Source organism: Aethalodelphis obliquidens, unplaced genomic scaffold (assembly GCF_003676395.1).
Source record: "Aethalodelphis obliquidens isolate GAN/ISIS:26980383/991018 unplaced genomic scaffold, ASM367639v1 scaffold48, whole genome shotgun sequence".
Lineage (NCBI taxonomy): Eukaryota > Metazoa > Chordata > Mammalia > Artiodactyla > Delphinidae > Aethalodelphis > Aethalodelphis obliquidens.
Window position 1 is genome coordinate 2,520,689 of NW_020837992.1, and position 70,558 is coordinate 2,591,246.

General features: G+C 45.7%; 2 protein-coding genes and 1 long non-coding RNA gene across 7 annotated transcripts; 2 read left to right on the forward strand and 1 right to left on the reverse strand.

Annotated features, from left to right (window-relative positions):
- The first annotated feature begins 1,649 nt into the window (after positions 1 to 1,649).
- On the forward strand, positions 1,650 to 28,993 carry SLC60A1 (solute carrier family 60 member 1). Of its 3 annotated transcripts, XM_027082761.1 has the most exons (10): positions 1,656 to 1,969; positions 11,488 to 11,686; positions 12,351 to 12,602; positions 15,652 to 15,814; positions 16,260 to 16,375; positions 17,446 to 17,619; positions 20,580 to 20,727; positions 24,104 to 24,174; positions 25,491 to 25,611; positions 26,747 to 28,993. In XM_027082761.1, the coding sequence occupies exons 1-10, from the start codon at positions 1,740 to 1,742 to the stop codon at positions 26,800 to 26,802; spliced, it is 1,530 nt and encodes a 509-aa protein (XP_026938562.1). In that variant the 5' UTR covers positions 1,656 to 1,739; the 3' UTR covers positions 26,803 to 28,993. The 3 variants fall into 3 exon arrangements, 2 of the variants coding, with proteins under 2 accessions (XP_026938563.1, XP_026938562.1); XR_003427948.1 differs by lacking the exon at positions 24,104 to 24,174 and having other exon boundaries at positions 1,650 to 1,969; XM_027082762.1 differs by lacking the exons at positions 24,104 to 24,174; positions 25,491 to 25,611 and having other exon boundaries at positions 1,650 to 1,969.
- LOC113607441 (uncharacterized) lies at positions 6,333 to 11,480 on the forward strand. Its single transcript, XR_003427949.1, has 3 exons — positions 6,333 to 7,805; positions 8,000 to 8,005; positions 9,213 to 11,480. It is a non-coding gene; the product is annotated as an uncharacterized LOC113607441 (long non-coding RNA).
- Positions 28,994 to 32,193: 3,200 nt separating the features above from the next.
- ELK4 (ETS transcription factor ELK4) lies at positions 32,194 to 50,876 on the reverse strand. 3 transcript variants are annotated; one of them, XM_027082765.1, is made up of 5 exons: positions 50,663 to 50,771; positions 44,834 to 45,106; positions 42,868 to 43,743; positions 41,983 to 42,099; positions 32,194 to 40,235 (listed from the first exon to the last, which is right to left on the reverse strand). In XM_027082765.1, the coding sequence occupies exons 2-5, from the start codon at positions 45,095 to 45,097 to the stop codon at positions 40,137 to 40,139; spliced, it is 1,356 nt and encodes a 451-aa protein (XP_026938566.1). In that variant the 5' UTR covers positions 45,098 to 45,106; positions 50,663 to 50,771; the 3' UTR covers positions 32,194 to 40,136. The 3 variants fall into 3 exon arrangements, with proteins under 3 accessions (XP_026938566.1, XP_026938567.1, XP_026938568.1); XM_027082767.1 differs by having other exon boundaries at positions 32,197 to 40,235; positions 44,891 to 45,106; positions 50,663 to 50,876; XM_027082766.1 differs by lacking the exon at positions 41,983 to 42,099.
- Between the last annotated feature and the right edge of the window lie 19,682 nt (positions 50,877 to 70,558).

The window sequence follows — 70,558 nt, forward strand, 5'->3', positions numbered from 1 at the left end:
AAAACCTTTCCTACAACCAGAGCTGAACCACATTGGAGACAGCCCCCCAGGAAATGATAAGTAAGGTCTCCATCAGTAAGAGGTGTCAGTCAAGAACAATACTGACAAGCATTTATCAGCGATGATGGGGTGGGGATACGGGACTGAACTGGAGACGGCTCCTTCCAACTCTGAAGCTTCTATGGTTCTGGAATTCTTTGAGTGGCAGAGAGGACTCAAACATTTGCAGTTATTACTTAGTTTTGCTTTTTCCCCCCAGAGGATAACTTTTTACTTAATTGCAAGTACTGTGCAGGCCCATCATTATCACCACTGAATAAGTAACTGTTGTCACCTATAGACCAACTGAGCCAGAGGGACACTGGGGCTCTCCTCCCTGGTGTTCACAACCTAGGGGAATGGAGCAGATGCTAGGGTGCCACTGTGAGGGGGGAGGGTACCTGCAAGAGAAGCTGGTTGCCCCACCACATGCCAAGCTGTCATGGGGACACCCACCTACCTATCTCCTCAGCCCTTTCAGCCCTGGTCCCCTTGGTGGGCAAGTGGTCATGATGTCATGGCTCCTGCTACTACTAGGACACTTGGGCAGAGTGACCCTGAAGGACCTTTCTGCTCTGCTTCCAGGTGTCAGCACAGGAAAGGTGTCTGGCAGCCTCATGAGCAGGACTACACGGGACCCAACAGCCCCGTGGCCATTTGGGGGGAGTAACAGCCTGTGTCAGCTGCAGGATCCTGGAAGGACTCCCAGTCTGGAATATAACACCCTCCCACTCCACCCTCCATCCAGCTTTTTCCAGCAACAACAAACAAACAAAAAAAAGCAATTTTCTTCAGAACTCTTTTTTTTTTTCTTTTCCTAGAGGGTTATTTCAGAATTCCTTCAAGTCACTGCCCTGCTCTTCCCGCCCTCTCCTCACCCCTCCCCCAACTAGGAAGAAGGGAGAGAGATGGAGTCTGGAAGAACGTCTACATCTTCCTCCATCCCGCACCTGTACAGGGCGCCAATGTGATGTGGCAGGTGAAGACCGGCTCTCAGGCCCTTCTGTGGAGCTGAGAGTGATTACCTTTCTGGTGAAAGCCATGAATACTCTACCAAGAAAAAAACGTATGTATGAAATTTTGCCTTCTATTCCAGGGTAAGATGGGATGCTGTCAGACCTAAAGTCCATCAGTGAAGCCCCTAGGTTTAAGGGGGGAGGGCTCGGTGTTTCCTTTACCGCCAAACCACAGGCCAGATCGGTGTCTGGGGAGGGTTTGCAGCTGCCCGAAAGAGAAGCGCTGGAAGATCCTGCTCCCAAGCCTCTCGGTGTACTTACAGGACGTCTCACGCTCTCAGTTTGCCCAGCTCTAAAATGGGCGTCCAGGCCCTCCAACCCTGGGGGGCTGGATAAAAAGGCTGGAGAGACGCGGAGCTGGGTGGGAGCGGGGGTGGCGGTGAAGAGCGGCTCCCGGTTGGTCTCCCGAGGCCGGGGGAGGGTGGAAACGTGAGTTCAGGAAGGAGGGGAGGCCGGCGCCTGGCACCGCACGAGGAAGGCGCTGGCCCGGACGCGGTGCCCACGGGCGGCCCAGGCGCCCCCGGTGCTCCCTGGGCCCGAGGGCGGGGCCCCTCGCCCGGCGGCCCCTCCCCGCCCCTCCCGCCCCTCCCCCGGCCCTGGCCTCCCCAGCCCTGCTGGCTCTCCCGCGGGCGAAGCGGCACTCGGCACCGCGCGCGCCCTGACCGGCAGCCGCCAGCCGGGACCATGGGCTGCGACGTCCGCGTGTCAGGGCTGCTCCGCCGCAACCTGCAGCCCACGCTCACCTACTGGAGCGTCTTCTTCAGCTTCGGCCTGTGCATCGCCTTCCTGGGGCCCACGCTGCTGGACCTGCGCTGCCAGACGCACAGCTCGTTGCCCCAGATCTCCTGGGTCTTCTTCTCGCAGCAGCTCTGCCTCCTGCTGGGCAGCGCCCTCGGGGGCGTCTTCAAGAGGACGTGAGTGCCCGGTCCGCGCGCCCGAGGGCCGCAGCCCCCCGACCCTTCCGACCCTTCCCACCACGCTCGTCTCTGCCCCCGCGGGGCTCGGGCCGCCGGTTGTCCCTGCCTTCTGGAAGGCAGCGACCACCCCTCCCCGCTACGCTAGCCATGCGCAGCCTTAGCTGGAGGGCTGCCTCCCTCCCCCACCCCAGCTCTCCCCGCAAAACTCTCTCTGGAGACTGAAGGTGACTTCTGGATTGTTTATTCGCCTTCGCTCGCCCCTGTGAGGGCATAGACTCAGCTCTCACCCCTCTTCTCCCGCCCACACCCCGAGGGAGAGGGGTGAGGCAGCTTGCAGAGGTGGGAGGGTCGCCCTCTTGCACGGCAGACCTGAGGTTTGTCTGCAGCCCCTGCTGCCGGGGGTGGGCGACGGAATTGGAAGTGAGGTGGCAGGAGAGGGAGTGTCACCTCAGGGGCCGTGCCCAGTGCCAGAGCTGGCTGCGGCTGGACAGAGTGCCCTGGGGTGTGCTCCACTCAGATCCTCAGCTCCAAATCAGCTGACACAGGGTGTCCCTTCCCCTGGACGGCCACGGGGCAGGTGGGTCCCGTGTGGTCCTGCTCCTGAGGGAGCCAGGGTTCCTGCATGGGCCCCTGGAGGTGGCACCCTTCTGCCTCTGAGACAAACAGGACCTTAGCACTTGGGTTCACGTAGGGGAGGCACAGGGTGACTCACCCATAGCTTAGTGAGGTGACACTCCAGCTCTGGTGCCAGGATCCCCCTCCGCTTTCCCCCACCCCATGTTACTCCTCCCTGGCCTCTGCCTGGCATGGCCCCCAGAGATGCCCCTTTGGATACCGTTGCAGAGCCTCAGTCTCCCGGCTCAAATTCGACAGGGCCACCTCCACGGAGCCCTTCAGAAAGGCAGTAGGATTCACTCTCCTAGCGCAACTGCGAGAGCAGACCCAAAGCAGGGGCTAGATGACTTGCAAGTCAGAGGCTGCTGGAGGTTTCCCTAGTCCTGGCTTCTGGCTGGGTGGTTTCCTGGACTGCATGGACTCAAGCGAGCAGACGCCTGGGAACAAAACCACAGTGGAAGCCTCTAGGGAGCCATTCTGCACCCAGGGCTCTGCCCTTTGGCTCACTGCTAGAGGTATCTGTGAGGTGGGTTTCCCCCTCCACCTCACTTCTGGAGCTGATGGAGAGGAGCATAGGTGTCTATACATATAGACCCCACATTAAGCCACCCAACTGACAAAGCATCAATTAGGGAGTGATTATCCCCACTACCAAAATCCTCGTGGAAACCCAAGTGTCCTCTTGCGCAGCAAGTCTCCTTGTGTACGATAGTGTTTCTGTGGGTTTTGTACAGGATTGCATGCATAGGGGACTCCGAAAATCTTAAGGAAAAGCTCCAGATCCTTTCTAATTCTGCCTAGAGGTTTAATTAGAAATCAGTCAGGGTATTTTTCTGGTTTTGTTTTCAAGTATTTTGACTTACAAAAGCTCCCTTACCTGGAACTTTTTAGGAGCCTGTGTCGTGCAAAGAACAGGAAAGGGAATGAGGATCATTCTAAATGGCAGGTTGGCACGCCAGGCTTTGTGAAAACAGCAGAGATACACAACAAGCTGGACCAGCTCTTCCTTACTTGCTTTGTGCCTCCCTCAGGGCTCCTTACTCAACGAGGGGCTCTGAGCAGGCAGTGGAAAGGGTCTTGCCTCAGGAAACTGGCTCACAGAAAAGAATGATCACGGTAGCAATAATAACTAGCTTTACTGAGTGTTTAGGCGATGCCAGGCACTGCTCTTACTTAGCACCTCACTTGTATCAATTCATTTGACCTTCACAACAACCCTGCAGAGTAGTGCTATTGTCTCCATTTTGTGCATAAGGAAGCTGAAGCACAAGGAGGTTGAGAAACTTGCCCCAGGTCACACAGCTATTAAGCTAGTGAGGATATGAACCCGCACATTTGTGTCTAGAACAAGATACTTTGGAAATCCCTCTTGCTTTTTCATAGTAGTCAGCTTCAGCTCTGAAGTGTACAAGTTATAACCCATACTCACCAGGCAAAGGCATGGCACGAGTATCCCTGTGTGTACTCATGGGCTGAGTATTCCTGAGCTGACACTCCTGGGAAGGAAACTATGGGCCTCTGGGGCTTCCGGCTGGGATCTGAGGGGTGGGGGTAGGGGGGAGTAGGGGGAGTAGTCCCATCAGTGGTTCAGGTTTCAATTCTGAACCTCAGTCCTCCCACCGAAAGACAAAATGTCTTAAAGAACCTCTTCCCTTGGTTAAGAGCAAAGTAGACTTCAGTGGAAATAGAGGGACATCACGGGGGTGGCCTGTGTGTAGACAGGAGTCGGCACCCAGCTAGGGCTGGACAGCTTATCGCAATCCTCCGTCCCCCAAAGCAAACAGAACCTCCACCAGCCCTGAAACCAGCCTCTAAAGCTTGATTCCTCGGGGCTTCACAAGTTAAAATGCTAATACCACTGCTAGTGCTTTCAGCTTCCGTGATTACTGCTGGTGCAGCTAGTCTGGTACTGCGGGAGGAGGGTTGGTTTAACAAATAGGGACGGGAGGGCCAGCTGTTGCGCGGGAGTGGGGAGAATTGCAGGATGACACACACCAGGCAGAGGAGAGTCGGGGAGCACTCTTTCTCTAGGGTTCCTGCTCAAGTCCTGCCTACTCCTTGGCCCAGACTGAGTTCCAGGGCTGAGCAGAGTTTCTGGATGCCTCCAAAGGGACATGCATTAGAGGGACTGAGTGTAGAGAGCCTTGATGTTAGAGTGGGCGCAGAGGAGGGCCGGAGCCCTCCACTCAGGATGGGACCAGCTCTCTCTCTCTCTTCTGACATTGACAGAGACCTTGAAGGAGGCCACCACATGCAGGCCAAGAGGGAGCAGGGTGCAATTAGGGCCAGAAAAACGTGGACTAGACCTTCCTTAGAAAAACCTTGCTTATCGAGAGCAGGAAGCCTTTCAGAGAAGAGACAAACCCAAAGCCACCTGGTTGGCAGGGTGTATAGATATGTGCTTTGTCAGATAGGAAGGAGGAGGGGTATTTAGACAAAAGGTTAGGGTTTTGTTCCTGGTTTCATGGGGACCTGTTTAACCACCCTGGGCAGGTTGGGAGACCCCTTTATCTCAAAGGCATCAGGGCAGATAAATGGCTTTCAGAGTTTCCCCAGCCTTTTCCCAGCCTCACCTGGGCCTCTCCTCTGCACACATGCTCTTAAAGGAAGGCTTGAGTTATTCTCTTTGCTATATTAACTATGTCTTTCTCTACGTTTCTTTTTTTCTCAATTTCCTGCAGCCCTGCCTTCCCAATGCCCACCTCTGACTCTCTCCTGCCCACTGCATGAAACCCAATCTCCATGCAGTGTTCCCCAGGCCACTATCTGACCTACTTCCCCAGGATGCTGGCCCCCTGTGGTTCTGGGATCACAATACAAAAGCCAGTTCCCTTCTCTGAGCCAGACCCTGGTTAGTCTCCCGTCTAGAAAGCGTCTGCCTCTCCCTCCAGCAGCTTGTCCACCTTTCAGCATGTAGCAAATGTGGGCTGAAGGTCTCCTAGGGGTCTAACACCAGACATGGTTCTTGCTTAAAAATCCATCTCTTCATGGGAGGTAGCATCTGACCCAGCAATTTCACTCCTAGGTATATTCCTCAAAGAACTGAAAACATGTCCACACAAAAACTTATACAGGGGCTTCCCTGGTGGCGCAGTGGTTGAGAGTCCGCCTGCTGATGCAGGGGACACGGGTTCGTGCCCCAGTCCGGGAAGATCCCACATGCCGCGGAGCGGCTGGACCCGTGAGCCATAGCCGCTGAGCCTCCGTGTCCGGAGCCTGTGCTCCACAACGGGAGAGGCCCGCGTACCGCAAAAACAAAAAACAAACAAAAAAACCTTATACATAAATGTTCATAGCAGCATTATTCATAATAGCTAAAAAGTGGAAACAAACCAAATGTTCATCAATGGATGGATGGACAAACAAAATGTGGTCTCTCCACACAATGGAATATTATTCGGCCATAAAAACGAATGAAGTACTGACTCATGCTATAACATGGGTAAACCTTGACAATGTTATGCTAAGTGAAAGAAGCCATTCACAAAAGACCACATACTGTTATGGTGTCATTTATGTGAAAGGTCAGAGTAGGAAAATCTATAGAGGTAGAAAGTAGATGAGTAGTTTCCTAGGGCTGAGGGTGGGGTGCAGAGAGGAATGGGGAGTGACTGCTAATGGGGAAGGGATTTCTTTTGGGGGTGATGTAAATGCTCTAAATTTAGATTGTGGTGATGAGTTCATAACTCTGAATATACTAAAAAAAAACCCATTGAGTTGTACACTTTGAAAAGATTAATTTTATGGTATATAAATTCTATTTCTTTTTTTTTAATTAAAAAAATCTCAAAACTCATCCCACCCTTTAATTCACTCATTTAACAGTTATCTCTTGAGCCAGAGCCTGTTTTGGGGGTGAATATGACACAGGTCCCTACTCTAATAGAGCCTACATTCTGAAGGATCATTTTAGTGAAATGAAGGAAATAAGGTGGGGTAGGGATGGAGAGTTACAGAGTTGGGGGTTACTTTAGCTCAGCGGTCAGGGAAGGCCTCTCTGAGCTGACACCTGAATGACAGGAGAGAGCCATGCAAGCAAAGAACGTGGGGAGAGGTGTTCCAGGCAGACACTGGAACTGCAAGTTTAACCAGTGTGTAAGGAGCACTCCCTGTGGGTCCAGCACCCATTGAGCCAGGGAACGTCATCATGCAAGGGTGCTCCCCTGATCTGAGTCTAACAGGGATCCCCCCAAAGACAGGCTTCCTTGCTCCTCCTTCTGGGTCCCCCCAGCCTTAACAAAGGGTGTCAAACAAGCTGGGGTGTCAGTGTGGGGGGACCCAGTTAGAGGGGGACCTTTCCGCCTGCCCCTCCCTCAGTCTGTCACCGCTTCCCTCTCGCCCTGGCTTGCGCTGCAGTCTCCAGCCTGCCCTCACTCCCAGAGGGTGTCCTGTCCCCTGGTTCCTGTCCCGGGCCCCGCTCCTCTCTTGGGAGACTGCCGGACCCTTTTGGGGTGGAGGGGAGCTGGGGATGCCTCTGACCCCTCCTGGTTCTGCATTCTGCCCCTTTCCCTGGTCCTTCAGGGAAGGAGATTATCCAGGGTGGACAGGGGGAATCCCTTGAGGTAAAAATGTGAGGAGCATGTGAGTGCCGCCCTGGGGTCGCTCACCCCGGTGGCACGGGGCTGGCCCTCAGCAGCATTCTTCCCCACCCCTGGGCAGCAGAGGGCTGGACAGCTGGCTGACATCTTACTGTTTTGCTCAAGCCTTTCCCCTGCTTTGGAGCCTAGCAGCCCCTCCTATTATCACAGAACCAGGAAGGCCAGAGCAGGCACCCATGGCAGGACAAGGTGATCACGTGTGCCCTCTGGGTAACGCAGAGCACCGGGGCTGACAGGTCCGCAATGTGCTCAAGGTCACACAGCCTGCTGGTGGGGCAGGCACCTGGCTCCCTGCTCTCCCTTGCCCGTTTGCACCTTCTGTGTGGAGCCGTTAATAATAACTAACACACCATTGTAAAGCAATTATACTCCAATAAAGATGAAAAAAAAAAAAAAAAGTAACCTGGACATTTCTCAGGCTTCCTGAGGAAGGGTTCCCTAGACTGTCTTGGGGGAGTGGGGCCCTTCCTCTCATTGGCCTGAATTAACGTCAGAACCCAGGGCCAGGGGAGGGACGTTCCACGACACCACGCTGGCCTTTTCCTGGATTGGGAGTCAGAAACTGGGTCCCCACTCAGCATTACTCGCTCTCTTCCCTGTCTGGGCCGGCTTCCTGATCTGTAAAATGGGGGGTAGGACTCTTTGGTCCTCGATACCACTCTGGCAGTCAGAGGGCCTGGCATCAGGAATGGGTGGGGCGGGGGTGTCGGGGGAGCTGGCTCCAGTTCTCTGATCCTTTCTGCCCAGCGAGCCTACTTCTCTGGGCCTGATGACGCTCTTTGGGGCAGCCCAGGGCCTGTAGGGAGGGGGTAAGCTTCCAGTGAGTGAGCGCAGGAGGACCGACTGTAACATCTCACTCCCTCTGCAGGCAGCCTCTCGAGGCACTGCTTCATATCCCTGATTTATAGCAGAGCACCTGAGGCTCAGAAAGGCTAAGTGTAAGTGGCTTGCCGTGAGCCGCCCGCTGGGAAGTGGCAGAGGTGGGCCTAGGACCAGTCTTCAGATTACAAATCCCACCATATCCATGCTGCCAAAGCTGCGATGACATTATTATTCTATAATTTTCAATTGCCCACTTTCCTGGAAGGGGCCATTGACCAAACCATTAAGTGACCAAGACAATTAGTGTATTTCAGTCTGGCTCTGAGATGTGTCTAGGACTCCTTTTTTCTTGGCAACAACATACCATTCTAAAGAAACTTGTTCAGACTGATTTTTGGAATGACCAGGCACAGCCCTGCTGAAACAACTGGGGAGGGTGGGCAGCCTGGGATCCAAACCCAGGGTTCTTTGTGGTGCGGCTGTCCCCATTTACTGGGAACAGGTCTCCATCTCCCCCACCCCCCCACCTGCTCACCCCGCCCGATACCCCAGGAACGCAGCTGGCAGGCTGCAAGTTCAAACCACGGCCCTGGGGTTGACAGGAGTCACAGGGAGGGGACTTCCCAAGCCAGCCTCCCTCCAGCCTCTCCTTTCCTCCTGTTCTCTTTTTATCCCTCCCTCCTGCCTGTCACTGGGCCTGGGAATGAAAGAGCCCCCTTTGGGCACCGAGTGTCCTCCTCTGGAATAACAAGGTGAGAGGGTACCATTTGGAGGGAGGAGAGGCCTGGACAGGGCTGCCCACTGGCCACCAGCCCTTCCCAAACCCCATCCCCGTCTCCTGAGCCTCCTGCTGTCCCAGTCAGCACCTTCCTGGCAACTTGGCCCACTAGATTCTTTATCTCGTTACCTCTGTCTCTGTCTCTGGCTCTCTCTCTCTGTCACCCCCATACTATCCCACATCAGCCTCCGAACAGCCACTAGTCCCTTTCTCCAGGCCATGCTGTGTGGGGTGATGAGACAGGCCTTTCTCAAGCATTCCCATTTCACTAGCAACATCCAGAAACCCTGGATCAAACACCTCAGGGCCAAACACAGTCCAGACGTGGGGTCCCACGATGAACAGGATACAGCAGATGCCTTGGGAAGCTTGCAACAGAGCCAGCAGTTTTCCGGAAGCAGTTGGAGTTCCCATAACACCAGCAGAGGGTCCACTGCGGGGGGGGCTCATGTTCTAGTGGCTACAGCTGTTAGCCATTGCTTCCTAAGACCAAGGCTCTGAAGAATCTGGCCTCATGCTCCCTGGCTGCTCCCCTCTCCAGCTTGGCTGGGTCCGGGGCCCAGCATCAGCCTTTTTACACACACACACACGTGCACACTCCTCCATGGGAAAGCAGCATGGCATGGGGAACAGCAAGTCAGAAGCCCTGGGTTTGGGTCAAGGATCTGTCTGCTACTTTCTTAGCCCTTCTCAGCCTCAGTTTACTCGTGGGTCACACGAGGACAATTGCAAGGTCTACCTCACAGCGTTGTCACGTACAGGGGTAGGTCTTGGACCCTGTAAACAAGTGTTCGTTGTTTTCGTGTACCCTATAATGTTAGTTCTCCTTTCTTTTCCCACACCTTCCCACAGCTCTTGCCTATCTCAGTTCACTGATCCCAGGTCCCGTGCCCTCAGGACTGTGCTACAGGACTGGTTAACCACTGTCATCCAGGTTTTTCAGGGCAATAATGATAATGTATTAATTCTTCAAGAGAGCATTTTTGTACCTGGGGTGTCGGTGCTTTACCGCCAAGTGGTGAGTGAGGTTGTGGCAGTGTCAGGCCCATGTAGCAGCTCAGTGGGGGGAACACTTGAGGGAGATGGGGACCCTCTTGCTATCCCTGAAGTCAGGCCACCCAGGAGGCTGCCAAGTCGATCTTGTGCAGGGAAAGGAAGGGGAAAGAGAGAGCTATTCTGAGAGGCCTGTCGATTGTATCAACCTGCAGAGGTGTGGGCATCACCTCTGTGCCAGTACCAATGAGACAGGCCACCAGGTAGCAGGAAGCAGAAGCGCCGTGAAGCTCGGTGAGCAGCCCAGGCTGTCGGTGCTGGAGGCCGGCAGAGCAGGGATGCTTGGGGAGCGGGAAGTGGGTGCTGGGAGGGACCTGAACAGCCCTCTCCACAACACGAGCCTCTTGTTCTCCTTCCAGTGGCTGGGGTGAAGTGAGTCTCCCCTGCCCCCTCACACACAGCTCTGAGCTGGGAACAGACAGGGGTCATGATTGGTAATCTCCAATCAGCAGATCAGCCTGGAAACAAGAAAATGAGAAAATAAAGAACTGCTGCTACCAGCAGAGCCCTTCTCATAAAGGATTTCATCAAAGATGGGGCGAGATGAAAAGCTGAGAGCCAACAGGGTCAGAGGCAAGAACCTCTGGGAAAAGACAGTCTGGGGGGCCTCTTGGGGCCTCTCCCTTTTCCTCGGTGAGCTGGAAACTCAGGTCTTCTTGTCACAGAAATACCAACACTCCCACCTCCACAGCTCCAGGTCCGGCAGCCAGACGGAGGCACCTGGGGCTGTCTACCTTCTCATAATCTGAGACACTTTCCTCTACAACCTCTCCCTTCCAGAAGCTGCCTGCTGCCCACTCTCCTTCCCCCCACGTTAACCTTTCAGACTGGCCCCGGAAAATACGAGGCTTCCTTCCTTTCTCCAAGAGTCTGCTTACTGGGCGGAGTGGACCCGAGAGACCGGACAGAGCCTTAGGCCTCCACCCATGTGTTCACTCATCCATTCACTCCCTCAGCCTGCTGCTGTGGGCTCCTCTGGGGAAGGTCACCACTCAGACACAGGCTCTCAGTGGGGCCTCCCTTCTGGACACTTGCCAGGCACAGAGTCCAACAGCTCTGCCCATAGAGGGGTCACCAGTTTCCCCAAATACCTCGGCTGTGGGCTTTGGTTCGGGCAGCTCAGGCCTGGTGCCTGCAGAGGGCCTTGGCGTGTTCCGTTCCTGTGTGGGGAGGGCAGTGCAGCCCGGCTCAGCAGCTTTCCCCGGCCCCCCTCCAGGCTCACGCATGTGGCACGGCTCCCTGGAGGCGCTCAAAGCCATTCCCCTCACACCTTCTGTGAGAGAGATGGATATATTTTTGCATATAATTGTTTATAAGCGAACAATCTAAAGTTTAAGTAAATGATACAAATTCACTTCTAAGTCCAAAATTAGCAGTTACGCTTTGTGAAGTGTCCATTACATAGTTCTCACAGACACCCTGTGTGGTAGGGATTGTTATCTGGGCAGACTCAAGACATCTTGCCCACGACCCGTAGCTAACAAGTGACAGAGCTTCTGCCACAGCTCCCTTTGCCCTTGGACCAGAGGCGGGGGGGAAGCGTCTCGGCTTCCCCGGGGGCCACCCAGTGAGTGGAGGACGGGGTGGGGGGGGTCTTCTTTCGAAGGGCTCCGGCCCCCCTCCACTGACCACACCCTCCGCTACTGCAGCCTGGCCCAGTCGTTATGGGCCCTCTTCACCTCTTCTCTGGCCATCTCCCTGGTGTTCGCCGCCATCCCCTTCTGCCGAGACGTGAAGGTGCTGGCCTCAGTCATGGCGCTGGCGGGCCTGGCCATGGGCTGCATCGACACTGTGGCCAACATGCAGCTGGTGAGGATCTACCAGAAGGACTCGGCGGTCTTCCTCCAGGTGAGCCCCCAGCAGGCGTGGGGCTGGGAGCGGGCAGGGCACAGGGGAGCTCCCTCAGCCCTCTCCCCCGGGCCAGGCATCTCCTCCCCGAGACCAGGACGGCGACCCAGAAAGAGTAGCAGGGTCGAGTTCAGTGTGACCGCTTCCAGCTGGACCATACTGGGCCGTTATCTCTGGAATGAGGTCTCTTCATCTCTAAAATGGAGTGATGATCCTGGCCTGCAGGTGGTCAGAGGAATCTAAGTGCTAATGAGAAAAGGTTCTTTGTAAGTTGGAAAGGGCGTGATGGAAGGACTTGTTGTTTTCTCTCATCTCCTCCTCTCCCTGTGTTTCTTCTTCCTTCCTTCTCCCAGTTACCCAGGATTCCAGTCCAGCCCTTCCCTTTATTAAGCCCCCTTCCCTTTGGGGTGTTAACTGGTGGATGCTAACTTGGGAACAGCCCCCAGCTGGTGGTTAAGCTTTGGGAAAGAAGAGAGAGGGAGGGGTTGGCCACTGTCACCAAGTTATCCCAGGCAGGAAGGTGGTGACAGGAGCTTCACTCCTCACCTCTCTTGCCTCCCACCCTACTGCTCCCAGACAGGGGCTCCCCAGATGGGACACAAGGTGGGGGGCAGGCAAAGCCTGAGCCATGCCTCCACCCACCCTGATTCTCTTCCCTTCCCAGGTTCTCCATTTCTTTGTGGGCTTTGGTGCACTGCTGAGCCCCCTTATCGCTGACCCCTTTCTGTCTGAGGCCAACTGCTTGCCTACCAATAGAACAGCCAACGCCACCTCCGGCAGCCACCTGCTCCATGCCTCCAGGGTCCTGGCCCACCACCATACTGGGGCCCAGCCTTGGTCCAACCAGACACTGACCCCACAGGACGGGGCAGGGGCCCGCGTGTCCTACGCCTTCTGGATCATGGCCCTGATCAATGTGAGTGCCACTGGGGCAGGGCTGGGTGGGGACTAGTGGACAGTCACCCATACCAGTCCATACCAGCTCCCAGTACAGATTCTTCTGTTTCTGAGAAACGTACTAGGGCTGAGATATGCCTTCAGGAAGGCAAGAAGAGAGGAGGACTGACCCCCGGGGATTCATCTGAACACAGGGGGTTGCAGGAGATCACCTCTAAGGTCCTTCAGTTGTGACATCCTGGGATTGCGATTCTCAAGGGAGATGAAACAGTGAGCAGGTTTAGTGCAATGAGACCAGGGTCAACTTCCAAGTCATCAGAGGTTCTCTGGGGAACCAGCCCTTTTCCTCCAAGGCCAGATGATGTAGACCCTGGGACAGAGCACTGCAGGACATACCAGGCTCTTCTCCAGGGTCCTCAATCACTGGTGGGATTCTCCTGTGCCTGCTGTGAGGTGGGCCCCCGTGGAGGCTGGAGGATAGACGAGATGACCTCCAAGGGACCCTGCCTGCCAAGGCTGCCCTGGTGGGAGCAGAACAGGGAGACCACGTCACTGTGTCTGGGTCAGATACCAAGGCCCTCTGCACCCCAGCTCTCATACTCCCCTGCTAAGTCAGGACTGACTCTGGTCTCTGGCTGGAAACCTCCTCTGGTGCCCTGCGGCCCAAGTTAGCCCAGGCTGGGGCCAGAGGGAGAGGTGGGACACACTCCCCGCCAGCTCCTCCCCAGCTTGGGAAGAATGGTCGTGAACACCAGCAGTGCGCACTGGGGTGAGGCGTATTGCAGGTGGCCATCCACCTGGCTATGGGATGGAGGTGTCACATGGCTTGTCACCCCAACTTGGAGTCTGTCTTCGCTCTAGGCAGACTTGTTACCTAGCCCTCCTGAGGCAGGCAGGCTGGGCCTCAGAGTGATGCTCTACACGTAGCATCGAAAGAGGCCGTGGAGGGCACCCAGGCCCACTTAAACAGCAGGGCAGGGGTGTCCCACCATCACTGGCTCAAGGGCCTGATGAGGGGCTAGTAAGAGGCTTGGCCAGGCTGGAACCCTGACCCCCAGCACAAGCCCCTAACAGCTGCCCTATAGTCACTGCTCATTTTTCCTTCTCTTTTGTAACTTTCCCTGTACGAGATTCTTCACTGGGGGCTCTGAAAGACATACCCCTCTCCCTCTGCTCCTTTTCCTTTCTGCCCATGCCCATCATTGTTTTGGAAACAATGCGGCTTTGGGCCTGTGCCCTCCACAGGGGACCTACGAAGGCAAAGAGCACTGTCCGTACAATGTCAAGGCTGAGACTCTGGGACCAGGAAGCCGGAAGGTGCAGGCAGCTTAAGCGTGAGGTCTGCCTTCTCTTGCCCCATGGGGTGCAGAGTGGAGGCACTTTGTTTGCTGCAGGATTTCCGGACTTTTTCCATTGGTTTGTGTCTGAAGATAAACAGCCCACCCCAGAAGAGAATGGGCTGTGCATGCACGTGGGCAAACACATTCACACAGGCCAGCCCACCTGGCATTCTCTGACTTTTAAGGTAGAGCCCACCTTCCCTGAATGGGCTTCTTATAAAGATCCGGTGTGTTCCTGCCAGCAACGTCAGCCCATCCTCTGTGAAGTCCTTCCTGCCACCCACCTCCCTGGAGAGCCCAACATGCGTGAGCACACCTCTTTTACAGCTGTTTCCCCTTGGCCTTCCCCCAGGCATTCTGCTACCACAGGCCTCTTCGTGTGGGTTTCCTGTTTCTCCCATCAGACTGGAGGGAGGGCTTCACCTCCCTCATCAGACCCAGGACTCCTGAGGGCAGGGGCTGTCCTGTCCATTCAGACCAGATTTATGGCTCTAATGCTGCTGGGGTGTGTCTGACTTATTTATAAGTGGAGGGAGGCTCCCAAGGTGCCCACAGGGAGGTGTCAGCACAGGGGTGGCATTCAGGTGACTTGGGAAAATGTCTATGCGAGCCAGCCTTCCTCCGGGCGACGGGGAGGCTTCCCCAGGGCAGCACTAGGCAGGGGCTGGCAGCCCCCTGATGTCCGTCTACCAGGCCAGCTTCGCCTGCGAGCCCAGAGGAGCCCGTTAGCCCCTGGGACACTTCCGCAGTTCCCTGGGCTTCCTCTCTTTCTGAAGCAAAAGGAGCTGGGATGAAGTTGCAGCAGGAAGGGCAGAGGTTAGACTTGATGAAGAGCTCCCTGGCAGCGAGGGTGGTTAGACACAGGCAAGGCACCTGAGGGAGGTGGTGAAGGCTTCTCCGGGCAACCTCAGGAACAGGAGACATTTCCCATTACTCTGGGGAGTTCATAAAACTGAAGCGGCTTAACATAAATATCAGTGAACATGACACTGGGCTCTGCGCGTGTGTTGCTCACAGCATGCATTTTTCAATCCAAAGGAGTCCCTGTCTCTGTTTTCCCTGAGGATAGCCTCTGTACCTTCCTAAGGTACAACATCACCCAGAACAGCCCCTGACGTGGAGATGGCACTGGTCAGAATCAGGTTGCCCGGGCACCAGTCTAGCGCTGCCTCAAGTCAGCTGTGTGACCGGCACTAATGCTCTCAGGTCTCTTCCGGTTGTAACAGTTTTGACTAAGTAATAACTTTAAGCCTCAGTTGCCCCACCTGGAAAATGGGGTTAATGATTTTCCCCCAGCACGTTTTACAGAACTGTGATGAACAAAAGCCAAACTTCTTTGTAAAGCATCACACGCTCTACCAGCATGAATGAGTGTGAGGGGCCCTGCTCCAGCCCTGCTCAGGACAAGGGTGTTAGAAAGGAGTTTAGCACCTCCTGTGCCAGCAGAGGCCCGGTGTGAGTCCAAGCTTTGCATGTGACAAGTACCTACCTGTCTTTTCAGGGAAATGACTGTGGTTAAAGTCGGGCAGCAATTACACCAAGCCTGCCCAGGTGTAATTGCACCTGGCTGCACTTCCCAGGTGGGCACCCTGGGAAAAGAGCTGTCTTCTCCCAGGACTGTGCAGACATTCGCCACACAGCCACGTGGAGGTGTATGCAGCAGGCCAGGCACGGGAAATGGGGACCCTCACGGGAATAGGGCTCTCCTGACCCTCTGCCCACCCCCAGCTCCCGGTGCCCATGGCTGTGCTGTATCTGCTGTCCAAAGAGCGGCTGCTGACCTGCTGCCCTCAGAGGAGGCCCCTACTCCTGTCTGCAGATGAGCTCACCCTGGAGACGCAGCCTCCTGAGAAGGAAGACACTTCCTCGCTGCCCCCTAAGTTTCACCCAGGTGGGGGCTCTAATGAACTCTCAGGCTCATGGCCCCGTACCGAGGCTTCCCTGGTAAGCCCTCCCACCCAGAGGGAGAATGTAGATCACAGGTGAGAATGGTTGGGGAAGAACCCTTGGCACTGCTGGTCTCGGGAGGCAGGAGATGGAACAAACTGGCCAAGAGGATGAGGAAGGCAGACTTCTGGCTCCAGCCTGCATTCTACCTAACCCCTCCTGTGTGACCCTGGGCGAGTTACCTGACCTCTCTGAGCCTTGCTTCCAACAGCACTGTGAGATGGACAGGGGCTGTTCCTAATAGACAGTTGGAAGCTGGAGAAGGTGGGAGGCAGTAAGTGGTCTCCCCTCTGCCAGGGCTCTCCTGACCGCCGGCCACCGTCCCTGGGTGCGCAGAGGAAGGGAGCAGGAGCTGAGACCTGTCCCTGCTCTTCTCGTATGTCATCCAGGGCACGAGGACCTGTTCCGCTGCTGCCAGAGGAAGAACTTCAAAGGAGTCCCTTCTTCTTTCTTCGCCATCCACATCACAGCCGCCCTGGTCCTGTTCATGACTGACGGCTTGACGGTGAGCCTGCCCTCAGACGGTGTCCCTTATTGGGCACCCCCTTGCGCCCCCTGAGCCTCAAGTCTGGGGATGGTAAGAGAAAGGAGGAACGTCAAGGTTTCCTAGAGACCTCACCTGTACTACAGTGGGCCCCAAAATTTAAACCAAGCACAAGTCCCAGGGGAGAGTCTCTCCAGAATTGAATACAGTCCCTTGGAACTGTGGTCTCCTGTCTCATTCAGTTGTTTTTATTTTCATGAACTCTGTGGATAGGGGCCTCTGGTTTGTTACTGAGTGTAGGCTCCCCACATTTTTTAAAGGGGCAGTGCCCTCTTCGCCCAGGTAGAGGTCATGCCATATAAACTCTAGGGCACTCTGCTTCCTGGAATACATTCGAAGCCTGGGCTTCTCAAGCCACGTGGTAAACAAACTACAGGTGGGATCTGGGCCCAGCTATTCGGTCCACTCGTGACCTCTGTTACTCTGTTCAGTGCCTTTCTCCAGGAATCTCTAAGGATTAGGACAGTTTTGAATGGCTGATTGATTAACTGGTTGCCATATGAGGGACTCTCCAAAGAAAAGGCCCTAAAAACCTAGATGACCTGGTGGAAAGTACTCGTGACGGTACTGGTTGACTTCCAACACTCAGTGTGACCTTGGGCAATTCACTTCCCTCTGCCCTCTCATCTGTAAAATGAGATGCCTAGACACACCTTTTTTTCAGCTGTAGCACCCTTCCTTCAACAAAAAACCTTCTGTGGAATCCTCATAAATAAGGCATGTAGTGGAACTCTGCTCTGGTTGAAGGGGGGAGCAGAGCCTGCATGACCAGACCCTTCGGGACTCCCGTGGGGACCCAGAGACACCTTCCTGGATCCCCTAGCTCCTGCAGGCACCGTCCGTAAGCTGTGGTGCCCAGGTTCCACTCTCAGCTCAGGCCTGTGTGTGCCGCGTGGTCTCGGCTCCAAGCCCACCCCTAAGCCTCTGGCAGCAGGACCAGTCCCTGCCGGCCCACACCACACCTGCCCCAGCTAGGCCTCCTCTGCGGGGGTATGCTGCAGGTGTGCTCAGCAGGACCTGTCTCCCCACAGGGGGCATACTCCGCCTTTGTGTACAGCTATGCAGTAGAGAAACCGCTGTCTGTGGGACACAAGGTGGCCGGTTACCTCCCCAGCCTCTTCTGGGGCTTCATCACTCTGGGTCGGCTCATCTCCATTCCCATCTCCTCAAGAGTGAAGCCAGCTACCATGGTTTTCGTCAATGTGGTAAGTGGCCTCCTTTCACTTTTTGGAGACCCAGAAGAACCATTCACTCCTGGCCCTAGCACTGCCCCAGGACATTTGTTTGGAACTGGACTCTGACAGCAGGTGAGAAATGTAGAAGTAGAGGGAGGAGAGGAGAGGAGAGAGATGCTGGTGGGGAAGGGATGGAAATCCAAGGGGTGGAGCCTATTCGTGCGATCTTGGAAAAGTCCTTTGCTCTCTGTGGGCCTGTGATTTTGCACCCATGGAAGAAAGGGGCTGTAGGAGACGATCAGTGCTGTGTCTGGAGCAGATCCCAGCTGACAGCCTGCAAGGAGTAGAAAGAAGCAGGTGCTGGCCTTGATCCTCCCTTGTTCACCTTGGTGCCCAGCTGGTCAGAGCCCTATGGCCAGTGGAGGGCAGGGATCCCTTGGCCTTCAGAATCACCATCTCTGGGCTGGGGCCTGGGAATTTACATCTTGCAGCTCTCCCAGATGATTCTTTTTTTTTTTTTTTTTTTTTTTGGTGGTACGTGGGCCTCTCACTGCTGTAGCCTCTCCCGTTGCGGAGCACAGGCTCCGGACGCGCAGGCTCAGCGGCCATGGCTCACGGGCCCAGCCGCTCCGCGGCATGTGGGATCTTCCCGGATCGGGTCACGAACCCGTGTCCCCTGCATCGGCAGGCAGACTCTCAACCACTGCGCCACCAGGGAAGCCCTCCCAGATGATTCTTAAGTAGCCAGACTGGCATATAGGATGGCCTTCAAGGAACTGGTCTTCTCCGGAGGCAGGAGGTCTGGGCCTGAGAAGTGGGTTAAGACTTTTACCCTCATGTGTGTCCATGCCACCATCTATGACAAAGAGGTCCAGATTACAGATTCCTGTAAGGTTGTCTAGCCCAACCTCCGACCAGGGATTGAATCACCTCTGTAATATCCCTTCCAAAGGGTCCACGGTCTGTCTAAACACCCCCGAGTGACTGGAAACTCGCCACCTTTCCAGGAAGTCCAATCCACTGTCGGAAAGTACTTCCTTGAATTGAGTTTCTAGTGGAGAGAAGGTTGGGAACTATGTAGAGCCCACAGAGGTCAAAGATCATGAGCCCCAAGAAAGGCCCTTGGATTTGGCCTTGTGCTCGTTGATGACTTTCAAGAAAGAAATTTCTGTTCAGTGTAGATGGGAGGTGGGGGGAGGGGGTAGAAGCCAAACTCAGGAGGTTGAGGGTGGGAATCCCCTGGCAGTGCAGTGGTTCTACTGCAGGGGGCACGGGTTTGATCCCTGGTGGGTTCGATCCCTGGTGGCCTGGGAACTAGGATCCCGCAAGCCGCACAGGGGAAGCCAAAAAAAAAAAAAAAAAGAGGTTGAGGGTAAGAAGGAAGTGGAGGTGTGAGAATTGCAAATACGTCTGTGAAGGGAGTCTTGCTTGACAGGAGTCAGGTGGTATGAGCGTGTTTGTAGGCAGAGGAGAAAGGCAGGAAGCCTGTAAGGCGGAGGCCTGTGAGGTTAGCACGTCAGAGAGTAAGTGAATGAAGAAGGCCAGGGGAGAGGGGACGGGGTCGAAGGACAGAGGCGAAGGAAGGGCTAAGCTTAGTAAGAAGAGGGCCCCTGTTCTGTGGAGCTGGGGTGATGGTGACGTGATGCAGGCAGAAAGACTCCTGAGGTCCGTGAGGTGGAGAAGAGTGAGGGTACAGGGGCTGCTGGTGGCCAGACTCTCTAGCACACGAGGCCAGCTGCTTAGAGAGAAGACAGTGGGCATGACTCTGGGTTGGTGAGAAAAGGAAGTCTGAAGCCTCCACATGAGTTAGGCACTGATGATAAACTCACCCGGGGTGCTGGTTTCTAAAAAGGAAAATCAGATTTCTGGGTCCAGCTCAGACTTGGTGAATCAGAATGTCCAGGGGAGGGGGCTAGCAATCTCTATATTCAACAAACACTCTAGGGGGTTCGTGTCATCAAGCAAGTTTGGGAAAACATTATCCTAGAGCAAGTGATTCCCACATACATGAGACCCACTGGAGGTGCTTTTGGAATATACAGATTCCTGGGCCCCTACCCCAGAGATTCTGATTAGGGGAGCAGGGGGAAGTGTGGAGGGGAACCTGGGTGTCTGAATTGTTTTAAAGCTTTTCAGGTACTTTTCGTGGGCAGCCTGTTGGGACCACAGCTGAACAGCCCTGAGCAAACTCCCAGATGCTGCAGCTGCCATGTCTCGAATTCACTGCAACTTCTTCCCAGATTCCGCTCATTTTAAAATTAAGGGTCACTCTGCTCTTGATGTTCTCCTGGATCTCAACAACCACTTACTGGTTAATGAGTACACACATGGGTGGGGGGGCCCTGCGGGGAACGGCTGGGGTGCTGAGTTCTATAGGATGAGGTCTCTGCCTTTAAGGAGCTTACAGTTGGCTAGGGAAGAAGATGGGCAGGGGAGAGGGAACGTGTGTGTCCCGGTGCAGAGGTGAGGATGAGGGTCTGGTAGGGAGGTGAGAAGCAGGCTGACAGCCAGTCTGCGCCACCGACTGAGGAGGGGGCCACGCCGAGTGGGAGCAGAGTTGGTTGGCAGAGTTGCTAATTCGCCCTTGGCATCCTCAGTCTTCTGTCATGCAGCCTAACATAAAAGAGTTAGGTGTTTTTAAAACTTCCCAAGTCTAGAGATTTTCCGGGCGACGCTTCAAAGCTTTGTTTGTAAGGTCGGAGCGGAGTAGGAGCTAAGCGTTTCTAAGGCATGCGCGGTAGGCTGTTTGCGAGATGTCTGGCTGGGCTCCCCTCCCCCCTTTCTCCTATTCTCAGGGTTTCCTTGGCCGACACCAACTGGGGAAGGTGCAGTTCCCACATATTCCACAGGGGAGCGCACGGGTCACACAGCGCTGCCCCTGCGGCTGGAGAGGAACTTTTCAAGTCTGCAGACGGACTGCTGGTTTTCCTTTCTCCATGACCAGCCAGCTTTTCCCTAATTTCTCATCGCCTTCGTCTCCGTCATGACAGGTCGGCGTGGTGGTGACGTTCCTGGTGCTTCTTGTTTTCTCCTACAATGTCGTCTTCCTGTTCGTGGGAACAGCCAGTCTGGGCCTGTTCCTCAGCAGCACCTTTCCCAGCATGCTGGCCTACACTGAGGACATCCTGCAGTACAAAGGTGAGCCGGCGCGCCCAAGAGCGAAGAGGCACTCCCTCGGGCCGGGCGCTGCTTCCTCCCCGCAAGCCCCTCTTCCTGGGGTCTTCCAGCTACAAGGTCCCTGCCCCACCTCCTCACAGAAGTGAAGGCTCCCCTCCTGACTCTGGGGGCAACAGGCTTGTTCTGGCCCACGTGCCGCCCCCCCCCCCATTCAACGTTATACCGGATCATGTGATTTCAGACCACAGAGAAACAGTAAGCATCTTTTTCCCGGTAGCGGTGTCTACAGACCCACAGCTGGCATCTTGTGTAACACCCATGTGCTGGAAATAACAAGTTCAAAGAAAAGCAGAGTTGCACAGGAAAAATTATAGCATAGGAAAGGGGTTTTATAACTTAGCAGTAAAGGACCTCTGTGTTTTGTTGTTGTGGGTTTTGTTCGAAACAGAGGAGTAGAACAATGACTCCACACCTGATTGAGGGTTGTGCCTGATGTCGGAAACCTCTGATTCCCTCAACTAGTCTCCTTCCCTTTCCGTAGCCTCCCAAGGGCGTATAGCAAAGATCTTTTTTTAAAATAAGTTAATTAAAAATAATTGTTTTGAACATTTAACGTTACCCTCAGAAGTAATCAGAGGTGCCCTAGAGTGTTGGAAAACCAGCACTAAAGATGAGTGATTTCTCTAGAGCAGAAGTGGGGGCCGTTGGTGTAGGGGGTTGCGGGGGGCGCCAGGCAGGGTCAGAGCAATGAGAGCTACATCCCGCTCATCTGCTGAGTTGATCCTGAGACCTGGGTCCTTGAAATCAAAGGATAATCCCCAAACTTCAAACGAGTAAAGGAAGTAATGAAGTAATGTTGGTATCACCTGTCACATAGTATATCCCACAGAGGTTGAAGTGATTCACAAATGTTAGAGTTTAATAAGAAGAAGAATGTTATGTTGGTTGGTTCTGCTGCAAATGATCATTCAAATCCGTCCTCTTCTTTTCTCACCATCCCCGCCTTAGTTCAACCACTTAACCTGTTTGGATTAGTTAAGGGTGCCCAGCTTTTCGTAATTTCTAATCACTCCCATCCCTGCCTTGGCAGGTCTTGGCTTGTCTCCTGGCCTTCAGATTTGCCTCCATCAGTGGTTCTCACTGCTGGTTCCACATTAAAATCACCTGGAGCTTTTGTAACAAAGCCCAGTGCCTGGGCTTCATCTCCACGAAGTCTGATGTAACTGGTCCAGAGCTGCTGAGTGATGGTAACGTGTAGCCAGGGTGAGGAACGCTTACTGGGCCGTCCTCTACACGGCTCCAGAGGGATTGCCTGGAAACACAGAGCTGCTCACAGCCTTCACATCTTCTGTGGAGCGCTTTTCCTTTCTCCAGCCTTCTCCCTCCCTGCTTCCCCTGAGAGCCCGCATTCTAGCCATGTTGAATTACTTGCTATTCCCTGATAGCACAAAACCCATTCTGTATCTCCACACTTTGGCACAAAGCGAACCCTCTGCCTGGAATGCCCTCTCTCTTCTGTCCCACCTTCTCATCTGCCTGTTCAAGTCCCTCCCCTTCCACCCCCTCTGGGAAGCTTCTCTGACCCCACTGGGAAGGTGTGCCCCGCTCCTTTGTACCTGCCTCTCGTGTTTGTCCCACCTCAAGGCTTTTCTACCTATGTTATCTGCGTCCTCTCCTTGACAACACGCTCCCTGAATGCACCAGCAAGGGACAAGGGCAAGAGCATGGGCTTTGAGGTCATCAGCAGATCTGAAGGTCAGTCCTGTCTCCACACCTTCTGGCTTTGTGACCTTGTGCAGGTCAATTTCCTTCCCCTTTCTGAGCCTCAGTTTTCTTATGTGCAAAATTGGGATGCAAACACCTTCCTGTGAGGATTGTTTTGTGCACTAGAGCAAATGTAAAGCTCTTGACTTAGCAGCGTAACTGGCTCACAGGTGCTCAGTATATACGTTAACTCTTATTATTCATCTGAGTACCCTCAGTGTTTAGCACAGTACCTGATGCACAGCAGGTACTGAAAGGTTTTTGAACGTATGAGTGGAATAGACAGTGGGTACTGCTGACCAGTGTTGAATCTAGAGATAGCTTCATGGAGGGGAGGGAACATGAACTGCCCCAGGGTTTGGAAAGTCAGAGGAAAAAGGAAAGGCATTCTGGGGACGGATGGGGTGGGGGGCAGTGAACAGGGTGAGAGCAAAGGCACAGACAGGTATAAATGTAAGTGAGGAACTTGAAGGACAGAGGAGACAATGGCGATCTCTGATTCAAACAACACTAAATGTCTATCGTACGTTGGCCACTGTGTTAATATTAAGCAGTGGTATATGCCACTGAACTAAAATTCAAGGCACATCCTCTCTCGTGGGCTTCCAGCCTGTAGAGGGAGGCTGCCTGGTAAACAGGTGGGAGGTGGGTGAGGCACGTGAGAGTAGAGTGCAGGGGGCTGAGGGAGCACAGAGGAGGAGCTAATCCAGGTTCAAGGATGGGGGCTGGGGGGAGAAGATTATGATGGAAAGCTCAACTTAAAAGATGAACAGGAGTTTTCCAGACAGAGGAAGAGGAGGAATGTTCAGGAGGGGGTGAAGGCATGTATGAGAAGCTGGCGGTGAAGAGTGTGTGCAGGGTCGGGAAACGGAAGAGAGTTTCTCCTGACTGGAGGGTAGATTGTGAGCAGATACTGTGACAGTCTGAGCTCTCAACGGGGGCAGATTATAGAGGGCCCTGCAAACCACATTAAAGCATTTGGACCTGATCCTGATGGCAGCGCTGAAGGGTCTAAGCGGAGAACTGGCCAGCGCTCTGCTGAGCGCTCACGTGTGTCTTGCGTCAGAGTTATCCACACAGCAACCCTGCGAAAGAGGTGTTGTCATGCCCATTTTACCGAAGGAAACCAGGGCCTAGAGAATGGGAAGGACTTGCCTAAGGTCCCATGCTAGTAGGTGATGTAGCGGGCTTGGAACCCAAGTCTGACTCTGAAGCTTGGGCTCCGAAGGTCTGTGCCATGTTGCCGGATTGACCAGAGGTGTGGCTGGTCAGCACGAGGCCAGGGCAGTGAGGACACCAGCCTGCCTGGCAGAGGAGGTCAGGAAATCTTTCTGGAAAGGTAGGTGGTACTCCGATTGGGAGGGGCCCTGAATGCCAGGCTAAGCAACTTGGAGTTTACGCTGGAGACAATCGTGAGCAATTGAAGGTTTCAGAACAAGGAAGGGATATAATGACAAGCAGGACCTAAGCAAAGTTCAGAGCTAAAGTCTGAGAAATCTCAGGGATCCAAAGTAGTCCTCTTAGGCAGCTGTACCGCTTTCCAGAGGCTTCCCGGCAACAACCTGGATTATGCCAGCCGACTTCTGTCTCCTTAACTTGCTGTTACTAAGCCAGATCCTTCTCTTTTGGTTAGGCTGTGCGACCACAGTGCTGGTAACAGGGGCAGGCGTTGGTGAGATGGCCCTCCAGATGCTGGTTGGCTCGGTATGTGGGGAGACTCGGGGTGGGGGGAGTAATCAGGGAGCGCCCCTCCAGGCAGGTGAGAAGATGTGGCCAGCCCCCGTCTGAACCTACGCTGTCCCTTCCCTGAGCCTCCCACACAGCAAGTGGGAGCCCCACTCTGTCTCCGTCACCTGTTTCCGTTTCCGAGCCACCCTTGGAAGCTGAGCCTCCAAATGTGGGACCTGGAGATGTAAAGGGATGCTAGGGATTGTCCAAAGCAAACACAGGCCACGTCTGGGAGCAGGGCCAGAGGGCCCGGTGGGAATGTTTAGCTCTCAGAGCCTGGGATGGGTTTGGGCTGCAGGCGGAGTTCCTTTCCATCTCTCTCAATCCACCACTCCCTGCCCCACCTCTCCTCGCCTCTGGCCACCCTACAAAGGGCCCAGCTTTCCTGCCTGACTCCTGCCCTGATCAAGGGCCCAACTCACCCATTTCCCTCCAAACATACACACGTTTCATTTGTTCATCAGGAAAAAAAAAATCCACCTACTTTTTATGGAAGACAGTAATGAAGATATTGTTATGCTTCCTTTTACAAAGGAGGATACTGAAACTCAGAAAGATTAAGCAACTTGCCTTCAGTCACACCTGTAATAACCAACAGAGATGACGTCCATACTTATGTCTTTCAGTCTCCAAAATCCCTCTAATCACTACTCAATTCTCCTTCCCTTTTGTCCTGCTGGACAGGAGGAAGAGCTACATCTTACACTACCCTCTACATTGAAATGACGTGATGTCATTTGCTTCAGTGTAACCTAGTGCAGGGAAGAAGAGGTACAGAGGGGTACAGAGGAAACATACTAATTACTAAAGTTGGTGATGGGTCCATGGGAATTCCATATGCCACTTGAGTATATGTTTTAAATTTTCATAATAAAAGGATATATATACACACACACACACACACACATATATATATCATAATAAAAGGATATGTAGATATATCTCTCTCCTCTGCAGAGTTCTGATCAGGGCATGAGGGTATAGAAACAGCTAATATAATTGGAGTTTTAAGGAAGATACGGAGATTTTCAAAGGTTCCAGGACACAGAGCTGAAAGGGACTGCAGGGGTCACTGGGTCCAACCTCTGCCATACAGCAGGATTTCTGCCACCTCCAGAAACATAACCTTGAAACAAGGCCAAGATGTCCCTCCTACCAGTGTTTCTGTCTGTTAGCATGCTGGGCCAGAACTTGACTGAAAAACCTGCTGAGGCCCGAGAAGGCTGCTTCCTCCAATACATCTTTCTGTGAGGTTTTGATGGCCTGTTTCTCTGTGTTTTCCCCTTTGGCAGGTATTCCAGGCTCGGGGCAGCTATAGTTTCCTGGTCTGTGGCGTGATCTTTGGTGGCTTGGCTTTTACCTTCTATATCTTGCTCCTGTTTTTCCACAGGATGCACCCTGGACTCTCATCAGGTAAGGAAAGAATCTGTTTCTACACAAGAGGAGGAAAACAGAGCAGGGGGGCACGTGAGAGACGCTGTGGATCTTAGCACACCACAAATGCTGTTCTGTTCCAAGTAAAATGCAAGGAAATGTTTATTTTTCTACAGCTTCCTTTTCCCCTCTTCCTGCTTTGCCCTGCGATTGTCTGTGCTGGGCTCTCAGGGCAAGAGGGAACGGGATAGGCTGACTCATGGTTTCTCCATCAGGAGAGGGGCATGGTCTGTGAACTGGCTTCCTGCATCCCACCAGACCAGGGGACCATGGGCCAAGAATCGCATTCCAGCCTGTGCTGAGCACTGAGAGGCAGAGCCTGCCTCCTTGGCTGGAACTTGGGCCAGCAGCTTAATTGGCCATTTCTTTGCAGTTTGGGACTTGACTCGAGTCCAAATCTCTTTTTTCAAAAAGAAGTCCTTCAGGCCAAGTGGCAAAGAAAAGCTCCTTCAGGGCAGAGACACCTCCTAAGAATAGTCTCGCTCCTGGAGACCCCAGGCAGGGGGAGTCCCAAAGCTGTTTTCATAACCCTGAGCCCTCACCTGCCTTTCCGCCCAGAGCTCTCAAAGTCCCAGCAACTGAACCAGCTGTGCACATAGCCAGTTCTTAAGGCAGAAACCTTATCCTCTTCATAGAAAGTAAAATACCAATCACAAAAAGACTGAAGGGTCAGGCATCCATGGTCCTGTCTCGCAGTAGGTGATCATACACTCCCTTTAAACATCAGCGTGGGCCCCCCAGTCAGCACACACTACATCTTTGTGCCTGAGGTGGCAGGTACCAGAATTGTTCAGTCCAGCACTCGGCACAGGGCCTTCAGTTAGGCCACCGTTCAAGAAAGCGCTGATGAATATCCAATGAGTAAGACTTCATGAGTTCCCTGTTCACGGGAGACAAAAAAAAAAAAACAAAACCATATTCCCCAAGCCCTAGACACTAGTCTCAGCAAACTGTCTCCACCGACTAGTCTGCCAGAACTAGTAGGTCTGACTTTCCACTCGGCCTCCTAATGTGAGCCGTTGAATGGCAGAGAAACAAAAAGTAAGCTGTCGGGATGAATAAGGGCTAGTTAATCAGAACTGCTCAAACATGCTACCTGTTTTTTCTCTTGTAGTTCCTACCCAGGACAAAGCACTTGGAATGGAAAGCCTGGAGTGCTACCAGAGGTAAAACTGAGATGAAGGAGGCTGGCGAAGACTTCCGGCCTCTTGCGCACCAGCTCAGGTCAAAGGGCTGAAGAAAGCTGGGGTGGCAGCGGAGGCAACCTCTCGACGCCTTGGTTCCGGTCTTCTCTAATACTTGGTTGGGTAGAAGAAATTAAATTGAGTTCTGGTACCTGGGTCCTCCCTGGGCAAATCATTAGATGTTTACCTGGCTATTCAAGTTACTCTCCTCTTCCCTGGCTCAGACTTTTGGTAAGAGCGGGCTAGGATACCCAGCTGGGAAGGAAGAAGACAGCTAGATGCTTCACTCCACTGGCCGCCTCCTTCATGGACCACACCCTGGGTTTGAAGATGACTCTTGGCTGAAGTTTGAAAAAATAAGTTGAAATTATAAAGAGCGATGATCCTTGCTATATGTAGATAGACTTTAAATTAATCAAAACAAATCCCAAGTTATTCCCTGGCATGCTCAAAGGATTTATGTGCTTTTCCTTCTTATAGTCCGAAGGCCCTCCAACTCCTGCTGCTGCTGTCAGTAGTTCGTCTGTAATCTAAAACATCGAAAGGAAAAGTTGAATCTTGCTACCTTTGGGGCACTTCAGTGGTATGCTGGGCTAGCTCATACCAGCTTATAAAAGCCAATTGTTAAGTATTCATTTTGAGAGCTGGTTGTTAAACACAGCCATTATTTAAAATTAAATTAGAGAAACTTATTACCTTCGTTTTTAATGTAATTTAACTATAACTACTCAAAACTCATCACTTCCTAACTTTTATACCTATGCTCTTGAAGTTATTTATTGTGCCTGCAGGGTAGAAATATTATATAAAGGTATGCTTCCGTGTATGTCTTTCCAACTCCACTTTCAGTGATAATATGTTAGCGGCTTGAGATCAGCCATGGTGGGAGTATTTACACCACAGAAATTGGCAAAAGCTACAAATCATGGCTTTATTGTCCCCTTGGAGAGCCATTTGATAAACATTTACCAGCATACCACTGCTGATCATCAATGCTAATTGGTCCAGAAGTTGTCTGGGAGAATGGGATACAGTTTCTGCTTTTACTGACATTGAATGGCTTATAAAAGGTATAGAAACAGCATGAAGAATTTCTCAAAAATTGCTAATTTAAACTTTACGTCTTCTATAGGGAAAAAAACTCTTTATATCACGTCAGAATTTTCTTTAACATAAAGCTGGACGACTGACCAATTCGAGCTGTGCAGTATACTGAAAGCAGTGTCTGTCAGGGAGTATCAGCTCCTGTCCAGATCAAATCCTGTAGTAATACAGAGACAGGATGCAAACTCAGCCAACTTGGAGCGGTTAAGAGTGCTGAGACTTCTGTAAGTAGTGAAATGGCTGTTACAGTGGCTGTTTGTGTGTTAGTTTACCAGCACTTTCTCTGTGTAAATACAAATGTACATGTATAAATATAAAATAAGTGGATCATGGTTCTCAATAACCTGTCCAAGTGGAGCAGTTCACATGCCCCACACCAAAGGCTTATCCTGGAACCATCGGCATTGTCATGTTAGCCAGCTCCATCTGCCATCAACATGGTGTCACAGTGAGAATCTGGCTATAGAGAGAGACCTGGTTCAAGCCCTGGCCTCACCTTGTAGCTATGTGGCCCTGGGCAGATCACTGAGACTCTTCCAGCCTTGCTTTTTTTTTGTATCTTTAAAGTGATATTTCTATAAGAACCTTACCCTCCTCAAAGGAATTCTGAAAGAATTAAGTGAATTTGTGTAAAGCAATTATCATATGCCTGACATAGAAATTTGCTTAATAACTGTTAGCAATTTTTATCTTTAAAACCTCCTCGTTAGCAGCTTAGAAACTGTTCATATGTTTGGTACATATTTATTGTAAATCAAACAGATCCAAATTCTTTTGAAAGCTGGTGGTCTAGGGGTATAGTTTTAACTATGCCTGTAAATACTTAAAAGTATTAGACGGCAGCCAGAGTTACTTGTGCAATCTAACCAGAGTGAGTGACTGACCCGGGGAAAAAGAAAGCAGCTATATTTTTCTTGTGGTTTTTTCAAGAAAACGTCCTTTTTATACAGATTTAGAAAGAAGAATCAATAGCTGTATCTAAGGTGATCATGATTAATCTGTGAATATAGAAAACAAGATTGAAACAAATCTAAGAGTACCTTTCCTAAAATAAAATATTTTAAATTTAATAAGCATGTTGTCCATTATGAAGGACAGTCGATCCTTTTATAAAAGCTCAGAAACAAATGACCAAATGTTCCCCAAAGACAGGTCTCTCTCATACTGTAGGTTCCCATGGCTGATACTGTAGAAGAAACAAGACTCTGAGGGAGGACTGAGAACCACTGTTCCCTCTTACATATGATCAGAATAAGGGGAAGCAGGTAGGTTTTATACCACACTGCAATATCAGTTACAGAGAAAGTAGGCTTTTTTCCTGATCTTCTTTGAAGGGTGTTGACATCTCAGAGTGCTGTGGAATCACCCTGTTCCCAGATTTCCTTCTGCCACTTGGATGTGGGAATCTAACCCATCAGTATACCAGAATCTGGAAGTATACCAGATTCACAGTGACATAAAAAGTCTTTTAGAGAATTCATGTATTCATTTAAAAAAGATTTATTGATCACCTGCTAGGTTTAAAGCACTGATCCAGGTGCAGATACAGCAGAGAATGGGACAGAAGTCCCTGCCTCACAAAGACAGTAAAGACAAGTAACGTGCCACAGGGTGAGTGATAATTGAGTGCATAAGGAAAGATAAAGCAGGGAAGGTGGATGGGAAGAGGGAGTGTCAAGAGATGCTCCGATGGCCTTTCTAAAGAGGTGTCATTTATGAAGAAACCGAAATGAAAGGCAGGAGCAGCCATCCAAAGACCTGAGGTATTTCCTGTCAGGCTGGGGACACAGCAAGGGCAAGGGCCTTAGACGGAATATGCTTATAGTGTCTGAGGAACAGCAAGCAGGCCAGTGTGGCTAAGTGCGGTGAGGAAGCGGGAAGAGTGGCAAATAAGTTGGGGTGGTAGCTGGGGGCTCAGATCATATAAGCCATGGTAGGAATGTAGTTTTTTGTTGTTTTTTTTTTTAGTTAGGTGAGGTTATTGGGAGAGTCGTGGGCAGCAAGGGACATGATCTGATTTACATGTTTACAAGTAATACTCTGGTTGTCGTGTGAAGAAGAGAGAGGCTGTGGAACAAGGATGAAACTGGGGACACCAGAAAGGGTATAATTGCAGTAAACTATGTAAGAGATGGTGGTAGCTTGGACAATGTTGGTAGCATCAGTAGTCAGAGTGATTGGGTTAAAGTATATTTTGAAAGTCAAACTGACAATTTGCTGATAAATCAGGTGTGGGGCATGAGAGAAAGATGGGAATCAAGGATAACCCCAAAGGCGTTTGACTTGTGTTATGGGCATGTGATAAGGCCATTTAAGGAACACCTTAAATGGTCTTCCTTAAGGAAGACAACGGGAGCGCTCAAGAGTTGTTTCAGGACATGTTCATTTTATGATGCTATCTTGGATGTCAAGAAGGCTGACAGATATAAAATCTAGAGGTTAAAAGAAAAGTCAAGCCTGAAGATACAAACTTCGTGGTCACCTACATATAAAGAATGTTTAAAGCCACGGGACTGAATGAGGTCATCTAGGGAGTAAATGTAGAGAGAGATCGAAGATTGAGCCTTGGGATTCTGCAACACCGAGAGGTTTGAAAAAAAGAACAGGATCCAGCAGAGTAAATGAGAGAAGCAACCAGAGAAGCAGGAGGAAGTTCAGGAGAGAATGTGGTTTCCTGGAAGGCATGCGAAGAATATCTTAAGAAGGAGGAAGTAATCAGTGCTGCTATAAGGTCCCATGTGGACTGAACATCGGCCACTGGATTTGGCAATACGGAAGGCGACCTTGACTAGAGAGGGGTTTCTATCAAATGATGTGTATTCAAAACATACGAGAATCATAAAATCAACTCTGTTCCAGCAACCTCCTTGCCACCAATGCTTGCCACCTAACTTGCACAGCTATTAGAAATTATTGTCCCTGTTTCATTTTTCATTATATAATGCCCTCTTATTGGAAAATTATTCCAAATGAAGTCAACTTCATGGACTCCCTTCAGTTACAGGGTGTATTCCAGTAAGTGCAGTGCTTTGTAGTGACAATCAATGTGAAATCTTACAACTGTTAATGATTATCTCCTACCTAATAATGCCAGTTACCCAATATTAGGATATTCGTTTTATCATTAGATGCATCTGTGAAACACAGAAAGTATTGATAATTGCAAAATAGACATTATGCCTCTCAAAAGAGGACGTGTCACCAGTCAGAAAGGTTAGAAAATGGTGGATTAAACAGGTTGGTTTTTCTTTTTTGCGGTACACGGGCCTCTCACTGTTGTGGCCTCTCCCGTTGCGGAGCACAGGCTCCGGACGCGCAGGCTCAGCGGCCATGGCTCACGGGCCCAGCCGCTCCGCGGCATGTGGGATCTTCCCGGACCGGGGCACAAACCCATCGACAGGCGGACTCTCAACCACTGCGCCACCAGGGAAGCCCTAAACAGGTTTTTTTTTACTAAAAGATTTCTTAGAGCTTTTAATATTCTGATACGCACTTCAACTCTCCAAGCGGTGAAGACCCCATTTCCCAAACTTATTCGCCCTCGTGGGACTACCGTTCTAGGCAATGCATTTTGAGAACGTTGGTTTAGGGGAATCCAGCAGTCCTCACAAGTGGTTACCACCCACTGTGCTGAGCGAACATTGCCCCATCATCTGAAGGGACATCTCACCAGGGCTAGTGAACTGTCGTCCCCTGCGGAACAGTTTGTTCCTCTTATTTTCATCTAGAGATATGAAACAGAGCTCTGATGTGATTCTGCCACCTATTAACCCCACTTTCCCCCATGTATATTTTATCAGACCAGTTCTAAAAAGGCCTAACTTCATTTGCTGAACAAACTGAAGTCTCTAGTTTCTAATCTCAAAAACTACGTGAAGAAACAGTGCCTGGAGCGGAAATAAGCAAGAGCTGCTTCTTACAAAGGACTGAAACAAAAGAACCTGATTAAAATTTAAATACTTTTAAAAAATGTAAATAAATTTTAAAAGTAAAATAAAAAGATTTCACAAGGAAAATAATTTTTCTAGCCAGTCAGTACTCTTTTAATTCCTTTTTGTATCAACAGTCATTTTACAATTTCCCCTTTTCACTACCTATCTCAACACCGGCTTTAAATATTTTAATGTAGATACACATCAAATAGTTGAAGGCCAGGTTTTAATGATAACCTTTGGGAAAGCGGAACTTTCCTTACCCACATTTAGCACAGACGGGAATATAATACACAAAGACTACCTCAATAGATGTGAGAGGAGGGAAATAATTCAGAAAGTCATTTTGTTAAAAATATTTATTTAAAAAAATACAATTGTCCATATCAAGTTGCACATACATCTATTAACATATCTATATAATTTTGGACTTTAGTAAATTTGATACAGTGCTTTCTTAAAGCCAGCTTGCCATTATACAAAGCAGATTCCTCTGACAATTCTTATATAAAATAGTTTTTAAAAATGTATCATCTTTCTAAAAAGATGCATATCATCATTACAGAATTTAACAATATTTTTGCATAAAACTTGAAGCCGTAGAAAAAAAAGATCACCTGATTGGTTATTCAGAGCAACCCCTTACTATGTCTGGAGGTGCACTGAGTATCAACTACACTTTTCCCTCCTAAAAGCAGCATATTATAAAGCCCTCAAAGTGCCAGCGCATATTCTTCCTCGCCAACCTAAACTCTGTAAAGTTTTTCTGCCACACGCATGTAGAGCTGAAGGCTCCGGCTACAGCCATACTAATTACCCTAAAACAACATCCCTTAGTTTCCCAACACGTTAAGTCAGACTGCTTAGCTAGAAGATGTGGCAGTTTCTCTCCAGCTGCATCAGCAATTAATGTGATTTTAATAAATGTTAGCAGTTACCATCATTTGAATTGCTTTTTTAGGAAAGAGAAAAGAAAGTGATTTTAATACTTCAAAGGTCTCCCTCATGTAAATTAAACAGATTAATCAAGAAAAGTTGTTAATGACACTTTAACAATAATGCAGTCTTTTGGGTAGGTGTGCACTGGCATTATATGTAAGTATTCTGTTTATACAAAAGTAGTGGATACTAGATATTATGAGAGATAGATTTCAATAAAATAAACAAGGGGAAAAATAAACAATGAAGTAACTGTCTTCTCAGCTGAATGAATCGGAGTTTAAGAAAAGCACCCTGACAAGTTCTTATTACAGAGGCCAAACTAAGACGCTGAGGTAAAAGAATACATCTCTCTGTGTTAACACCACAGCAGACATATGCTCTCTTTCTGACTTACACATTGGGTGGGCGAAAATCAAAAGTTTAACGGTATTTAATTTTCAAGTGTTATCCATACTTGAAGATCCAATAGGGCTCACAGAAAATTATTAGTTTGTTCTTCAAAGGACAAAATTGTACACTTCTTTTTAAAGCCAACTTGATTATCTAGCGTAAAGGGCAGAATTCTAAAAAACTAAGTCAAAAATTTTATTTGCCTCAAACCAAAGCCAACCAGTAGCAAAATGACTGGACTGAGTTTCATATTTAATCTTCCCTACCCACAAAGATAAATGAAACTGCTAGAAGGTAAAAGTGAATACATACATATGATTGTGACTAGAAAAGGTCGAATGGCCAAACCAAATAAATAGGCCTCAAGTAATCAAAAATTAATTGCATTCATTTCTATCTTTACATATATGCATCTCAGCTCACTTCACTAATACTGAACAGGGAAGTTCATACAATATGCTACTTTATCACATAAGCAATGAATGTAATGTACACTTAAAGGCCCTTGGTAATACTGCCATCAAAAACAAAAAGCATGAAATGTCTTAGAAAGGACTGTGTCCCCTACCTGACAGACAATAAGCAACAATGATTAAACAGAAAAGAAACTTAAATTTGGCGAATTCACAAAGTTGAGTATAATCCACCAACTGCAAACCATTAAAAGTCATACATTTCTACAAAGCAGAATATTAAAAGCTTGTAAATTATTTTAAAGCATCCTAGCCAAAACAGCATACCTTACAGAGCCTAGAATGGCTCATTGGGTAATCCACTTATCCCTTCTCCAAACAGTCAAGTTCCAGAAAACATGAGCAAGCAATAAACCTTAACTTCCCTGACCCTCAATATCCTCAAGGTGAAATTAAACAAAATAATCATTAAGTGCTTCCAGTTATTAAAAACAGAACAGTGCTAATAATGGTGTCCCAAAAAGTGCCAAGTGATTTCATACCAGTACATGGCATTCCCACCCCTGAACTCTAGGCAAGCTTGAATGATGGACTGGCTAGAACTCAGGCCCAGCCACAGGGCACCTCCACACCCCCAACCCGTCCAGAAGATCCCAGGCCTGTCCTCGCAGGGCTCATAATCCTTGGAGGGGACAAGAACAAGAACGGGCCCTTATGAGATGGGAAACAAGGCAAAGTTGAGAAGACCATTCAGCCCAAGATACTCTTGAGTTTTCTGCTAATGCTTTTTATGTACAGTTCAAAAGGATGAATAAGCTACAATGCCAGAATTCCTCCACCACTTTATCAATCATGGTTAAATCTGTATTTTAGAAATACTACGTCTAGTATAAACCTCCTCTCTGAGAAACGTAGAACCCAACGTAACAAGGATTTTACACAAAAATGTAGAAGTTTTTAGAAAGAACATTCTTATTTGCTCAATAATACATGAATATAAGAAAACAGTTTAAGATGACTTTGCTTAGAGTATGTCACATGTAGCACTGTACAGTATTTCTAAAGAGTAGACAAGCAATTAGTCTTTAAGGCCTATGATTCTATGCATTTAGAAAAACAAATGTGCAAGGCATTAATTTTTAAAAAGTGACAACTGCAAAGTGCAGCCAATTTTTGTTTTTAAGTTTTAGTATAAAATAGCCTAGGAACCATCCTAGACTAGGATGACCATATGTTCCCTCTGAAAAATAAGATTTATTTATACACGTACACACAAACATATACTCAGTCAATACATCAGTATATATACACACACGTATGCACTCAGCCAATCAGAATGACTTGGAAAGAAATGCTCTAGTTTCCCAAAATATTTTAAAATAAAAACTTAAGCCTCATAAAACTTCTTGATCTATATTATACTCAAAAGATTAGAGTTCAAGAGACTATGTTTGATTGTATCCCTCATAAATTTTCTTGTTAAAGGTTTCATTTAAAACGTTAACAGCCTGAATTTCCTGGTTTCTATAGAAAGCTTAGAGCCAACCTTTCCCCTCTCACGCAAACCACTCTGATTTCCATCTTCACAACAACTAAGTGTGGATGGCAGCACCCTAGAAATTGCTATTTCTGGCAGGCTGTCAATCTACCACAATTTTTTTTTTCAGAAAAGTAGCTTGAAGAAACTGGCAGCTTCAAATGGAACATTTATACTACATCAATAACTCACCTTTTCAGTTCTGCTCTGTTTACAGGTAAAAACATGACTTTCATCCTAACAGGTTCCACCAAGTACGAGAAATGAAATCAAACCGCCTTCTTTTCTTGCTTAACACACCACCACCCACAAGAATTCTAGATTCTAAGATTAAAACTTCAACTTCAGTAAGCAGAATTCTGATGACACAGAGAAATAACAGGGCACCTTGTTTCAGGCAACACCAGCAGCATTAAAAACAGTAACAACTGTTTATTTAATTGTTGATTAATTGTTGACCCCAAACCAAGAAGATAATTAACCAAACACTTTCCATCGAACTAATTCTCTGGTCAGAGTACCTGCTCAAGATAATTATGGCTGGCCTCCACTTCACTATTATGAATTGAACAATTAACTTCTCAATTCCATCCTGTCACACCCTCAGATCACAGACTACGTACTTCATGAAGAGTCTAGTTTTCCTGTTGCTGTGATCCTTCACTCAGAGCTCCAGGCTTCTGCACAGAGACCTGCACTTGTCGCCATACTTGTTTACACACCTAAGAACGGCACCTCAGCACAATTCTAGATTTCTGGCATGGGTAAATAAAATACATACAATAAATGAAGTGATAGATAGAACAGACCCATCAAGAAAATATTTATTTGTTCAGATGCCAAAATGTTACCAAAAAAAAAAAAATAATAATAATAATAAACTTACCAATGCAGCAAGAAACTGGAGGTTGTTATGTATTTTAACATAAAGCAACTTGAAATAATTCTGAAATTGTTGGTAAAATATAACATTAATAAGGCCAAAAGAAGTTTGAGAGCAGCTAGTAAAATAAAAGTAAATTATAAAGTCACACCTAATATGAAAAGGAAAGAGACAACAGGCTGTCAAAAATAATAAGCATGAAGCTCTGGGAAACATTTGGTAATGGGCTATTTGGCAATGTATGAAAAAGAAATTTCTCATGAAAAAGAAATAGGAAATTTCAGAAAGTTGATGACAAGCTCTGCTGAAAAATTCCTAATCTCTACTGGAGATTTTACATGAAAATCAAATCAAATATGTAAAGGATTTCCCCATATATCACAACCAAAGCTTCCACATTGTATTTTTCAAGATTAGACTGACAAACAAACCCTGAGTCAGGGGGCTTTAAAGTAGAGTACATGCCTCCAGGGGAGTGCACAAGACAATCTACTGGATGCAGGAAAAAAATATTAGAATTTCTACTCAAGATTTATTTTTATGCCATCCTTAATTTCTGTTTTGTGTTATGTCTTATAGTGTATATAGGACTCTAGTATAGCAGTATATAACTTAACATATATACATATAAATCTGCAATAGGGTATTTGTGTTCAAAGCCTTTTATTGATCAAGGTGTGTGTTCAAAAAGGTTGGAGACTGCTTTTCTGAAATGCCAGTGAATGGCTCTAATGTACATAAATTCACTAGAAACATACAAAACTGCCTTTGAGAACTTTAGAATCATAACACAAGTTCTGAGATCAGGATGAAACGATGTCATTAGACTAGACATCACACAATGCCAAGTGTGAATGGCACTGAAGTGATAATATCAACAGCCTGCAGTTACAGTTCCAGAATTCCAAGCCTCTGATTTACTGTCTCCTCCAAGCCTAAGTGACACACAGTATGGAGAAAACTAAAAATGTGCCATGTAAATAGATTCAACAGTCAGTGCTGCCTTCTTTGATCTCTACTATAGTATGTAAATCTTCAAGGAATTGTAAAAAAAATCCAGTGTAAAAAAAAAATCTAGTACCCTTTTACTATAGGCTCATGGGCTTATTTTCCCCATCAAAATCTAAAGAAAAAAATTACTGTTACCTGTATTTTAACCACCAAGATGTAGAAAAATTAAACCTATATTTTAACTCAAAGAAGCATAAGGCTGACCTTTTGAGGGTTTCTGGATTCTTCCATCATGTATAAATTTAAAAAAAATCAATGGAAGTTTCCACCTTTGAACACATAAAATATGCCATGAGGAATATTATATCACAAAAGCACTGTGACAAGCCAAAAAGAAAAAAATTATTTTAGAAATTATGTGAAAATCCACCCTAGGGTGAAATAAATGCAGTGGTTCACTGGCTGAGTGTGTGGCTCTGAGCCAACTGTGTGCCCCCCTTCTCAACTCCAAGGTGGGGGCTTAAAATCAACCACAGAGGGAGTAACTTACATGATGGGAATCAGCAAATGCTACAATTTAAGGTCCTTTTTTTTTCCCTTCAGAGAGCCTGGTGGTTAAACATCTCACAGCATACAACTGACTAGATATCGGCCAGAGCAAATGAAAAGTTAAGCTAATCACAGCAGAAGTCGCAAAAACTCACTAAACCTGCTCCCCTATCTTAACTTGGGCTCCTTTGGCCAACGAGCATTCATCCTGGCAAAGTGACTAGTGATGGATACCAGCTACTGCTACCAAATATAAGTCTCTCCAGTGAATACTGATCTTAAGTGGTATGTTACCTTTTGATGCTAAGAAGAACTCTGTGGATGTTCAAAAAAATAACAAAACAGAGACTTTTCCAGGAAGGAGGTAGTTTACAAATAGAACGATCTGCCTCATACACACTTGCACTATAGTTGCAGTTTCATTTCACTTAAAAAAGTGAACACATACATACACACAAACACACACACCAACTTCCCCAAAACAGTTGATCTCAAAGAGAAAGCAGATCATCATCAACCTCCTAAGGCCCACACCTCTCAGAGACTTCGGGGAGAGGTTTATAGGCAGAGGACTCACTAAAACTGGTTCCTAGGAAGTTGCTTTGACCGAGTTTTCATGGTGCCCTTGGTTCCAGGCACCCCTGTGCTGAGACGGTTAATTATCAAAGATACTATCTATGAAAACAAACCAATGGCTTTTCTCCTTTGACTCAAAATAAGATACTTTTGTGCTTTCAAAATTTTAAATATCTAGTTAAATCAAGCCATCAATATTTACTTATCTAATGTACAAAATGTGAATTAACCTAATAAAAACTAGTCCAAAGTGCTGCTGAGCAGTCTAATTTCAAAGAGGCATGCAAACGAAATGATTCAATGTGGGAAGAAAATCCAGTATGTCTGTTCCCCATCACTACTGAACACTGCCTTTCAACACTGCTATTGCACATCTCAGGAACAGAACTTTTCAGCTGATAACCACAAATGAACCAGTAACAGTCTCCAACACTACAAATATAAAGGCAGCTCCCTGAATACTGTCCTTCTGCTACTAATGAACTAGCATAGACATCTTATGCTAGAGTTTCTCCATACTGTATAAAACAAAGTGAACTTTATGTATCTGGAAGATGCTGATTTATAGCAGTGTCACTTTGAGCCCTCAAGTCCTTACTACTCCCTTATTCCATTACTTCAGGTGGTTAATTATAGGAACTATTTCGAGGGTTAAAAGACCAGTTTAATGGGCAGGGTGGTGGTGGTGGTAGCAGCATATCATCTGATCCTGGACTTTAAAGCCAAGTTTTTCAAAAGACTCAACTGTGACGTTGGTATCAAATCAGTTTAGGGGATCAACAAATCTGTCTGCACCTGGCACTGATTACTATATGGTAATATTTTATAAATTTGGTAGAGATGAAGGCCTCAGTTTTTCACTACTAATATGAATAATCCAATCCCTATGTATGAGCATTGCCAAATGAACTCTGCTCCTTTCTTATTAAAAAAAAAAAAACTCAAAGAAATAAGCATATCTTTACTTCACTACAGATTTGGAGGCTTCACTTTGCTTTTCATCTTCCTAATTACATTGTTAAAACTATCACAACCTCTAACAACCTTAAATTTAAAAGACAAATATACGGTAGAAAATGGGATAAAATGAACAGAGAAAAGGGTCCTTCATGTCGGTACCTTCCAACTGAGAAAAGCCCTACATGTTGTTTCAAGTTATTCAATTGAATCTTCGACTCAGAGATGCCTCAACATTTCAAACCCCAGGTTCATCTCCCTAAAAGCCATCATTTACCATACTGTATTCCGTGGGTGTGTAATCATACCACCTAGAGAGCAGATGACATTTCTGTGCCAGATATGGGGTCCCATGTTCTCACTGGTTGTTCCAAATACTGTTTTAAGTCCCCGGTTTAAAAATCTCCCTAAGTGGGAATAAACTAGCTCCATGCTCTGTTGACAGGTTCAGACAAGATCACACATATGGCTAAGAGATCCACCCTGAATAAATGTAAATAAGATGCCTTTTTGTGGAGTTGCTTACATATGTTATAGTTCATAGCAAAACAGAATCTACCCAATAGTCCTGCTCCAATCTTACTTGGTGTGAATAGGAATGATTCTTTTTCCTCTACTGCTTATGCACAACTCAGTATTCAACAGAGCACATTAAAGTCCTAAAGATATGGCCAATTTCATTTAACTAATATTTCTTTATATAACATGCTCAAAGCATAATTTTTTTCCTGGCCAAAGGGTCCCAATAAGGCAGGAGGAGTAACTTTGTTCTTAATTCTCTTGCAAAGCATAGCTAGCTGCTAAACCCCACCAAAAATTTCTTTAACACAAAGTTCAAAATATTTTTTAAAAAGAAAGAAAAAGAGGGAGGTGGAGTCTGGACTCCAATTAAGGCATTTTTATACACAGTCTAACTTGAGTCCTATTCAAAGGGAATCCTAAAAAAGCATTTTTAATGGAGAATGGCAGAAATCACAATAGTCTATTATCAGCATTGTGATGTATCAATTGCTCACTTTAAATGTAATCATGTTGGGTGTCTCTTGGGTGTTATTCCTTGGTTCTCTCATCCCACAAGTGCATAGGTTATGTTTTCTGTAGATCTGGGGAAAATGGGCCAGGGGTGGAAGGTCCATCCAGGCCAGACAGAGTGAACGGCCCATGACTGTTCAGCACAGAAGGAAACTGAGAAAGAAAATAAAACACATTATCATCCTATTATGCAACCCTAAATTTCACTTTCTGTCCCTATTATATTCCCTGAGGCAGAACATGACATCCACCTGCAGTGGCTCACAGGACAAAGGCAGTAATTGTTTATCATGGAAGAATATGATGTCACAGAAACTTTTAAAAAATTGTTTGTCTTATATGTTAAATATTAACACCCTCCAGCGTACCTTGATGGAATGGAAAGAACAAACCTATACTTTCCCTCAGATGCTAAGGTACACAGGTTCACACTTGACTTCAAATGAAGGTTTTAGAAAGCTCAGTAAATGACAGTATGCACTACAGAGTATAATTCAATTGTATAGCAAATCACAGACTATCAAAAAGAGGTTCAGAGGAGATGCCCATATCTTAACTGCTGCAAATAGTTGTAGGGTGCTCATCCTACAAAAGGGCTCCCTCCCCATCATGTGTTCTGAGACCAAATGTATATGGAGATTCCAGGCTGGAGCTACATGAGCACTATGACTTTCTCTCTATAATTCAATTATCTGTTTGTGAGAGGCAAAGAAAAATGTAAAATGAAATATGGAAAATTCTCAACACTCTATTCAATAATTTATAAGTTTTTGCAAAAAACAAATTGCAGAAGTAGTAAGATTTTTAATTTTCTTTCTTTTTTTCCCCCTCACCATTCCATTTCCAAAAGAACAAATGAAAATGTAAATTACAAAATCTAAGAAAATCTCCCAGGGAGTCACCCTTGAATAAGTGAATGAATCAACTACAAGAAAGCCTACAAGTTATAAAGTCTAGATGTTCTGGGCAAAAAAATGGTTTAAAGCTGTGAGACCGGGACTTCCCTGGTGGTCCAGTGGTTAAAAATCCACCTTCCAGTGCAGGGCACGAGGGTTCGATCCCTGGTCGGGGAAACTAAGATCCCACATTCTGCGGAGCAACTAAGCCCGTGCGCCACAACTAGAGAGCCCAACTCGAGAGAAGCCCATGCACTGCAACTACTGAGCCCGTGCGCTCTAGAGACCACGCGCCACAACCAGAGAAGCCCGCACGCCACAACAAAGAGCCCACGTACTGTAACAAAGACCCAGCGCAGACAAAATTGAATAAAAATAAATAAATAAATACCTTAAAAAAAAAAGATTAATAATACCTGCCTTGCAGGGTTTTAATAAATAAAGCAAGCTGTGAGACCTTTCCTAAGATCTTGGTTAAGAGGTAATACAATATTCATTTTTTAAAATATATATATTTAAAATGCTGATGAATATCAGTTCTGAATGAGGGGGGAAATGGGAGTATTTGATACACTATTCTCAAGAGTTTTCTCTATTTTTTTAAAGTCCTCAGTTAAAAGGGGAAACCCCTCTAAAAAGAAATATGTGTATATATATATATATATATATATACATTTTCTTTTTTTAGAAAAGAGGATTTCTAGTATTTAAAATGACCAAAAAAAAAATTGGATAGGCTCAAAATCTACTACAGTTTTAAACAATTCTTGATCTAATTCAAATGTATGGGATAGTAAACAATGAAAAGGAAACTCTGCCGTGAATATTTATCTGAGTTGTCTGCTGGCCAGAAAATTAACACTTAGAAATTCAAAAATAAATCTAAGGAATACTTATTAAGTAGAAGTTTTACAATGATTAACTGAAGAGTGGATACTGCCTTTTTGCCTCTTTCTTCATTTACCACACCCCAATTACAGAAGACAAGCTTTTATGTAATTTACCTGGAAAAGTGTGTTAGCACCTTGTAGCCTGGCTGGACTTAGGGGAGCAACAGGGCTGAGAGTACTCCAAAAGTGGATACTGGAGAGCAAGGGGCTCGGAGTCAGTAAGATGGGTGTCTGCAATACACAAACCAAAAATATAACTAAATGGCTTATCAGGATTATGTTTACCCTTGTAATACACAAATAGCTCTGAATCCAAATACTGTCCTATTCTCCACTCCAAGTATCTCCGAGTCGGAAATCTTATCATGAAGAAAAACTCAGAAATTACTTTTACAACCCAAGTAAGATAAAGGTCAAAATATTTTCTAACCCGTTTTTGGTAGAATCTTTTTCAAATAGAAAAACAAAACCAATCTGAATTTTGGTATGGAGAAATTATGGGTAACTGAGTCACAAACATATTTTCCCCTTAATAATGTGTAGGTCTAGGAGTAATCTAACTATTTAAATGTTATATGAGATGAGCAAGTTAAGAAATAGCTAATGAAAATAACTGCACAAACTTGTAAGGACCTCAGGATCTGTTGTCTTCTAACTTGAGATTATCACTGTTGTTTTATATGACCCCCCCCCCCCCCCCCAAAAAAAGAGCGAGAGAGAGAATATACTTATTTTCTTTAGGAGAAAGTGGAAACACCAAATACTTATTTACTTGTAGAACAATGAATTTTTTAACACAATACTCCAAACCTTTTATTTTGACAATTCTAATTGAGGTGAGGAATTGGGTTACTTTCACAGGGTCATATAACCTTCTGTAAGGCAAGCCTATGTGGCCAAATGAGAACTTGAGGTTATAAATTCTGGATTTGTTTTAAAAGGTGAGTAAAAACAAACAAAACAAAAAAGATGCAGCACTAATAAGAAAGAAAGTGTTACCTGCGAAAAAAGTGCTGGCGTAAGAGAAGCTGTAGGGAGAGATGGGCTTAATATTCCCAGTGGGCTTGGATCACTGCCCGTGATCACCAGGGTTGGTGCCAGCTCTAACCCCTTGGGTTTCTTGGACCTTGATGAATTATTTGTTTTGTCCTTTTCTGGCAAAGCCAAATCCTGGTCTTTAGGCTCCAGGGACAAGTCCTCCGGAAGTTCCATTGGCTGAGAAGCCACTGATTCCATGTCTGTGTCCATGTCTGGGTTGGAACTCAGTGGTGGTGAAGGTGTTCTAGAAGGCTCCTGCAGAGGGGACACAGATGAAATAGGTGGTGTGGTGGTAAAAGCGGCAGTTACACTAGATGCAGAAGTTGGTGCTTCCAGAGAAGGCAGTCTGGGGGAAGCCAAATTCTCCAACGCTTGCATAGTTTCTTCTGAAGATGGAGAAATACTTGGGCCAGTAGAAATGGCAGCAGCAAGAGGTTCAACTGGTGGCTTTTTGGCAGGTGTGGTTACAAATTTGATAACAGATGGTGTTGGCTCCTGAGGAGATTTTTTCTCTGCCAATTTCTCAGCTGGATTCTCAACCTTTATAGATTTGAAAAGCTTCCTGTTGGAGGAGTTCAAAGAGTTGAGAGTAAATGAAGAATATAAGCCAGAGTGTATGTAGTCATTGCGGCTAGAGGTCTTGGCACCAGGCTGTGCTGGCTTCTCTTTCCCGCCATTCTCCACATCTTTGGAACTGTTGCTGCTGAGTTCACTGACGCTTAAAGCTTCGCAGTCTCCCTCAACCCTGCCCACTGTCATCGGATCCATGTTCAAAATCTCTGGGTACGAGACAAACTTGTACACAAACTTCTGACCATTCACTTTTTTAATGATATTCTGTAGATAAATAAAATAAACACTCTTAGACTTTCTTAAACTTTTCTTAAGCATTTCTTAAACTTTACCCACCCCCCATGAAAAAGCTGACCTAATGGGGTTCTCTATTTGACAGGTAGTTTACTTGAAAGCTTCAAAATCATCTAAATTTATCTAGCCATACCAAACACAGTTCCTACTATTATGGAGTACAAGTTAAAAACATTTAAATGTCTTATTAACAACTGAACTAATATGTTACATCAAAGCTGAAAGATTTTAATTGCTTAACACTGTCAGCTAAGTATCTGTATGAGGTCAAAAATTTCTGAACTGCAATCTCAAATAACTCCAAAGGTACAAGCCATTCACATGCTGAGGAAGCAAAAAGGAATTCAGAATATTACTTCTGCTAAGGTTCCTACTTCCTTCAGAAACTCCAGCTGCTTCTTACCTCATCTCTCCATACAGGAGAGCTGATAACATCAACCACTCAAAGGTGAAAGAAATTAAGATCCCAGCTTCTCACTTTAATTCTACCCATTTGAGCCATTTATTTCACTTCAGTGCCCAAGAATGTATTCAAAATAATAAGAAGTTAAACAAAAAAGTTTTAACTAAGAAATCACATCGAGGTATTAACAGCTATTCTTTAAGGTATTAATTTGTGTTCCAGGTTAAACTAAAAAGTAAAAATTAAGTAGAGCTAAAAAAATGAGTAAATATGAGACAATTTTTAAAGTAAATTATGATATAAACAAGAGTATTTATTTATCCTCAAGAATCTCAAAGTTCCTTTTCCTTATTCCAACTCTATAATCATGTTTTCTTTAAAGACAACTGTAATGAGGAATAATATATGAGCAATGGGAGCTGGGTACTGAATAAGAATTTGCAGAAATACACCTGGAACATTTACATCTTTCATCCTAATTCCAAACTGCTGAAGCTGTAAAATAAATTGAATTAAACCAGAACAGTGATCATTTCACAATGTATACAAATATCGCATCATTATGTTGTACACCCAAAACCAATATAACTTTATGTCAATTATACCTCAATTTAAAAAAATTTCTTTTAATAAATAAATAAACCAGGACATTAGTACCTCTAACCTCACCAGAAGAGAAGGATCAATTCTTGTTTTGAGGTGGATGTGTATTACCTTCACATAATAGTATCTGAGGGCTCGGCTGAGTTTGTCATAATTCATATTAGGCTTGTTCTTTCGAATCCCCCAGAGACGAGCCACCTCTTCGGCCTGCAAAAGCTTGAACTCCCCATTATTAGAGGTCCAGCAGATCATGTGATCGTTCTGAGGCTCCTTTAGGAGCTGAAGGAGGAACTGCCACAGGGTGATAGCACTGTCCATAGCAATGAGCTGAAAGAGGCATCGGGTAAGATACACAATTAACAGCCAACCGTATATGTCAGACACTGTTTTAAGTACTCTAACTGTATTAGACTAATTACTCATTTTATCCCCACAGCAATCCTATAAGACAGATACTACTGCAGCCTCATTTTACATGTGAAAAAACTGATTCATTAAAGAGTTAAGTAACTTGTCTAAGGTCACACACGTAAATGAATGGTGGAGCTGAGATTTAAACGCAGGCAATCTGGATCCAGAGTCCAAAATCTTAAGCATGCCACGCTGCTTAAGAAAAGTCTTGCTGTGAGATAAAGCTAGTTTCATAAATTGCAGGAGCAGACTGACGAATGCCAACCAGTAGAGTATCACTGTTATTAAATTTTATCTTAAAAACTCATTGTCATATTCTCTGAGGAGACCACCATTTCAGCATCTATCTAAATTAGCCCAGCTGGTTTATTTGCCAGGATATGTTGTGTGTCTCAGGGCGGCCCAGAGGTATAGGGAATAATCTACTTTTGCTCCACTGGTATTTCTCCTCCAAATAGTTTCCATTATCATAAATGTAATTTACACACATTGGCAGCACTGAAAATTCAGCAAAATGTTCCCTAAGTTACACGTCCTGTCACCATTCTGTCCACAGGGATTCCACCTGCATAGATCCTCCTTTTATTTGATTAGCAACCTTTGATTACCAAGACTGGAACTGAAATATCTTTCAGTATCTCAAGTTTTAGGATCTTCCTATTTAGGCCAGAGTTTCCTAAATTCAGCACTATTGATATTTGGGGCCAGATTATTTTTTTGTTCCAGGACGCTGTCTGTGCATTGTAGTTTAACAACATCCCTGGCCTCTACCCACTAGATGCCAGTAGCACCTCCTGCCCAATTTGGCAATCAAAATGTCTGCAGACATTGCCAAAAGTTCTCCTGGGGGGACCATATCATCTCAGTTAACAACCATTGGTTTAGGCAATGGAGCAGCAAGGAAATGTTCTCACAAAGTTATTTTCCTCACAAAAACTTCCAAACACCTTGTTTATAAGGAAGAATTTTTTAAAATATTTTTTAAACATCTTTATTGGAGTATAATTGCTTTTCAATGGTGTGTTAGTTTCTGCTTTATAACAAAGTGAATCAAGCTATACATATACATATATCCCCATATCTCCTCCCTCTTGCATCTCCCTCCCACCCTCCCAGGAAGAATTCTTTAGGGCAGAAACTCTGGCCATATATAAGCACATTCTAAAAAGTCTATAATTGAACTTGACACACACACACACACACAAAACAAAAAACCTTCCTTTTTAAATCTATGAATTAGATCTCACTGGATCAGAACAGGACTTAAATGAAATCAATTCTGTTAAAATACTGTAAAAACAGGTAAACTGACTACATCAAAATTTAAAACTTTTGTGCTGCAAACAATACCATCAAGTGAGGAGACAATCCTTGGAATGGGTGAAAGTATTTTCAAATAATAAGGGACTTTCATCAAAAAGTATAAAGAATCCTTACAATTAAAAAACAAACTGAAAATAGGCCAAGGATTTGAAAAGACATTTCTCCAAAAAGTAATACCAATGCCCAACAAGCACATGAAAAGATGCTCACTGTCATTAGTTACTAGGGAAATTAAAATCAAAGCCACACAAGATACCACTTCACACCTACTAGGATGGCTACAATCAAAAAGACAGATGATTTAAGTGTTGACTAGAATGTGGAGAAAAGTGAAACCCTCATACATTGCTGATGGGAATGTAAAATGGTGCAGCCACTTTGGAAAACAGTTTGGCATTTCCTCAAAATACTAAACACAGAGTTAACATATGACCCAGTGATTCCACTCGTAGGTATATGCCCAAGAGAAATGAAAATATATGTCCACACAGACACTTACACAGGAATGTTCACGGTGGTATTCATAATACCCAAAAAAGTAGAAACCACCCAAATGTCCAACAACTGATGAGTGGACAAGCAAAATGTAGTACAACCACAGAGTGGAATATTAGCCAGAAAAAGGAATGAAATACTGATATGGGCTACTTCAGTGGATGAACCTTGAAAACATTACCCTAAGTGAAAGAAGCCAGCCATTTATATGAAACGTCCAGAATAGGCAGAAAGTTGATCAGTGGTTGCTTAGGGCTGGGAATGGGGAATGGGTGGGGAGAAGAAAAGGGGAGTGACTGTTAATGGGGTGATGAAAATATTCTGAAGTTAGATCGTGGTGGTGGTTATACAACTCTGTGAATATACGAAAACCACTGAACTGTACTAAGTAGGTGAATTTTATGGTATGTGAATTATATCTCAATAAAGATGTTAAAAACAAACACTACAAACAATACAAAAGTTAGGCCTGAGAAACCTAACTCTAACTATGTACAACTCACAAAGGGTCAACAATGTCTGCTTCCAAAAAGGGCAAAGATGAGGAACTATACTAGAAAATATCTGAGTTTCTGTAACTTCTGAGACATTCAAAAAGTCCTCCAATTATCCTCTTATCACTTCGAAGCTGGTTATACAGAGATACTGTCATCCAAAAGTAGAGTTGGGAAAATGATAAAGAATAGAATAGGGGAGATGCCTCCCACATTTATAGAGTTAATGGAGAAACAGGCCATGAATCTAAGTCTCTTTCATCACAGTCATAATATTCTGTTCATTAGGGAAACCACTTCCCTAGATGGATAAAAGCATTCACATCACCAGTGGGTTGTAAAGAAGTATTACATTATTAGATACTAAGTGATAATAATGTACAAATATGAAATGCTACTTTAATGCTTTTATGCTCACTAGAAATCATAGTTTCCCATAGCCTCACTTAAGCTGGGTTAAAATAGAGGTTTTATATTATATCCATCAAGTATTGGGCGGGGAGGTGGGGGGGATGGTCCCTGCCATTTCTCTGACTTTACTGCAGAGGCTTTTCTTCTGATAATGCCTGTTCATGGCAAGTTACTTTTTAACTACATATGTTTCCCATTTAAACAATTATTTGTTAGTCTAAATCTGTTACAACTACTTCCCAGTAAATTTCAGCTTAACCAGAGAACTCAGTCTCCACATTTCCAAACATCATCTTCATTATCAACAATGCTTACAGCAGTGTGTGAATATGTGTGAGAGAATGGTAATGGTGATGATGTTGAAGCTAGAAAGGAGGGGAAGAGGAGAGAGGAGGAAAGAAGAAAGTGAACACGGCAGAGAATCGGAATCTCGAGACTATTACAGATTTGGTGCCTGTAATTCCATTTATTTTTGGAAAAATTCCCCAAACCAAATCCTAGAGTCTTAATGCCTATCATGCAGACAGTGCTTGAACCCTTCAGGTTTATAATGGCTAAGCAATACACGCAAAAAAAAGGAAATAACCATCAACATCTCCACAGTGAGTACACAAGTGCCATCCTGAGCAAATGGGAGGTGTTCCCAAGGTGGTGTCGGTTTACCTTCCACCTCTCCCTTTGGTTATTAGGAGAGAGTGTGTACTGAGCCAAACGCTGGTGGGGCTGTTGCATACTGCAGGGCAGAACCCAACTGTGTGCAAAACGCTGCAGCTTCTCTAGTGTACTTCACAGTGCATCGGGGATGGGAAATGGCTGTGAAAGAAAATGGGCACTGTGGTTTTGGACTTACATACCGGAAAAAAAAATTTCTTTTGCGAAAAACTAACAAAGACATAAAATGGACATCCTCAGTGGGTACTTTAAAGGAATATTTTACTCATTCAATTTTGATAACAGTTTATTCTTTGGCTGAAAAGGTGGTGAACCACTGGGCGTATAGTTAAGCTGAACCTCTTCATTTTAGTTCCTAAAAGTGTGCTATTAATATGAAATTCAACAATTTCTTCAGCCATAAAAGAGAATTAAAGGAAAAAAAGTTACAGAAGACAGTTATGTAAAATTACAAAGAGTGAAATAAAGTCAAAAATATTAAATACTTTTATTCTCAGTCAAAAAACCCCCAAACCCTTTATTTTTCTTCTCACGAAAATCTCAATGTTTCTACAATTACAGTTTTTTCCAGAAGTTACAGTTTTAAAAGAGATTTTTAGTAGAAGTATAATAAGGGAGGGAAATACTTAACTGATCCAAATGAAGGAATCTGATTTTTGAGGGATTAAATGTGGAAAACTAACTGATTCTAACTTAACACTTCAAAGATAGTAGATTAGTTCCTGTGCTAAAATGAAAGGAGCATGTTGAAGTAACTCATTAGGGAAAGGAAGCCTCTATTAAGTGAAAACTTTCCCACCCTAAACATGTTTATAATACACATAGTCCAGTTGCTGTGGTGACCCATGGCCCAACTATTTTTCAGAAACAGTAGCTAAGACCCCAAAAATAAATGTCTCCAAATTCAGAGTGCTGCTTAAGTAAAACAAAAGCAAATTATGAAATGTATCAAGCCTAGTTTTGACTTAAAATCATCGTAGTTGTCAAAAAGTAATCTGATGTATCTAACTGTACAGTATCCTATACTAACAGAATATTAAAAGTGTACTGTTACATTACCATAAAACTTAAAAACATTTCCCTAAATGGATTCCACTTAACGCAGTTTTAACATTTAAACAAAATTAAAGACGGGAGGGTTCCTGAGGGGGAAAACTGAATCACAATACATTTTAATGAAAACACCACTGACAGTCTTAAATATTGAAGCATCAAGTTTTCCACGCAGTGGGGCGGTGAGTGGGAGACGGCAAAGAGGGAGGGAGGCTCTGATCCACCAACCAAAGAGATGGGTGAACCGTTCTGATGAGGAATAAAATTCCAGAGTCTTTCTTTAAATGCCCTAAACTTCAAATAGCAATAGCTTGGGAAAAAGCCAATTGTGTATCGTTTGACTACTCCAGCCAACAATGCCCTTTATTTCCTGCCAAAGCCAGTTAATATTCAGCCCCCAAAAGATGTTTCCAATTGATCTTCTTAGGCATGAAGAAGCCACCAGCCTCGCGGCAGCTGTACATTAAGCGGAAAGTAAAGAGGGGAGGGGGTTTGCGGGAGAGAAATAGAAAAAGAAATGAAACTTGACACCGGATGAATAGCGAGCTTGGGGACAGGAAGAGACACGGATGACCGTGTGCCCCAGAGGAGATCAAAGTCCAGGGGAAGAGCCGCAACCTCACCGGGCCTGGGTAAGCACTGAATTACTGTACTTTCACTTTCCAACTTCCTGTCACTACAGAAAGTCAGAATTGCTCCCCTCTTGCCCCCACCCCCCCAAAAAAAATCACTGCGACCTTTTGCCCCAGGGACCTCGCGGTACCAAATAAGGGGCGAAGAGAGCGGAGCGGGTCGCGCCGCATCTACCTGCGCGCCTCGGGGCTAGGGCCGCCTGAGCGGGCGGGGCGGGGCAGGGGCGGATCCCTAGGGGAGCGCGCGCCGCAGCCCCCGCGCCCGCCCCCACGCGCTCGTTTCCTGTTGTGCAGCGAGCCCCTCGCCCCCGCCCGCGTTCCCCGCTGTTGGGGGGGCCTCAAGACCCCGACGGGGTGCGGGGTGGACGGGGCATGCGGGGCTGGCCGCTCACCGAGGCCGCGCGCGGGGCTCCCTCTGGGTCTCCGCCTCGAACACGATGCTCCTCTCCGCCCGCCGCCTTCTCAAGCTGGGAGCTCGAGGATGGCGCGGCAGCCGCTGCGACCCCCGCGGCGGAGCCGGAGAAGGCACCGGCGGCCGAGCCAAGCCCGCCGGGTGCCCGCAGCCGCCCGCATCTCCCGCCGCCGCCGCACCAGCCGCGGCTCCTCGCGCCCCGCCCTCCCCGCCCCCACACGCGGCGGCGGCGGCGGCGGCGCGGGTCGTCGGGGCCGCTTCCCGCCGGGCGCGCGCTCGGGGCGTTCTTCGCCGCGGCCGAGCCTGCCAATCGCTCTGCGGCCGCCGCCACTCTCAAACCCCCCGGCTGCGTTGGGGCCCCTCCCCGACGCCGGAGCTGACGCGCGTCACTTCCGGGGGCGGGAAGGGAGGGGCCAATAGCACAGGGGCTCTGCCAGCCGCCGCCGTAGCAGTTTCCGCCGCCGTCCCCATCCCCGTCCCGGTTTTGGGGGGCCAGGGGTGCGGGCGCGGCGAGGGTGCTGTTTGGGTTTCTCCGCTTTGCACTCTCCGCTGGATTACTAGCCAGTTGCTGTTTACTGAGGCCCACGACCCGAAACCGCACTCCGAAGCTGCCACATGGGGCCCCTCCGTGTCTCCCCCGCCCGAGGGAAGAGGTGGCGCTCGCCAAGCAGCCTCCAGGGGACCACTTCTGTTGTTGCGAAACTTAAATGTGAGGGCTTCTCCCTCCAGGCCTCCCGTCCTGCCTTCCTGGCTGGGTGTACAGAGAGGTCGGTATTGCCACAGCTTTCTCATCGAAGTGCCAGATCCCAGGGCACTATGAACACTTGACAAACATTAAATCAGCACTGTGGTTCTCTAGTGCCGGAACTGACAAATGGAAACACTGGTGTCCTGGGGAAAGCTCGTTCTGGCGTTGGAGTCGGAGACCTGGAATCCATCCGTGGCTCTGCCTCTCACTAACTCGTCAGTCTTAAGCAACTTTCTTTACCTCCCAAAACAGTTTCAATATACGTAAAATGGAGAGAACCCAATCTCTTAGAACTGTAATGATTAAAGGAGATAAGGTGCATAATCACCTCGCGGAGTGTCTAGCCCATAGGTTCTCATTAAATAACAATTTTTAAGGAACCAGGTCACACTTGGTACAAGAAACTGCTTGAACAATTTAGCAGCAGAAGGTATAACCTTATGCTGAACAAAACCTCCAAGAAATACACTGTGTATCCCATTTAACAGGAAACCAAGGACAGGCCAGTGTCTTACTAGCTGTGTGTCCTGCAATGAGTTGCTTCACCACTCTGAACCTAAGTCCCCTCATGTAAAATGAAGATAATAATGTGCAGCATTGCTGGGAAGATAAAATGTGATAAAGTCTGTAATGTGCTTAGTGCATTACCTGGCACATAGTAGACACCCAGTAAGTGGTGATGTCATTTATTTTTGCCTCCTCCTCGTCCCCACAGTTGAATTCATGGTTTAAAAAAAAAATTTTTTTTTTTTTTTGGCCGCTGTAAGTAGCTTTCAGGATCTTAGTTCCCCGACCAGGGATTGAACACTGGCCACAGCAGTGAAAGAGCGAGTCCTAACCACTGGACCCCCAGGGAGTTCCCCATGGCAAAATTAATTGAACTCACTGAGTGAAATGGGATCATCTCAGGGAGCTCTAGTCAATACTCTGTAATGACCTATATGGGAAAAGAATAAAAAAGAGTGGATAGGGCTTCCCTGGTGGCTCAGTGGTTGAGAGTCCGCCTGCTGATACAGAGGACACGGCTTCGTGTCCTGGTCCGGGAAAATCCCACATGCCGCGGAGCGGCTGAGCCCGTGAGCCATGGCCACTGAGCCTGCGCGTCCAGAGCCTGTGCTCCGCAACGGGAGAGGCCACAACAGTGAGAGGCCCGCGTACCGGAAAAAAAAAAAAAAAAGAGTGGATATATGTATATGTATAACTGATTCACTTTGCTGTACAGCAGAAACTAACACAATATTTAAATCAACTATACTCCACTAAAAATTAATTTTAAAATATAACCGATATCATAAATGAAAAAGGAGACATCACCATCCATCCTATAGATATTTAAACATGATAACAAAATACTATGAATAATTTTATGAAGATACATATGAAAACTTAGTTGAAGGGAAAATTCCTAGAAAAATAATTTAATAAAATGGACAAAAAAGAAATGTGATCCTATCATCCCTTTGAAGGCTTTGGGAAGAGAATCATCACTTTAATTTCCAACCTCCTCCATCATAATACAGAGTAATTATAACACATAGAGGTATTCGTGGAAAAGCAATGCCAGCTAAAGATGTTAGCTTTTCGAAAATAATTTTATGACATATTTTCATTAAGAAATATGTGTTTTATGAGACTGACATGCTGCCTACTGCGCTAAGGAGGCAACTAAGAAATAGGTGTTTTAAAAGGAACGTGCAACATCTGAAAAGCAATAGTGCTCTTGGCCCCCACTACAAGTTTTTTCCTTGAAAAACTTCCATCTTAGAAACCAAGAGGGGGACTTCCCTGGTGGCGCAGTGGTTAAGAATCCGCCTGCAAGGGACATGAGTTCGAGCCCTGGTCCGGGAAGATCTCACATGCCGCAGAGCAACTAAGCCCGTGCGCCACGACTACTGAGCCCGCGTGCCTAGAGCCCGTGAGCCACAACTACTGAGCCCGCGTGCCTAGAGCCCGTGCTCCGCAACAAAGAGAAGCCACCGCAATGAGAAGCCTGCACACCACAACAAAGAGTAGCCCTCGCTCGCTGCAACTAGAGAAAGCCCGCACACAGCAACGAAGACCTAACACAGCCAAAAAATTAATTAATTTAAAAAAAAAAGAAATCAAGAGGAAAAAATAAGAATTATTAAGGTAGGCTGCTTAAGGTACACGCATTGGAAACATTTGTTTATGGGAAGATTTCATTTTAAAGCCCCATACCAGGAACAGTTAAGGGTTGTAGAGTTCCTCTGCAAACTACCCTGCTGTGCCCAAACTAGCAGTAAACATCTGATTCAGCCTCAGGGTCTATAGTTGTATCATAACCCCGAAGACTGAGCTGCCAGTATTGTCAATTGCTATGTATTTTTGGAAAAGAGCCTACTTTGGGAGTTCTTAAATTAGTCATAGCAAGTCTGTCTGCTTTTAAATTGACTGGGTTTTTGTTTGTTTGTTTGTTTGTTTTTAAACACGGTATATGTTGACAGCAGAGAAACCAGAAGAAAAGTGGATTTCAGATTAGTGAATTGAAAAAAAAAGTTTATTAATGTGCCTGTTTTTCCCACTCGGGATTCTATAAATACAGAATCTCTCTCCATGGGTCCTTACACAACAGATGGTTCTGTTTTTGCAAACTCCATGGTGGTTATATTGGTCAACCAAAAAGATTATGCTTTTTTGTTATCTTGTTTGTCATTTTCCCATCAGATAGATGGATTCTCATGCTTAGCCTTAGCTACTCAGGGCTATCTCACATATAATTTGCAGATTTTTTGAGTGTTTAAACACATGTCTCCTGCCTGATCTGCCCTAGATTGTATGTTTTAATCTTTACAGTTATCCCAGCCCTGCCACCCCAGTTCCCCCAATTTAATTACATTTCTAAGAAACAATAACAATAAGTTATGATCATTTCTTCTTAAGGCAACTTCCCCTTCCCTCTCTTCTATTTCACTGCCTCATCATTACACCAAGTTAGCACAGTCAGTCCTCTGTATCCAGGGGTTCCACATTCACGGATTCAACTAGCCTTCTGAAAAAAAATTCCAGAAGGTTCCAGAAAGCAAAACTTGAATTTGCTGCATGCCAACTATTTACATAGAGTTTACATTGCATTAGTATTACAAGTAATCTAGAGATGATTTAAAGTATATGGGAGGATGTGCTTTATATTCAAATACTGCTCCACTTTATATATGGGACTTGAGCATCCTCAGCTTTTGGTATCCTTGGGGTCCTGGAACCAGCCCTCCACAGATACTGAGGGATGACTGTATCCCTTTTTCCTAAAGAAATATTTCATGCGCTCTGACTCATTGAGCAAGCATGGAGCCATCCAGTTGCCTGGTGTGTCTTTCAGGCATGTCTCGCAGCACACGAAATAAAGAAGAGATAACCTTTAAGTCAAAAGGAGCACCAACAACCCCTAGGGATAGATGTGAGACAAAATTCACCATGTCTGAGATGAAAGAAGAAAAATCAGGGATCTCTGGGTTCTAGCCTTTCAGTCTCCCAAAGCTTGATCCTCCTGAGGAAATCCTCTTGAGGAAATCCTAAGGAAATAATATCCTTATCTTTCCTGGGCCTCACTTTCAACATTTTTGAAGATAAAAGAAAGTCATACCTTTCGCTTCTAGTCTGTGGTGCATAGAGTAAAAGAAAAAGATGGTTGATCAGACTATGCCTGGACTCTTATTAAATGATCCTATAGTTACTGTATTTGTGAGAATTGAGATCTTGATAGAGGAAAAGTTATTTGAAAATAAAATACATGTTAGTTGTCTATAGAATTTGCCAGCATTTGCTAAGCCGCACTACCTGTCAAGGGCCTAAACTTCACCAAAGACAAACAGTGAAATGATGGTTAGAAATGTCTTTTCACCAAGACTGTTATTCTGGGCAAATACGTTTCATCCCCAATAATCAGAGAATATTCAAGGTCCAGAGAAAAATCCCTGAAAATGTCCTTGAACGAGGTACTCGTGGCCTCTAGACTATGAGGAAAGCTCATGGCAACATCTTTCAGCCCCAGCTGTAATCTTCACACAACACATTGTTTTCCCAGAGAGGGAAACATGACGAGACATGAGTTATTGCAGTTACGTGCCTGGGGCATAGCAACTATCTAATACATTTAATGACCTGTCACAAACACACCTTCATATAATTTTCATCTTTAGAGCCTACACCCGGGCTACTTCTTTCCTCCTCCACTAATATTTTCAACCTAAAATAATTTTATTGGTTTTGGGGGACTTCCCTGGTGGTCCAGTGGTTAAGAATCTGCCTTCCAATACAGGGGATGCGGGTTCAATCCCTGGTCAGGGAACTAAGATCCCACATGCCGTGGGGCAACTAAGCCCGTGTCGCACGCCACAACTAGAGAGCCCGCATGCGGCAACTACTGAGCCTGTGCACTCTGGAGCCCTCATGCCACAAAAAGAGAGAAGACTGTGCCCCGCAATGAAGAGCCCGCACACCACAACAAAAGATCCCATGTGCCGCAACTAAGACCCAACACAGCCAAATAAATAAATAATAATAAATAAAATGTAAAAATAATAATTTTATTGGTCTTTGATAAATGTGCTTTTCTCTAGGCTCATGAAAATTGATATGGAGTATGTTCTAGAGAAAGAGGAGGGAACTTTATTCCTAATTGCCCTTTAGAAAAGATATAACTTAATTGACAAAAGCTCATGAAATCCACCTTGTGTGTAACTGTATGATTCTAGGTGGCTTATCCAACTCCTTGTAGGATACATATTGCTCTGAATTTTAAATTAGAAGTTTTGTTTCCTCTCGTATATATTGTGATAACTGGCTGGAAATTTTTTTTTCAATTACAGTTAATTCAGGAACCACAATACTATTATTCAGCATAATACTAAGCTGTTTACTGTAGAGGAAACTCAAAGAGGCTTTGTTCTTTTTCCTAGGAACTTTCAGTCTTGGACCAGTGACACTGACACCCTCAGAGACCATCGTTACTATCTACGACTTCCATTGTTTTTAGAGTTCTTTCACATTATCTATGTTGATCCTATTGACATAGACAAAGAATTCAGCAAAGGATCCAGAGATGATGGGAAAAGCAAAGTCAGGCCGACAAATGAAGGGGTAAGTGCATCTCTAAACAGGGTTTCTTGGGGTGAGGAGGCATTGGGAGAGGGAGTGAAATTACCACCTCCCATTGCATTAAGGAACATTTCCTGAAAGAGGTGGAGTTCGAAAGACATGGTGCCAATTCAAAAATCTGTAATGCCAGCTTTTTCTTCCTTACTTTATCCAGCTGCAAAACAAAATGAGTTTTGCTGTGCTACAGAACTTAGCTTGGGAGTCGTGTACCCAATTGAGAAGTGTGACACAGCCCCCAGCTTCCCTCTCTCAAGGGAAGGAAATTTGAATTCTGTCTTGGCTTACCCTGTGAAGTGGGAAAATTGTTGGGTCTGGAGGGCTTTTTTTCCTCCCCTCTTTCTCTCAGCTTCTCCCCATTCCTGAGAAAATGCAGCTGTGTTGCATATAACTGATCAAATATGTCTAGAAGTCAGATTCCAGTGGGAGAACCCTAAAGTAGAGGGAGAATAGGGGGTTCTGCCTGTGACAGAAAAGAATCCAAAGGCAAGGTTCCGTGGAGCAGAGAGTTCTGGTTAGATTTTGTTTGGAATTGTATCCCTCGCCACCCTATGTACACTTGATCTTCGTTTCTTTGCTTTCTCCCCACCTCCCACCCCAGCCGTCTCTCTCAGCCTTATTCTTCTTCCTATGTCTACTTTTCCTTTCCCTTTATACCTCTATTTGTTAACCTTGCCAGGGGCCCCTTGAAAATGTATTAGCCACGATAGTGGTCCTTGGGCTTGAGAAGATTTCATGTAAAATTTTTTTTAAGCATTAGCCATGTGCTGAACACTGCACTAGATGCTTCAGGAGACACACAGACGAGGGGGTAAAAACCACTATGACACAGGAAAGCATGTTAAATCGGGGTAAAAACAGCAGGAGGCTCCTCGGGCATCCAGGGTGTCTAGGATTTACAGAAAATTGGGGACAGGATTTGCAGGAAAAACATTCTGCTTGGAATGCCTTTTCCCCTGCCCTGCCCTGCCCTGCCCCACCTGGCTATCTTCTACTTTAGGTCTCAGCTCAGATGTCACCTGCTCCAGGGAGCCCTCCCAAACCCCAGGCTGGGTTTGTGACCTCCAGTGTCTCCCATCGTGTCCCATACTGACCCTGTCTGTGGCACTCACCACACCGACCTGAAATTTCTTATTTGTCTCTTTAACCCTTTGGACTGGGTCCTTGAGAGGTCTTGTTCCTCATTGCAGCCCAGCACCCAACACAGTCCCTACCCTGAGAGCTGCTCAATATACTCACGGAATGACTAGATCATCTGGGCAAAGGGCATGAACATACCTGACTCAGAGAAGTGCACTGGGGTTCAAGCCACCCATCCTAAGGGAACTTCCCCCTTCAACTCTCAGCCTATTTTTTCCTCTCTTTCCTTCCCTTTAGTATCAAGCTTCAAAAAATAATGGTTTATATTTGCCACCTATGGTTTCTCACCTTGCACTCACTCTTCAATCCACTGAATATGTCTATTGGCCCCACCATTGACTCTTCCCTAGTGGAGGCTACAGGCATCCTAATTGCCAGATCTGACCTCCCCTTTCCAGGCATCATCCTGTTCTCCATCTTTAAGACTAATTCAGACATCACCTCCTTAGGTAAACATCCCCTGACTTCCAAAGCAGGCTTAGATGTCTCTTCCTGGCACCTTCCCTGAAACACAGTTCTCTCTTGGCTTCCATGATTCTCCTTCTATCTCTCTGGCCAGTTTTTGTCTCTTTGGGGGCTTCTGTTCCACCAGCTCTGGAGAATGGGCTGTATCCTTGCCTTAGAGTTCTGTCTTTGGGCTGTTGTGCCTCAAGACACTCCCCACAAGGGACCTCATTCTCTCCAACACTTTGTTCACTACCCAAAGGCTAATGACCCCTAAACTTTATCTCTGACCCTTACTTCTGCCCTGAACTCTGAATCCATGTTTCCTATTTCCTACAGGATTTTTTCACCTGATGTCCTCATGACCTGCCCTCCATTTCAGAATATACAACTTGAATTCATTACCAGCACCTGCCACACCTCCCCAAATCCTCCTTGCCAATTTCAGTTGAAAGCATTACCCAGACATTTCAGTCATCTCTAATGATTCCTTCTTCCTCACCCTCCACAACTGGTCACCGTGGTCTGTTGTATCTAATCTTTGGAATATCTCACATCTGTCCCCTCCTCATGCCTGTCCCAAAGGCTCTAACCATCTCTTGCTAGGACTATTGCAGTAGCCTTCTAACTTCTCTCCTAGTATCCAGGCATTCCAACCCATCCTCCACATTACCACAAGGAAATTTACTGAAACCCACATTCAATTATGTCACTCATCCATTTTAGAATGTCCAGTGATTGATTTCTCTGCTGCTTCCAGGATAAAGTCCTAACTCTGGCCTGACAGGCCTGTGAAGAGCAAGGTTGAAAGGCCACATCATCCTTCAATGTTTCCTATTTCGATTAGTGACCCTTTACAGTCTAGCCCTTTTTCAGCCTAATCTCCAGCCTCACACACTAAAGCCCCTCAAACACATCAGGCACTTCCAGGACTTTGTGTATGTAGCTCCTTCAGCCTGGAATGTCTCCTCCATCGCATGGAATTCCTTTAAAGCAAGTACTGTGTCAATCATCTCTATATACCCAGTGTCTCCTAACCTAGTGCCTGGTACATAATAGGGGCTTTAGTAAGTACTGAATGAGGAACTCGCACTTCAAGGAAGGCCCAGCTCTCAAATGTTACTTCTCTATTTCTCCTGACCACTGCCCACTTCCACCCCAATTAGATGTGATTGTTCCCTCCAGCCTTCATCACTTAACAAAAATTTCATGAATTCCTGCGAAGTACCAGGCCCTGAGCTAAGAGAGAGAGCCATAAGGAACCTCAGTCTAGGTAACAGATGGACCAGCAAATGATTAGAACACTGAGATAAGTGCTGCGATGGGGTCCTTCTGTCATACACCTTTCCTGTAGAGAAATTAACATGAAAAGCCAAATCATGACCATCATGCTAACTGGTGAGCATGGTGTCTGGGCAGAGGAGTGGGTTAAATGAGTCAAATGTTCCACGATGTCTTAGTCCGTTCAGGCTGCTATAACAAAATACCACAGACCGCGTGGCTTATAAACAACAGAAATTTATTTCTCATAGTTCTGAAGGCTGGGAAGCCCAAGATCAAGGCACCAGCATGGTTGCATTCTGGTGAGAGCCTGCTTCCTGGGTCAGAACCAACACCTCTCTGTGTCCTCACAAGGTGGAAGGGGCGAGGGAGCTCTGTGAACTTTCTTTTGTAAGAGCACTAATCCCACTCACAAAGGCCCCACCCTCATGACTTCAGCACATCCCAAAGCCCCCACCTCCTAATACCACCATCTTTGGGGATTAGGATTCTAATATACAAATTTTGAGAGGACACCAACATTCAGACCATAGCACATGGTAACTAGATATGCCAGCTGCACAACAGGGTACTGGCAAGGGAGCCCCTTCTGAACAGCATAGGACCGATCACCCCCAACACCTTCCTCATCCGGTCCCTCCTTCAGCCTCCACGTGGCCATCTCTCTTCTGCTGACACGTTCTCCTTAGCCATCTTAAAACAATCTCCTAGGTGCTAGCCTAACTCTGCCTGCTCATCCAGATTCAGATATCTAATAGAAGAGAAAGGGAAGTGTGTACCTCTTTACGGCCTATACAACATTCCACTTTGTCTTACAGCCATTTGTGCCCTTGGGACGGGGACTTTAGTTTCTCATGCTGAATAGAGTGCTTCATACACAACAGACCAATATGTTTGGTTGGATGAATGCTCATAACAAACTTCCTCAGACTCCTCTACCCGTTACAACTGACCATCATCCATAGCTTCATATCAGAATCTCAGGGTTAGAAAGTGCTTAAAGATAATGTAGACCAACCAACCCTTAATGCTTCCCCTGCACCAAGCACTCATCCAGACCATGCTCCAGGGCCTCCAGTGCAGGGAGCTCCCTACCTCCTGAAGCAGCCCGTTTACTCTTGACTGTCAAAATCTGTATTCCTGTAACCTTCCTCCAGCCCCCTGGCCTCAGAAGAACACAGAACAACTCCATTCCTTCCTCCACAGAACAGCTCTTTAAATAGCTGAAGACTGCTCTCAAGTCCCCTGAGGAGTCTCTTCCCCAAACTAAACACATCCCCATTTCCTTCACCTTCATTGTGTAATGGGATTTCAAGTATCCTCACCATCTTGCCTGCTGCCCTTGCTCTAAACAGGAAGGACAATTATGATACTGGCCAGATTGGCATAACACAGCTTTCTTTTTCAAGCTGTTGACCCAAAGAGAAAACTCAATCAGAAGCTTTATACAAGCAAAAAGCAGAGAAGTTACACATAAGGTTTGAAAATAGGCTTCTGGTCACCTCATGACTCCAAACAGCTTCTGCCCACTCTACCCACAACACATCCTAATGTAGCTAGGAAGGCAGACGCATGCACACAAAATGTTATTTTTTTAAAATTTATTTATTTAATTAATTTATTTTTGGCTGTGTTGGGTCTTCGCTGCTGCGCGGGCTTTCTCTAACTGCAGCGAGTTGGGGCCACTCCTCACCGTGGCGCATGGGCCTCCCACCGTGGTGGCCTCTCCTGTTGCGGAGCACGGGCTCAAGGTGCATGGGCTTCAGCATTTGTGGCGCATGGGCTCAGTAGTTGTAGCTTCAAGGCTCAGTAGTTGTGGCATGCGGACTCAGTAGTTGTGGCTCATGGGCTCTAGAATGCAAGCTCAGTAGTCGTGGCACACAGGCTTAGTTGCTCCGCGGCATGCAGGATCTTCCCGGACCAGGGCTTGAACCCGTGTCCCCTGCACTGGCAGGCAGACTCCCAACCACTGTGCCACTAGGGAAGCCCCAAAATGTTATTTTTTTAAAAAGGCAAGCATTACTGCTAGAAGTCTGTATTTCCAGAAATTTCTTGTGAGCTCACTGAAATTAAGGATTGGGCCAGCTCCAGCCACTCATGCCCTCAGAAGTGTGAAGTCTCAGCTTCCCAGCACAACATAGACGACAGTGGTCTAGACCAGCTCTCAAGGTCATAAGGAGGTAAAGTCTGTGGGCCTGCCCTGCCCTTCCTGGACCCCACCTCCCACTGTCCCAAATGCCTCCTCCTTTCACTTTTATTTATTTATTATTATTATTATTATTTTTGTGGTACGCGAGCCTCTCACTGTTGTGGCCTCTCCCATTGCAGAGCACAGGCTCCGGACGCGCAGGCCCAGCAGCCATGGCTCACGGTCCTAGCCACTCCACGGCATGTGGGATCTTCCCGGACCGGGGCATGAACCCGTGTCCCCTGCATCGGCAGGCAAACTCTCAACCACTGCGCCACCAGGGAAGCCCCTCCTTTCACTTTTAAAAACCAAACTATGCCCATCGTGCATGGCTTGCTTCTGTCCATCTCTGAAACTCTCATTCATCAAGGACCCCCTTTCTAAGAGGGTTGGAACTATGTCTATCTTTTCACCTTGTACTCTTGCCTTCCCCCACCAAAAATTGCTCTTCAGAAAACATTTCATCAGGTCACTTATATTCTCTTATGAATTCATATCAGTATATTATTCTCCCAGAGATATTTGCATTTTAAGTATTCTTTGTAAATATGGTTTCCAGTTAAGGAGAGTCCAAGCATCAGCTAAGTAGTGAACATGGTAGGTGGAGTATATGCCACAGGAAGACGCTTCCTTCTTGGGCTGCAGTTTCATCATCCATAAACTGAGGGAGGTGTTTGATGCCCAGCTCTGGCGTCTGTGAGTTGATGATTTACCAGGTGTTAGTAAGACCTCATTCTGTTAGTCACAGTTCTCCAGAGAAACAGAACCAGTAGGATTTATATACAGAGAAAGATTCATTATAAAAAATTGGCTCACACAATTATGGAGACTGACAAGTCCTAAGATCTGCAGGGTTAGTTGGCAAGCTGGAGACCCAGGAGAGCCAGTGGTGCAGTTCCAGTCCAAGTCTGAAGGCCTGAGAACCAGGAGAACGGTGGTGTAGCTCCAATCTGAAGGCCAGCAGGCTCAAGTCCCAGGAAGAGCTGATGTTTCCATTTGAGTCCAAAGGCAGGAAAAAAAGTTGATGTCCCAATTTGAGGGCAGTCAGGAAGAAGGAACTCCGTTTAACTCAGAGGAAGGTCAGCCTTTTTGTTCTATGCAGGCCTTCTGCTGATTGGACGAGGCCCACCCACGTTTGCTTTACTCCACCTACCAATTTGTGTTAATCTCATCCCCAGACACCTTCACAAATACACCCATAATAATGTTTGACCAAATATCTGGGCACCCTGTGGCCAGCACGTTGACACATAAAATTAACCATCACACTCGTAGAAGTAGAGTATGGTCACTCAAAAGGCCTGGCCCTGGTTGTGAACAAGAGAGAGATCGGATGGGAAATGGCTTTGAAATCCCGGACATAAAGGCAAGGTCATCCTTGGTATTTAACTCCACCCCTTCCCCCTACCACCTGCCCACTACCCCTACAATTTCCTTCCACTCCCACTTCACAACTTTAATTTTTCTTTTTCTATGTTAAGAAAATTTTACAAGCATTTTAAGAAAAATATTATCCATAAAATTTACAGACATTGATAAATTAAATTAACGACTTCCTTCTATAGCATACTGAAACAAAAGTCACAAACTCTCTCCAAAAAAATGTGAAACCACTCACACAGTATTACTAAACTGAATCTAAAGGTCAAAAAAATGCAAAGGCAAAACACAGCCTTCATCTTCAGACGAACCACCTGATATTTGAAGCAGGGGTGTTAAACTGAGGTTTTCCACTTGCTTAAAAGTAAGATGGCTTTCATTTGCCCATCGATTTTGTTTGCTTAACAATTCATTGAATCAAGTGAGCAAATTTACTGAGGACCCATTGACTACTATGTGTAGCTACAGACCTAGATATGGGGCAACACAACAATGAATAAGATGCAGCTTTAGCCCTGGAAAAACTTGCTGGGGGAACAGATTGCAAATGCCTGCTTGGGCCCATCTCATTTACCATTGCTTCTCCTGGGAAGCCCTCTCTGACCTGCTACCACCAAGCCTTATCCCAGACCGGGCAAGGGCCCCTCTATGCACTCCCCTAGCCCTGTGCCCCTTGTCATAGCATTGTCACACATTCTGTAATTGCTTCTGTGTATCTCCAAACTCCTCACTGGTTGGGGACCTCCAAGAGGGCAGGGATTGTTCCTATCTTTTCACCCTGCCACAACTCTGGCACATGGTAGCTACTTAAAAATTGTTTGTGAAACGAATTTTTAGATGAATAAGCCAAGTTTCTTTTTTTAATTTTTACTGGAATATAGTTGATTTACAGTGTTGTGTTAGTTTCTGCTGTACAGCAAAGTGAATCAGTTATACATATATCCACTCTTTTTTAGATTCTTTTCCCACATAGGTCATTACAGAGTATTGAGTAGAGTACCTACCCTGTGCTATACAGTAGTCCTTATTAGTTATCTATTTTATATATAGTAGTGTGTATATGTCAATCCCAATCTCCCAATTTATCCCTTCCCCCTTTCCGCCCCCGCCGGTAACCATAAGATTGTTTTCTACATCTGTGACTCTATTTCTGTTTTGTAAATAGGTTTATTTGTACTATTTTTTAAGATCCCACATATAAGTGATATCATACAATATTTGTCCTTCTCTCTCTGACTTACTTCACTCAATATGACGATCTCTAGGTCCAACCATGTTGCTGCAAATGGAATTATTTCGTTCTTTTTTATGGCTGAGTAATTTTCCATTGTATATATGTACCACATCTTCTTTATCCATTCCTCTGTCAATGGACATTTAGGTTGCTTCCATGTCCTGGTTATTGTAAAGAATGCTGCATTGAACATTGGGGTGCATGAATCTTTTCAAATTATGGTTTTCTCCAGGTGTACATGCCCAGGAGTGGGATTGCTAGATCCTATGATAGCTCTATTTTTAGTTTTTTTAAGGAACCTCCATACTATTCTCCATGGTGGCTGTACCAATTTACATTCCCAGCAACAGTGCAGAAGGGTTCCCTTTTCTCCACACCCTCTCCAGCATTTATTATTTGTGGATTTTTTGATGATGGCCATTCTGACTGGTGAGAGGTGATACCTCATTATAGTTTTGATTTGCATTTTTCTAATAATTAGTGATGTTGAGCATCTTTCATGTGCTTTTCGGCCTTCTTTGGAGGTCAATATATATCTTCTTTGGAGGAATGTCTACTAAGATCTTCCAGTCTTTTTTTTTTTTTTTTTTTGATTTTATTTTATTTATTTTTTTATACAGCAGGTTCTTATTAGTCATCAATTTTATACACATCGGTGTATACATGTCAATCCCAATCGCCCAATTCAGCACACCACCACCACCCCCACCCCACCGTGGCTTTCCCCCCTTGGTGTCCATACGTTTGTTCCCTACATCTGTGTCTCAATTTCTGCCCTGCAAACCGGTTCACCTGTACCATTTTTCTAGGTTCCACATATATGCGTTAATATACGATATTTGCTTTTCTCTTTCTGACTTACTTCACTCTGTATGACAGTCTCTAGATTCATCCACGTCTCTACAAATGACCCAATTTCATTCCATTTTATGGCTGAGTAATATTCCATTGTATATACGTACCATATCTTCTTTATCCATTCATCTGTCGATGGGCATTTAGGTTGCTTCCATGACCTGGCTATTGTAAATAGTGCAGCAATGAACATTGAGGTGCATGTGTCTTTTTGAATTATGGTTTTCGCTGGGTATTATGTCCAGATTGCTGGGTCATATGGTAATTCAATTTTTAGTTTTTTAAGGAACCTCCATACTGTTCCCCATAGTGGCTGTATCAATTTACATTCCCACCAACAGTGCAAGAGGGTTCCCTTTTCTCCACACCCTCTCCGGCATTTGTTGTTTGTAGATTTTCTGATGATGCCCATTCTAACTGGTGTGAAGTGATACCTCATTGCAGTTTTGATTTGCATTCCTCTAATAATTAGTGATGTTGAGCAGGTTTTCACGTGCTTCTTGGCCATCTGTATGTCTTCTTTGGAGAAATGTCTAGTTAGGTCTTCTGCCCATTTTTGGATTGGGTTGTTTATTTTTTTAACATTGAGCTGCATGAGCTGTTTATATATTTTGGTGATTAATCCTCTGTCTGTTGATTTGTTTGCAAATATTTTCCCCCATTCTGAGGGTTGTCTTTTTGTCTTGTTTGTAGTTTCCTTTGTTTTGCAAAAGCTTTTAAATTTCATTAAACAATTTCATTGTTTATTTTTAATTCCATTACTCTAGGAGGTGGATCAAAAAAGATCTTGCTGTGATTTATGTCAAAGAGTGTTCTTCCTATGTTTTCCTTTAAGAGTTTTATAGTGTCTGGTCTTACATTAGGGTCTCGAATCCATTTTGAGTTTATTTTTTTAATTATTATTTTTTTTTGTGGTACACGGGCCTCTCACTGTTGTGGCCTCTCCCGTTGCGGAGCACAGGCTCCGGACGCGCAGGCTCAGCGGCCATGGCTCACGGGCTCAGCCGCTCTGCGGCATGTGGGATCTTCCCGGACCGGGGCACGAACCCCTGTCCCCTGCATCAGCAGGCAGACTCTCAACCACTGCGCCACCAGGGAAGCCCTGAGTTTATTTTTGTGTATGGTGTTAGGGAGTGTTGTAATTTCATTCTTTTACATGTAGCTGTTCAGTTTTCCCAGCACCACTTATTGAAGAGACTGTCTTTTCTCCATTGTATATCCTTGCCTCCTTTGTCGTAGATTAGTTGACCATAGGTGCGTGGGTTTATCTCTGGGCTTTCTATCCTGTTCCATTGATCTATATTTCTGTTTTTGTGCCAGTACCATATTGTCTTGATTGCTGTAGCTTTGTAGTATAGTCTGAAGTCAGGGAGTCTGATTCCTCCAGCTCCATTTTTTTCCCTCAAGACTGCTTTGGCTATTCGGGGTCTTTTGTGTCTCCATACAAATTTTAAGATTTTTTGTTCTAGTTCCATAAAAAATGCCATTGGTAATTTGATAGGGATTGCATTGAATCTGTAGATTGCTTTGGGTAGTATAGTCATTTTCACAATATTGATTTTTCCAATCCAAGAACATGGTATACCTCTCCATCTGTTGGTATCATCTTTACTTTCTTTCATCAGTATCTTGTAGTTTTCTGCATACAGGTCTTTTGTCTCCCTAGATAGGCTTATTCCTAGGTATTTTATTCTTTTTGTTTTGGTGGTAAGTGGGAGTGTTTCCTTAATTTCTCTTTCAGATTTTTCATCATTAGTGTAGAGGAATGCAAGAGATTTCTGTGCATTAATTTTGTATCCTGCAACTTTACCAAATTCATTGATTAGCTCTAGTAGTTTTCTGGTGGCATCTTTAGGATTCTTTACGTATAGTATCATGTAATCTGCAAACAGTGACAGTTTTACTTCTTTTCCAATTTGTATTCCTTTTGTTTCTTTTTCTTCTCTGATTGCCTTGGCTAGGACTTCCAAAACTATGTTGAATAATAGTGGTGAGAGTGGACATCCTTGTCTTGTTCCTGATCCTAGAGGAAATGCTTTAAGTTTTTCACCATTGAGAATGATGTTTGCTGTGGGTTTGTCATATATGGCCTTTATTATGTTGAGGTAGCTTCCCTCTATGCCCACTTTCTGGAGAGTTTTTATCATAAATGGGTGTTGAATTTTGTCAAAAGCTTTTTCTGCATCTATTGAGATGATCATATGGTTTTTATTCTTCAATTTATTAATATGGTCTATCACATTGATTGATTTGCGTATATTGAAGAATCCTTGCATCCCTGGGATAAATCCCACTTAATCATAGTGTATGATCCTTTTAATGTGTTGTTGGATTCTGTTTGCTAGTATTTTGTTGAGGATTTTTGCGTCTATATTCATCAGTGATATTGGTCTATAATTTTCTTTTTTTGTACTATCTTTGTCTGGTTTTGGTGTCAGCGTGATGGTGGCCTCATAGAATGAGTTTGGGAGTATTCCTTCCTCTGCAATTTTTGGGAAGAGTTTGAGAAGGATGGGTGTTAGCTCTTCTCTAAATGTTAGATAGAATTCACCTGTGAAGCCATCCGGTCCTGGACTTTTGTTTGTTGGAAAATTTTTAATCACAGTTTCAATTTCATTACTTGTGATTGGTCTGTTCATATTTTCTATTTCTTCCTGGTTCAGTCTTGGAAGCTTATACCTTTCTAAGAATTTGTCCATTTCTTCCAGGTTGTCCATTTTATTGGCATAGAGGTGCTTGTAGTAGTCTCTTAGGATGCTTTGTATTTCTGTGGTGACTGTTGTAACTTCTCCTTTTTCATTTCTAATTTTATCGATTTGAATCCTCTCCCTCTTTTTCTTGATGAGTCTGGCTAATGGTTTATCAATTTTGTTTATCTTCTCAAAGAACCAGCTTTTAGTTTTATTGATCTTTGCTATTGTTTTCTTTGTTTCTATTTCAATTATTTCTGCTCTGATCTTTATGATTTCTTTCCTTCTGCTTACTTTGGGTTTTGTTTGTTCTTCTTTCTCTAGTTCCTTTAGGTGTAAGGTTAGATTGTTTATTTGAGATGTTTCTTGTTTCTTGAGGTAGGCTTGTATTGCTACAAACTTCCCTCTTAGAACTGCTTTTGCTGCATCTCATAGGTTTTGGATCGTCGTGTTTTCATTGTCATTTGTCTCTAGGTATTTTTTGATTTCCTCTTTGATTTCTTCAGTGATCTCTTGGTTATTTAGTAACGTATTGTGTAGCCTCCATGTGTTTGTGTTTTTTACGATTTTTTCCCTGTAATTGATTTCTAGTCTCATAGCTTTGTGGTCAGAAAAGATGCTTGATATGATTTCAATTTTCTTAAATTTACTGAGGCTTGATTTGTGACCCAAGATGTGATCTATCCTGGGGAATGTTCCGTGTGCGCTTGAGAAGAAAGTGTAATCTGCTGTTTTTGGATGGAATGTCCTATAAATACCAATTAAGTCTATCTGGTCTGGTCTATTGTGTCATTTAAGGCTTGTGTTTCCTTATTAATTTTCTGTTTGGATGATCTGTCCATTGGTGTAAATGAGGTGTTAAAGTCCCCCACTATTATTGTGTTACTGTTGATTTCCTCTTTCAGAGCTGTTAGCAGTTGCCTTATGTATTGAGGTGCTCCTATGTTGGGTGCATATATATTTATAATTGTCATATCTTCTTCTTGGATTGATCCCTTGATCATTATGTAGTGTCCTTCCTTGTCTCTTGTAACATTCTTTATTTTAAAGTCTATTTTATCTAATGTATTGCTACTCCAGCTTTCTTTTTATTTTCATTTGCATGGAATATCTTTTTCCATCCCCTCACTTTCAGTCTGTATGTGTCCCTAGGTCTGAAGTGGGTCTCTTGTGGACAGCATATATATGGGTCTTGTTTTTGTATCCATTCAGCAAGCCTGTGTCTTTTGGTTGGAGCATTTAATCCATTCACGTTTAAGGTAATTATCAATATGTATGTTCCTATTACCATTTTCTTAATTTTGGGGGGTTTGTTTTTGTAGGTCCTTTTCTTCTCTTGTGTTTCCCACTTAGAGAAGTTCCTTTAGCATTTGTTGTAGAGTGGGTTTGGTGGTGCTGAATTCTCTTAGTTTTGCTTTTCTGTAAAGCTTTTGATTTCTCCATCAAATCTGAATGAGATCTTTGCTGGGTAGAGTAATCTTGGTTGTAGGTTCTTCCCTTTCATCACTTTAAGTATATCATGCCACTCCCTTCTGGCTTGTAGAGTTTCTGCTGAGAAATCAGCTGTTAACCTTATGGGAGTTCCCTTGTATGTTATTTTTCATTTCTCCTTGCTGCTTTCAATAATTTTTCTTTGTCTTTAATTTTTGCCAGTTTGATTACTATGTGTCTTGGCATGTTTCTCCTTGGGTTTATCCTGTATGGGACTCACTGTGCTTCCTGGACTTGGGTGGCTATTTCCTTTCCCATGTTAGGGAATTTTTCAACTATAATGTCTTCAAATATTTTCTCGGGTCCTTTCTCTGTCTCTTCTCCTTCTGGGACCCCTATAATGCGAATGTTGTTGCGTTTAATGTTGTCCCAGAGGTCTCTTAGGCTGTCTTCATTTCTTTTCATTCTTTTTTCTTTATTCTGTTCCACAGCAGTGAAGTCCACCATTCTGTCTTCCAGGTCACTTATCCATTCTTCTGCCTCAGTTATTCTGCTATTGATTCCTTCTAGTGTAGTTTTCATTTCAGTTATTGTATTGTTCATCTCTGTTTGTTCTTTAATTCTTCTAGGTCTTTGTTAAACATTTCTTGCATCTTCTCGATCTTTGCCTCCATTCTTTTTCCGAGGTCCTGGATCATCTTCACTATCATTATTCTAAATTCTTTTTCTGGAAGGTTGCCTATCTCCACTTCACTTAGTTGTTTTTCTGGGGTTTTATCTTGTTCCTTCATCTGGTACCTAGCCCTCTGCCTTTTCATCTTGTCTATCTTTCTGTGAATGTGGGTTTTGTTCCACAGGCTGCAGGATTGTAGTTCTTCTTACTTCTGCTGTCTGTCCTCTGGTCCCAGTCATTTTTTGATTAGGTTGTTTTTTAGTTACTGAGCTGTTTGTATATTTTGGAGATTAATCCCTTGCCAGTTGCTTCGTTTGCAAATATTTTCCCCCATCCTGTGGATAAGCCAAGTTTTTGTCCAACATACATGAGTTGCACAGTAGCAGTATGTTATGGGAAGACAGAGAAGGAAGTGATTAACTTCAGGGAACAAGAGAAGGGGATTTTTAAGCTGAGGGTTGGAGAATAACCACGATTCCCATAGGCACAGAAGAGGCAGAGGGCTTTCCACAAAGAGGGTGCAGCAATGGCAAAGGCACTGAGGCTCATAAGAGCAAAGTTTGGTTGAGCAGTGGGAAGAAACTCACTATGGCTGAAGCAGGGTTTGGGGGAACCCCAGCAGGGGCTGGGGGAATGGGGAGGTGGCAATCAAGGGGATAAAGAGGTGGACGGAGCCACATGTGAAGGAGTCATGTTCAGG

Bases quoted from the DNA above. Each gene is read 5' to 3' on its own strand.
- SLC60A1 (XM_027082761.1), top strand. From the start codon at position 1,740: ATGGGCTGCGACGTCCGCGTGTCAGGGCTGCTCCGCCGCAACCTGCAG. The intron at 20,728-24,103 runs GTGAGCCGGCGC...TCTTTTGGTTAG, and splicing joins GGACATCCTGCAGTACAAAG to GCTGTGCGACCACAGTGCTG. The intron at 25,612-26,746 runs GTAAGGAAAGAA...TTTCTCTTGTAG, and splicing joins GCACCCTGGACTCTCATCAG to TTCCTACCCAGGACAAAGCA.
- ELK4 (XM_027082765.1), bottom strand. From the start codon at position 45,097: ATGGACAGTGCTATCACCCTGTGGCAGTTCCTCCTTCAGCTCCTAAAG. The intron at 43,744-44,833 runs GTACTAATGTCC...ATTTATCTACAG, and splicing joins CTCTTCTGGTGAGGTTAGAG to AATATCATTAAAAAAGTGAA. The intron at 42,100-42,867 runs GTAACACTTTCT...TGTGTATTGCAG, and splicing joins CGCCAGCACTTTTTTCGCAG to ACACCCATCTTACTGACTCC.